This window comes from Dendrobates tinctorius, unplaced genomic scaffold (assembly GCF_039654945.1).
Source record: "Dendrobates tinctorius isolate UK_male_01 unplaced genomic scaffold, ASM3965494v1 ptg000016l, whole genome shotgun sequence".
NCBI lineage: Eukaryota > Metazoa > Chordata > Amphibia > Anura > Dendrobatidae > Dendrobates > Dendrobates tinctorius.
Window position 1 is genome coordinate 48,077,683 of NW_027361684.1, and position 72,089 is coordinate 48,149,771.

The following is a 72,089-nucleotide window of genomic DNA, read 5'->3' on the forward strand; positions in this document are numbered from 1 at the left end:
AAGTGTAGGATTGCACTTTTTTTTGCAATTTCACCACACTTGGTATTTTTTCCTGTTTTTGGGTACATGACGTGCTAAAACCAATGGTGTCGTTCAAAAGTACAACTCGTCCCACAAAAAAATAAGCCCTCACATAGCCAAAGCGCAAAACCGAAAAAAAAAAAAGCTCTGGTCATGAAGGGGTTAAAGGCATATAAATTTAGTGTTAAAATTGTGAAATTTTAAATTTTTTGTCAAATTTTCGATATTTTCATTAATACACTAACATAAATTACAATATGTCCAGAAAAAGTAATCTCCGAATCAGTGGTATCCCCACTGAAGCGTTCCAAAGTTATTACCACATAAAGTGACACTGGTCAGATTTCAAAGATTGGGCCTGGTCATTAAGGTCAAAATTAGCTCTGTCACTAAAAGGGGTTAAGTTGGAAGGATTCTTCTGGCTTTATGGTGTTGTGAGTGAATGCATTATGTTCATTCCTTTGCTATGATGCCAAAAATATATTTCCTATAAGGCCGGAGTCACACTGGCGAGGAATACGGGTGCGTGAGAGGCGCAAAAAGCACGCATTAGACATGGACCAATGATTCTCTATGGGGTACCTTGCACCAGGCGTATATTTCTCCTCAGTATCCTACGCTCCGTGCCACTCGCAGCATGCTGCGATTGTCAGCGTACTACGGCCGTAGTACGCCAATGCAAGTCTATGGGTGCGCAAAAAATACGGATTACACACGGACCACACATGTGACCTGGGAGAAATACGCACCCGGTGTCTTTTAGCAAAGCCGGCAATTCAGTGCACGATACAGTAAACTCACACTGACAGTTTTAATAAAGAAATGAAAGAATAGATATAGACACATAGAATACATATATATATGCATTCTATGTGTCTATATCTATTCTTTCATTTCTTTATTAAAACTGTCATAGGGCTCCATTATATGTCCATTTTGCAAGCCTGCGAGAAAATCTCACCATACGGATTACATACGGATGCTGACATGCGCAAATTACGCGACCACACCTTGATTACGGATGACATACGGAGCACTGTTTAGGGGTCTGTCATCCGTATTACGCATGTAAAATACTGACCGTATTTTGCGCAGGTTAGTGTGACTCCAGCCTAAATACTGGATTGACGCAAACCCCAATATTCATCCATAACCACTGTTTCTAAAAAGTCTGGGAGCCTGTGCTTTGATCAGAGGAAGCTTATACCTTGAAAAAGTACTCCCCAGTCCCTGGATAAACGAATCCCAGATTTAGGCCTCATACTCACTGGCGATAAAATCGGACGATTGCAATCTGATTTTTAATCGGATTGCACTCTGACTCATGTTAGTGAATGGGTGACATCTCACTTGCGATTTTTTTCTCAGCCAAAATCGGTCTGATTTGCAGCGATTTTCCTCAATAGAAGTCAATGGGTGCGATTAAAAAAACGGACCAAAAACGGACCATCCGTTTTTAACGGATACATCACCATTCTGTGGCATATAACACTGTAAATGGTCCTGTAAATGACTGTAGAAAAAGAGTGGCTGGGAAAAAAAACGGAGGAAAAACGGATGAAAAAAAAAAAAAACGCCTAGAAATCGCATGACACTGGCATAACACTCCACCCTTTTTTCCAGTCCAGAAATCGGACCGTTTTTTTATTCGCCAGTGAGTCTGGCTCTCAGCGTGGACCTCTAATGTCATTACCTGGCACTGCAGGAGTCATCTACTTCAAATGAGGTTGAAGTGTCAAACTTCTCTGGTTAGAATTATTTTCTCACTTCCTTAGTTATAATTGATCCATGTGTTCACTGTGAAAGAGATATGTCCTCTCTCTGGAGATGTCTTTCTGGATTTTAATTTTCCTCTATGACACTCACCAAAAACTCACTGTGGGAACAAAGCTTTATTTTGCCTTTGCTGTGTAATTATTAATGTAAATATAGGGAGGAATTGACTGGATGTTACCAGCCTTCTCGTTATCAGGTGCATCATCACAGTCTCCTCACACTCCTGCATTTAGGGTATGTTCACATGTTTTTTTCAATAGTTTTTTCTTTTTCTTGCAGATTTTCTCCAGAAAAACAAAAAAGATTTCCCATTCATTCCCCAGTAGTTTACAGCCGGGAGCAGTCGCATTAGCACAGCTCTCGGTTGTAAACTGATTAACCCCTGAGATGGATTTACGCCGTGAGACTTGACTGTACGCCGGACAGGTAATGTATATTCTTGGTTTTTTATTTTAATTTTTTTTGCAGGAGAATGAGGGCTTCGATATTGGAATAGCAGTTTAATAAAGATGGAAAAAATGTGTATAGTGTATTCTTTCATTAAAAGACTTTATTCTTATTGTGTGTGTCTTTATTTAACCCTTTAGCAACTCTAGGATTAGTAATAGATAGGTGTCTTATTGACACCTCTACATTACTAAGCCAGGCTTAATGTCACCTTACAATAGAAAGGTGACAATAACCCCTTATTAACCCCACTTACCACCTCTACAGGGCAGTGGGAAGAATCAGGCAAAGCTCCAGAATAGGCGCATCTAATAGATGCGCCTTTTCTGGGCAGCTGCGGGCTGCTGTTTTTAGGTTGTGGGGGGCCAAGATCAATGGCCCCTTACCAGTCTGAGAATATCAGCCCTCAGCTGTCAGCTTTAGTCAGGTTGGTTGTCAAAAATGAGGGGGGATCCCACGCCGTTTTTTTTAATATACAACACAGGAGCGGCAGATGAATACTCCCATCCGCCGCCCCTGCTCTCACTGCAATTAGGGGCTGTAGGTATCAGATGATGGGAGCAGTTGTCCCATCATCTGACACTAGTGACTGGAGGTAAACTTCACACCTCCAATCACAGCTGCAGGCTCCTGCTGTTTTTTGACAGCGTGGGAACCACGGCTCTCTAACCGGCGGGATTTCCCTGATGATCAGAAGTGGTGTTTGCGGCTCTGTCATGCATATGACAGCGTGTCAAACACTGTATTGTATTGACCCGAACCCCATTCATTCAAGTGAATGGGGTCAGGGTCTGCTCTGCTGGATGACAGGCTGTATGGAATCATCATTCAGCCTACCATCTAGATGTAGCAGAGCCGAGTGATGTCACATCCGGCTGTCCTTGACTTTTCTGCAACAAATACGCTGCAAGAAAAGTCAACCAGCATATTTGCAGTGTTTTTTTCCAACACCTATTCAAGTGAATAGGTGAAAAACGGTGCAAAAACGCTGAAAGTGACATGCTCTATGTCTAAAAAACGCTGCAAAGCACAAAATCCTGATCACAAAAAAAAACCATTCTATGTGTATGAGATTTCTGAAATCTCATACTTTGCTGCTAATGAAAAAAACAGCTGAAAATTAGCATAAAAACGCAGCAAAAAAGTCCTGTGTGAACTTACCCTAACACTGCTCCATGTTTTATAGACGTCAATAAGAAGGCAAAGAAAAGTTCATGCCTTGAAGATGCCTGAGCATCATTTGAGTGTTGTGTTTGCGTTTTAGAGGAGTTTTTGACTAAAAAAAATCAAGTTTTTATTAATTAATGTATTTAAAAATATGAGATCACCCAAAAACGCACAAAAAGCATTTACAGAAAACGCCTAAGAAAAACATTAACAGAATGCTTCAGGATAAAAAAAAATAGCAGCAGAAATGCCAGCGTTTAATAAAGCGGTTTCCCCTTCAAAAATGTGACATTGACCACCTGAACAAAACGTCGGGGGGTATGTCCTGAAGTCTGTCATGTAATACAGTGCGCCTGAGAGACTACTGAAAAAGGGGAGCCTGGGAAGCTGGTGAGGCCAATATGGCTGCTGACAAAAATGGTGGTCCCATTGTATGTGAAATACAATGTCTTTCTTTTTCGATCAGTCAGGAGTACAGACAGACTGACAGGACAGATTGAGAGGACAGACTTGAAGGACAAACTGACCAGGCAGACTGGGAGGACGGACTGACAGGACACACTGATAGAACAGACTGGAAGAACGGACTGACAGGACAGACTGATAGAACAGACTGGAAGAACGGACTGACAGGACACACTGATAGAACAGACTGGAAGAACGGACTGACAGGACACACTGATAGAACAGACTGGAAGAACGGACTGACAGGACACACTGATAGAACAGACTGGGAGGACGGACTGACAGGACACACTGATAGAACAGACTGGGAGGACGGACTGACAGGACACACTGATAGAACAGACTGGAAGAACGGACTGACAGGACAGACTGATAGAACAGACTGGAAGAACGGACTGACAGGACAGACTGGGAGGACGGACTGACAGGACACACTGATAGAACAGACTGGAAGAACGGACTGACAGGACACACTGATAGAACAGACTGGAAGAACGGACTGACAGGACATACTGATAGAACAGACTGGAAGAACGGACTGACAAGACAGACTGGGAGGACGGACTGACAGGACACACTGATAGAACAGACTGGAAGAACGGACTGACAGGACACACTGATAGAACAGACTGGAAGAACGGACTGACAGGACAGACTGATAGAACAGACTGGAAGGACGGGCTGACAGGACACACTGATAGAACAGACTGGAAGAACGGACTGACAGGACAGACTGATAGAACAGACTGGGAGGACGGACTGACAGGACACACTGATAGAACAGACTGGGAGGACGGACTGACAGGACACACTGATAGAACAGACTGGAAGAACGGACTGACAGGACAGACTGATAGAACAGACTGGAAGAACGGACTGACAGGACACACTGATAGAACAGACTGGAAGAACGGACTGACAGGACATACTGATAGAACAGACTGGAAGAACGGACTGACAAGACAGACTGGGAGGACGGACTGACAGGACACACTGATAGAACAGACTGGAAGAACGGACTGACAGGACACACTGATAGAACAGACTGGAAGAACGGACTGACAGGACAGACTGATAGAACAGACTGGAAGGACGGGCTGACAGGACACACTGATAGAACAGACTGGAAGAACGGACTGACAGGACAGACTGATAGAACAGACTGGAAGGACGGGCTGACAGGACAGACTGATAGAACAGACTGGAAGGACGGGCTGACAGGACACACTGATAGAACAGACTGGAAGAACGGACTGACAGGACAGATTGGGAGGAAGAATGGTGTACAGTAACTCTATATAATAAAAGAATGAGCCTGTAGCTGGGAATGAATGAAATGTGACACGAAACTTGGTGGGTGAAGGGTTAATCCAGGCCCCGCCCCTCGCCGTATATGGCCTCACTTTCCCGCCTCCTGGGCACGGTCACATCCAGCACTGGCAGACGTGTCCTTCCACAGCCGCAGCACAGGATGGAGGCCCCGCGGTCCAGGCCCGCTCTTCTGGCTCTTTGCATTACTCTCGCCGCCGCTACTTCTATTGCAGCAGAAGACAAGGAGCAGCTCCGGCCTGGGAAGGCCGCGCAGGACGGAGAGTGCCACTTCTATGCCGGCGGGCAGGTGTACCCCGGGGAGGCCACCCGTGTGCCAGTGTCCGACCACTCCCTGCATCTGAGCAAAGCAAAAAGTGGGTTCCCGGCGCTGCGGAGCGGGGGGTCCCGGCCCCCGTGCATGGCTCTGCTGGGCACTGTGTGCATGGTCCTGTGCGCTGTGCGGCTCCTATTGGTGCGGATGCTCGCGGTCACATCCATCACTGGCCGCCTGCGCCGTGTGACCCAGGGTGTGTGACGTGCCTGCTTCCTGCACGCAGCCGCATGTGTGCGGGCCGCAGTGTGAATACTGACTTGCTGCTGCTTTTGTTCTGTTCTCTTCTGTAGTGTTGCATCTATGAATGGGTTTCCGATCCCCTGTTCTGCAGCCTGGTGCTCAGACGTGTCCCGGCTTGTGGAGTCCTATGATCTTACTGTAGTGGGGGGAATCTGTCCAAGATTGTGTGCTATCCTGCCAGATCGGTTTCCAGCCTCGTTGCTCCTCCGTTTGGGGTTTATTCCTGGCTGCAGGGCTGGACTGGCCATCTGGTAATTCTGGCAAATGCCCAAAGGGCCTGTCTGGTCGTGGGCCGCCTTGTCTGCTATGTTAACAGAATTGGTGCTCTCAAGACACTCCTACTGTTAAGAGTTGACGGAGCAAAAAGTCGCTGACTCCGTCACTTACCCCAGCAGGCCACAGGTATCATTAGAAATATTGCTCTTATAGTAAATCTTCCTTTCCTCCATCCAGGGTAATATTAGTAATATATCCCATCTGGGGCTTGGGGACAGGGACACCATGGGCCTGTGTGATTGCACATGCCAGGGCTGAAATTCATCCACAGTCTGTACCTGCCTGGCTGTTGTGTTCATCTGCAGGAATCTGCTGTGCACCTAATATCCCAGGCTGCTAGTGATGGCGCGTTACTAGTATATACCATGATAATGCACGTAAAACGCTGCAGCATATGATAGCGCTATATAAGATAATCATAATCACTTCCTATTTAGTGACGGTGACCTCAGGGGCACAGGGTCAGCTTACTGTGCAACGTGGCTTAGTTCAAGTGAATGGGCCAGCAGCAGTTTCTGAGCAGTGACCTTCAGCACTGCTGTGCAGAACACGCATGTAATGGACTGTTCTGTCCATATGGGTAGGAGACTATTCTAGTACTAATGTGATATGCTACGTTTACCTAAATGTGGAATATCTGTAATGCTCAGGTGGTGCCATGATGGCCGTGAAGCTGTAACGGATGAGCATATAGTCTGCGGCACATACTGTACCTAGATGTGTTAGCACTAGTCCACATGGGTAACTGTCCAGATGGGCCAGTGGTCCGTATGGAAATACAATTTCCAGCGTGCACTATAATGTCCATTTTATGTGCAATGAATGACTGCTCCATTGATGGACAGGTGCTGGAGCAATCACGTCAGTTTTTCAATACAGCAGTGTGAACGCAGACTAACGGGTGTTTTGATAGGTGACAGGCCCCTTATACTTGCCTCTTACACATGCGTTTATAATCCTAAGCAACCTATATATATATAATTTTTTTTTTTTTTTAGTTTCTGACCATTCTTTTGCACTTTAGAAAATCCTCCCCCCCTTAACTTCTGATGGAAGGGATGATGCCATGTAAGCATACTCTGTATGTGATCCTCGCTGTTCGCTCAGGTTCTTATGTCATGTCTCCATTTAGATAAAAATAAAGCTTAAATGGAATGTCACCAGTGATGTGTCACTTACCAGTCCAGCTGCTGTCATTTTGATACAATATCTGCTGCAGATCTACCAGTTCTCCGAATGACACTGCCCGCACAATTGATTGACAGCTTTCTGTGTACATTGACAGAAAGCTGATTGATAATCTGTGGGGATGGGGTTACACTGAGCAGCCGGACTAGTAGGCACAAGACACTTAAGGTACTGTCACACTTAGCGATGCACCAGCGATATGACGCGGTCAGGATCGCTGGTGCATCGTGGTCGCTAGTGAGCTGCCACACAGGCAGATCTCACCAGCGACATCGTAGCGGTCGGGGGGTCGCTACTTACCTGTCACACTAGGCGATCCTGCGTCCTCCCGCCCGCGTCCACGCTTGTCTCTCCACAGGAAGCGCCGCAGGAAGCTGACGACGAGAAACAGTCCTGGACGTTCTCGTGCGATCAGCGATAACCAGCGGGGGAGCGGGTCGTAGGTAAGTATCAGACACAGCGATATCGCTAGCAATATCGCTATAACGTCACAAGTTATAGCGATATTGCTAGCGATATCGCTAAGTGTGACAGTACCTTTAGTCTAGTAGTGATCTACTGATAAAATACTTTTATTTAAACAGCAACACACAGCCTAGTAACACACACATCACTGTAATCAGGCTCTCGGCCCCTACTTCATGCAGCTGTGAGATTACATATGAAAAACATGCAATTTTTTTCTAATCTGATGTTCCTGGGATCAAAAATTAATCTTTGAATTCACATAAGTCAGCCTGGTGTTGGGGCTGACTTCCATACTAATTTGCTTGTGGCTTTAGGCTAATTTTCTTAGCCCTGGCGTACCTGATTATGGCAAGACCGGTATAACTGGAATTGTTGTGCTGGGACCTTTACAGCCATAGCCATAGTTCCAGTAGTAAAATCAACCTCACAGGTTCCCTTAGTTAAATGTATGGTTCTCACAGCAGACCTCCTGCTGATTCAGTGTCTGCAGTAACAAGCACTGATACTGTAATATGGGAATGGCCTTACAATGCAGAAGATTGAATTGCAGGTTAGGCTCAGAATGTGTCCACAGCCAGAAGTGTGGAGTTAATGTTACTCTGGATCAGTTAAAGATGTCATTAATGGTCTAATGTGCATTGATAAACACTTAGTGATGGGGAATACAATGTTGGATTAAGCAAACTTTCTTTTAATCCCATCAACATAGTCATCAATCTTTTTAAGGCCCTGGCATGTTCACACCATAGGTGCTCATTGTTTAGCATGAAACCCTTCCTGTTGACATAGGGCTGCAGCTAAGGACACGTAATGTGTAACTCATGGGTTTGGTTGAGACAAAACGTCCATGTAAAATCGCCCCTGGTGCTCCCGTGCCTTCTAAGATTGAACACGTATGATAATACTGGCTTTCTTCACTTGGCCATTTTACAACTTTGCATGGGCGTAAAAGGTTCCCAGAAGATTGTTTCCTAGCTCTTTGTACAATTTTTGTCACTATGTGGTTCTAACACTGTAGTAAGGGAAAGTCAAGACAAAAACTAGAGCCAATTACTGTATTAGGGAGTGTCTTCTCAAAAACCATCTAAATATAGACCAGATATCAAATATGAATTATTTTCTTGCTGTTGCAATATAGTGAAGTCCATGGTAAATCTGCATGCTAATGACTCTGAGGGCTGACATTGCTGGAAAGTCAGGGAGCAGTAGGGATACTTTTAAGCAGCTATGTTACTAGATTATGTACAGACATATCACCGATCTGGGGCTGCCCACTGTTTTATTGAGTTAAGAGAATCCCCAATATAAAGGAGCTTGCTTGTGTTTTTTTTATAAAAAGGTTATTCACAGCTTTATATTGATGGTCTATTCTTAGGATAGGTTATCAATATCAGATCGGTGTGACACCCGGCACCCCCAAAATCAACTGTTCTGCTGAACTACTCAGCTCCGTCAAATGTATAGTGGCTTGGTGCTACACACCGCTCCTATTTGGTATTGAGAACAACTGATTGGTGGAAGTTGCCAGGGGTCGTAGGCCAATGCCCCCACCGATCTGATACTTATGATCAGGGCTGTGCAGACTGTGAGCCAAACTACCAACATAGGGTATGTTCTCACGGTCAGTAAATACTGTGGGTTGGACGCTGTGTACTTCCACAGCGTCCAACTTGCAGAGACCAGATGTTACAGTATAGTGGATGGGATTTCAAGAAATCCCATGTCCACTAGGTGTCCACAAATACCCGCGGCTTCCCTGCGGAGACAGTCATGTGGCGCATCTTTTCAGACTCCCCATCATGTCAATTTCTCTTGCAGAGACGTGATCCTTGGCAAGATAAATGTCACCCGTACAATATATTGGACGCAGTGAATCTGCACGGTTCAGTGAACACATGTGAAATCACCTGCGTTTAAAAGCCGGCAGCGCTTTGGACACAGCGGACATGTGTTGCATCCAAAACGCTGCCCATTACTGACCATGGGGAAAGTACCTTTAGACTCTGACTCCTCAATCTCTCTGACTCCACAACACTGGTCACTACTGAGCATGTACATAAAGTGCAGCACAGATTGATCTCCACTAAAAGCTGAGATCCTTAGGTCAGGAACAGGACAGATATTTATAGGACACTTTCTAATTTCCTCAAATTCTGAAAACCTTTACAGCACATCCTGCACTGAACTACTGAACCCAATTTATTATATATTTTAGGAGTCTGTCCATCTTATTCAGACTCCACAACTTCAAATCCACAGTCTTGCTTATGATCTATACTGAGGACTGACTATCAATGTAAAGTTCAGTTAACCCTTTTATATGATGGAAATAGCCTTTCATAACTTTCTAACTGCAAATGGCGTCAGATTAAATTTGTTTTTCTTTGTAATGTTAGTATTTCAGGTTTGTTACTTTCTTATGTATGTAGGATCGTGTACAGTGGGCCTCTTTACAAACACTGGTGCAAAATGCCAGTGTGAAAGTCAAAACCAGGAGTGTGTGCAAAACATGGAAGAGGCACAAGTCTTTTCATCGTGGTTTTGTTGCTTTCCTGGTGTGTTCTTAGATGTAAGCGTGATGGCTAAGATTTTCCCGCTGCTGCCCGCCCGTCTGGATGTAGGGATGAATCAAAATTGTCTGTTTAGTTGCTGATTTAAAATTTTTGTTCAATTAGATTTCCATACTGTGGAAATGGCTGGCTGACAGTTGCTGCGGGGCAACATCTTGTGGCTGCTTGAGAATAATTGCCCTTTCTGTGTCGTGGAAGTAGCAGCGGAGTAACCATTGTCTCTGTAGCTTCCATTGCTTGAGGAATGGCTCCATCACTCTGCTGCACAGAGATCAGCCTAAAGAAGCATTAGGAAAGCTATTGTAAGCGCCGTAGATCTAACTAACCAGTGTTTTGGTTAAGACTTCTAGAACAATATTAAATACGAAGCTTTTTCTGTAACACTTTATTTGTGTTTTATTTCTAGTTTCCAAGCCGGCTCCATACTGGGAGGGAACTGCAGTCATAAATGGAGAATTCAAGGAGCTAAAACTTACAGATTACAAGGGGAAATACTTGGTTTTCTTCTTCTATCCTCTTGATTTGTGAGTATCTTTTTGTGCTATATTGATCTATACTAAAGGGGGGTCGCTTAGAATTGAAAAAACAAAGCAAATGTCATTATAAATAAGCTCCTAAATACCCTTTTTAATTAGCAAATTACATTTGTCTTGTCAAGGATGGGAATAACCACAGAACATTAAAATGGCCACTGTCTTGGTACATTGACAGAAACCTGTCTCAGGGCTCGCTCACACTGGTGAGTAGCCTACGTATAACTGGGATGAGTGCTGTCTGATGTTTCATCAGGTAGCACTCACCCCAATATTATACTATGGATCTTGCCGACTAGATTTTTTTCTTCTCATGCAGAGTCGGCCTGGAAAAAAAATTTGCTGCATGCTGTGATTGGCAGCATGCATCAGTTGGCACGCATTCATACAAGTCTGTGTGTGTGCAAAACACGGGACTGCACTACAATTAAGTTCTCCATCTTCTCTGCACCTGTGATCAGATTTTTGCATGCGAGAGGATCTGATCACAGTAAAATAACACTTGTCTCGCGCTCGCTGCAGAGTTTGAGCCTGGGGTAATTTGCATATAGCATCCAATTCTCTTCCATGAGAAAATCATTGGGTGCTATACACTACTCTGGGCAAGCCCTTAGAGTATTCGTAGGACTCCTGCTGTGTCCTGGAGATGTCTAACCTACCTCCAGATCACAGCACTCTCTCAACATTCGGAAAGACTGGGTGAAGAGCAATGTGAGTAGCCTCAGCACTCCTGGAACAAAATATCCACTGGAAGCATATCTGTGCACAGAAAGGAGAGCAACATTCCTAAGGGTTTTCGTATACCAAGACAACAGTCATCTTCATACACATACACATATATATATATATATATATATATATATATATATATATATATATATATATATAATATTTTAAATCTGGTTATTAACTAATTAAAGGTATTTCGGAATATATTCATAACGTGTTTCTTCCCTTTCCTTGGGTACTGAGCAGAGTGAATGAAGTAATATATAATTTACTTGTCTTGGTTGCAGTTTCCTTACTATAGTGTAAATACTTCAAAAGTACACTCTAGAATGGCTATTATGTGCATATCTCTTTAGGGCTTTATTTATAGTAATTCTCAGACATAGGAATGTCAGATGAGACAGACTGTGATCAGACCAATTGGACGCTTACCTACAAATATAGAATGTTGTCAGAAACACGTTTCACAATGTAATGTAGATCTGACTGCAAGGGATTAAGCTGTAGTCACACATAGCGACTTACCAGCGATCCCGACAACGATATCAACGTGTCAGGATCGCTTGTAAGTCGCTATGTGATCGCTGGTGAGCTGTCAAACAGACAGCTTCACCAGCGATTAGCACAGCGACGCCGCGCGCGGCATCGCTGTGTTCGTTAGCGCTGATGAAATATTCATGTCAAAAATAGAATTAAAATAAAAAATATTGTTATTCTCACCTTCCGACGTCCCGCGCAGCATTCCCGCCTCCCGCCTCTCTCCACTCTCCGGTCCCAGTAATCCTTTGCGAGAAATGCCGCCATGACATATGTTCTCGCGGTATCACGAAGTGTCGCGGTCATTCTTGCAAAGGATTACTGGGAGCGTGGAGAGAGGCGGGAAGACTGCGCGGGACGCCGGAAGGTGAGAATAACAATATTTTTTTTTTTTTTTTTTTTTTAATTATTTTACACCTGATCGCTGGTCTCCCGCCTGTCACACGCAGCGATGCGTGCTGGTCAGCGGGAGATCAGCGACGAAAAAAATGTCCAGATGTTTCTTGCAGCGATCAGCGATACCGGCAGGGGGGCCAGTCGCTGATCGCTGTCACACACAGCGATCTCACTGGTGAGATCGCTGTTGTGTCACAAAAGTTGCGAGATTGCTATGTGTGACGGGGCCCTTAGTCCATCTCCACTCAGTTTTTAGTGATCATTATTTATTTATATAGCACCATTGATTCCATGGTGCTGTACATGAGAAGGGGTTACATACAAATTACAGATATCACTTACAGTAAACAAACTAACAATGACAGACTGATACAGAGGGAAGAGAGGACCCTGCCTTTTCGGGCTTACATGCTACAGGATGGTGGGGAAGGAGACAGTAGGTTGGTGGTTTGCAGCAGTTCCGGTGTTGGTTGAGGTGATATCACTGGTAGTGGTGAGAGAGAAGGAGGTAGTGGGGTCATTGCAGGCTGTAGGCTTTCTTGGAGAGGTGGGTTTTCAGGTTCTGTCTGAAGGATCCAAATGTGGTTGATAGTCGGACTTGTTGGGGCAAAGAATTCCAGAGCATAGGGGCTATTCGGGAGAAGTCTTGGAGGCGGTTGGGTGAGGAGCGAATAAGTGTGGAGGAGAGAAGGAGGTCTTGGGAGGACCGGAGATTACGTGAGGGAAGGAATCGGGAGATTAATTCAGAGACTTATGGGGGAGACAGGTTAAGGGCATGTCACACTAAGCGATATCGCTAGCAATATCGCTATAACTTGTGACGTTATAGCGATATTGCTAACGATATCGCTGTGTCTGATACTTACCTCCGACCCGCTCCCCCGCTGGTTATCGCTGATCGCGCGAGAACGTCCAGGACTGTTTCTCGTCGTCAGCTTCCTGCGGCGCTCCCTGTGGAGAGACGAGCGACGCGTGGAGCCGGGCGGGAGGACGCAGGGTCGCCTAGTGTGACAGGTAAGTAGCGACCCCCGTCCCCAGCGATGTCGCTGGTGAGATCTGCCTGTGTGGCAGCTCACTAGCGACCACTTAGCGATGTACCAGCGATCCTGACCGCGTCATATCGCTGGTCGGGATCGCTGGTACATCGCTAAGTGTGACAGTACCTTTATAGATGGCCTTGTAGGTCAGTATTAGTAATTTTAACTGGATACGCTGAGGGAATGGGAGCCAGTGAAGAGATTTGCGGAGGAGTAGCGAGGAGAGAGATGAATTAGTCGGGCGGCAGAGTTAAGGATGGACTGGATGCGCGAACATGTTATCTGAGTATCGTGTGTGTGCTCAAATAATATGTTTGAGTCCCTGCGGCTGAATGATTTGCGGCTGTTAGAAAACCACAACACGTGAGGATTGCCTGTTAGATGATCCCCGCATGTGTTGCCGCTGTCTTAACAGCTGCAAAAGATGCAGCCGCATGGACTCAAACATATTATTAGAGCACCCCCAAGATACCCCATCCGACCTCCGCTCACTCATCCCTAGTAGTTCTGTCTAATAAGACATAATAAGCTGTTTCTTTACAACATGTCCACTGATCCAACCTGTCAATCACTACTTGTACTCATCAAAAACTAGATTTCCGTCAAGCCATGACCACTGGAGTCGCGGCTCTGAGGAATAAGTATCCTTAACTACCGCCGTCTAAACTGCATAACGGCGGTCGCTTAGGAGCTAAATTACGTATAAAGTTGTAATATTGTGTAACTAGCTCCTCAGTCAGTGTGACCCTTCTGCTTATCTTTGGCCAGCTCTGCCTTGTTCCTAATTTTGATGATGCATATAACAGTTTTGCCAACCGCTATCTTCCCCAACTCTCACATACACTGGACAGACTGTCTTCACGAAGCGTTCTCGTGCGCTGAGAGTCTCTACCAGACTCGGGCAGCACCTTATTTTGGTGCCTGAAAAAAAAAAAATGATCGGTCATGGAAATTCAACGAACCAAGTCTTCTTTCCCTACCATCTGTTGGAGGAAGTCAGAAGTCCCTCCATACACATTCGATAAGCTACAGTCTGAGGGTTTGGGTGACTTAACTCTGTATGGGGGGGCTTAAGGATACTTTTCACACTGAATTTAGCAATGTCCTTTTGCTGTATGGGTAGGGAAAAGTCCTGAACACAAATTTTGAAACCAATCACTAGACCCATTTGCCCAAAAGATGCCCAGAAAGTTGGCCTCTCTCTGGCTTATGTACTTCTAGTATACCTTTTTCTGGTCACAACTCTTCTCCTTTTTAGCCATTTACCAGGAGCACTTAGTTGCTTTGTCATTTGACGCTTTATTATAGTAAACAAACCAAATGCTCACACTTCCTCCTTCAAACTTTTGTGGCCAGCATGAAAGATCTTAGTGAGTCAGATCCTATGTTATAAGGTAAAGTAGTTATTCCTTTTCTGCTAATGTGCAGCACCTGGCTGAAGTTTGTTAAAACAATAGCACCAGATGCTGTACTCTGCTTTCCTGGGTCCATTGGTGAGTCTCCTTCACTAGTGCCAGTTTCTGGCACTGACTGTGGCGCTGACGTTACATCAACAGAAAGGCAGACAATCGGTACGCTCAGCTGCTCGGACTAGGGTATGCCATCTACATTGGGAAAGACTGGCTGCAGAGTTTACAGCAGCCAGACACTGGGAGCAGTGCACCCGAGACTCGCTGGTGAACCTGGGAAAGGGAAGTGCAACCCAGTTTATTTAAAAAGACAGAAAACAAACTAGTATTTGATTTTGATATTGTAGTCTTTTCAATAGATGGCTAGAGACTTATTTTTTTAATCAACAAGAAAATGAGTATATTGCATTACATTTCTGTTTAAGAATAGGATATGTTAAAGCTGTTACCAACATTTTAATTCTGTTTTGTTTTTAGCACGTTTGTTTGCCCGACTGAAATTATTGCTTTTGGAGACCGCATAGAAGAATTTAGATCAATTAATACTGAGGTAGTGGCCTGCTCCGTGGACTCCCAATTCACACACTTGGCATGGTTTGTATCACTATGAAATAATTGTATGTTGCCAGTGGGAACTATGTAAACTAAAATGCCAGAACCATAAATGTAAGATATAGTAAACTGCTGTACAGAGCATGCAATACACATGACAGAATGGATTTTTTTTTAAATATAAATTTATACTTATTTTTGACTACATATTTAGTTTTGTTAGGTGGGGTGGTTGAGCACTATCGACTGGCAGATACTATGTCAGTCTGCAGGTAAATAATGTTAAAATCATGCCTTGTATTATAGCTACAGGGAGAAAATGAACTTGTATTCTCCCTGCTACCCCTCTCTTCCAGTCATCTGGGTAGTGTAGGGAGCTATCGGTTACCGTTCTCTTCATGGTCAAGGTAGCTTTAATCACTCCCTGGCACCTTGATAACCAGCTACACTGTGGAGTAGGTTGTCAATGTGAGGGGTAATAAAGTAAAGATTACAGCTGTGCTCAGCATGTAGTTAGTGGTGCCTTATAGATGACTGCAAGCTAGCAGCTGCAGGGAGGATAGATGTTTGTTTTCTCCCTGAAGTTGTGCTTCCAGTAAGGCAGGCATGATTGTAATTAGTGATGAGTGAGTGTGCTCGTTACTAGAGTTTTCCGACCATGCTCGGGTGTTCTACAAGTATATTGTGCAGCTGCGGAGACACAAACCTAATCTACGAGCACGCCCAAGATACTTGGAGATCACCCGAGCATGCTTGGAAAACTCGTAACGAGCACACTCGCTCATCACGAATTGTAATGCTTTTTACCTTGTTGCCTTTAACTGTTATTTGAAATAAGGCATACAAATTGTTGCAAAATATCAATAAATGCTAAATGGACATAAAAAAAAAAGGTACAATTTACAACATCTTTAATAATCACAGGATTAATACGCCTCGGAAGCAAGGTGGGCTTGGGCCAATGAAAATTCCTCTCCTTTCTGATTTGACACATCAGATTTCAAAAGACTATGGCGTGTATCTGGAGGACCAAGGTCATACACTCAGGTTTGTGTACATTAGTTATCTTCAACAGCTTCCAAATAAAATTTCCAGTTTAGTGTAATGAGTGCGACCTCATGGCGCTGGACAAATTTGCACCAAAAAGTGCCATAAATTATAAGGCAAATCGGCTCCACCCATAGGTTAAAGTGTGTGTGTGTGTGTGTGTGTGTGTTTTTTCTTTTTGTGAACTTTGATAGTGTAGTATTCTTTGGGTCACTGCTCTGTCCACGGATTTTTACACTTTATTGCAGATTTGCCAACGAAAATATACCAGAATTGTCTCAAATTGATCCAGATTTCTAGCACGCATTACATGCACCACACTTATTAAAGAAGTCTCATCAAAATTTTAATTCCACCCTAACCATGTAATGGTGTGTGAGCAGATTAGAATAGTTATTGATCATGGCTTTCTATTATCTCCTACACCATTATGGTCCTTTTCTGTCCCAACTGACCTGATGGCACGCTTGTAAAGTGATTTGTATGAACTGGAACTTTTTTCTTATTTTAACCCCTTCACCCCCAAGGGTGGTTTGCACGTTCATGACCGGGCCAATTTTTACAATTCTGACCACTGTACCTTTATGAGGTCATAACTCTGGAACGCTTCCATGGATCCCGGTGATTCTGACATTGTTTTCTCGTGACATATTGTACTTCATGTTAGTGGTAAAATTTCATTCAAATAACTTGCGTTTATTTGTGAGAAAAACGGAAATTTGGCGAAAATTTCGCAATTTTCCAACTTTGAATTTTTTTGCCCTTAAATCACAGAGATACGGCACACAAAAAACTTGATAACTAACATTTCCCACATGTTTACTTTACATCAGCACAATTTTGGAACCAAAATTTTTTTTTTTGTTAGGAAGTTATAAGGGTTAAAAGTTGACCAGCGATTTCTCATTTTTACAACACCATTTTATTTTTAGGACCACATCACATTTGAAGCCACTTTGAGGGGTCTATATGATAGAAAATACCCAAAAGTGACACCATTCTAAAAACTGCACCCCTTAAGGTGCTCAAAACCACATTCAAGAAGTTTATTAACCCTTTAGGTGCGTCACAGGAATTTTTTTGAATATTTAAAAAAAAATGAACATCTAACTATTTTTCATAAAAAAAAATATTTCAGGTTCAATTTTTTTTATTTTACCAAGGGTAACAGGAGAAATTGAACTGCAAAAGTTATTGTGCAATTTGTCCTGAGTACGCAGATACCTGATATGTGGGGGGGAACGACTGTTTCGGCGCATGGCAGAGCTCAGAATGGAAGGAGCGCCGTTTGACTTTTTCAATGCAAAATTGGCTGGAATTCAGATTGGACGCCATGTCACGTTTGGAGAGTCCCTGATGTACCTAAACAGTGGAAACCCCCTACAAGTGACCCCATTTTGGAAACTAGACCCCCCAAGGAACTTATCTAGATATGTGGTGAGAACTTTGAACCCACAAGGGCTTTACAGAAGTTTATAACGTACAGCGGTACAATTAAAAAATCATATTTTTTCCACAAAAATGATCTTTTCACCCCAATTTGTATTTTCCCAAGGGTAACAGGACCCTAAAAGTTATTGTGCAATTTGTCCTGAGTACGCTGATACCCCACATGTGGGGGTAAACCACTATTTGGGCGCATGGCAGAGCTCTGAAGGGAAGCAGCGCCATTTGACGTTTTTGGCTGGAATTGAGATCGGACACCATGTCGCGTTTGGAAAACCCCTGATGTACCAAAACTGTGGAAACCCCCCACAAATGACCCCCTAAGGAACTTATCTAGATGTGTGGTGAGAACTTTGAACCCCCATGGGCTTCACAGAAGTTTATAACATAAAGCCATACAATTAAAAAATCATATTTTTTCCACAAAAATGATCTTTTCACCCTCAATTCTTAATTTTCCAAGGGTAACAGGACCCTAAAAGTTATTGTGAAATTTGTCCTGAGTACGCTGATACCCCACATGTGGGGGTAAACCACTATTTGGGCGCATGGCAGAGCTCGGAAGGGAAGCAGCGCCATTTGACGTTTTTGGCTGGAATTGAGATCGGACACCATGTCGCGTTTGGAAAACTCCTGATGTACCAAAACAGTGGAACCCCCCCACAAATGACACCATTTTGGAAACTAGACCCCCTAAGGAACTTATCTAGATGTGTGGTGAGCACTTTGACCCCCCCAGTGCTTCACAGAATTTTACAACGCCCGGGCGTGAAAATAAAAAATTCGTATTTTTTTCCACAAACATGATCTTTTAGTCACCATTTTTTTATTTTCCCAAGGGTACCAGGAGAAATTGGACCCCAAAAGTTGTTGTCCAATTTGTCCTGAGTATGCTGATACCCCATATGTGGGAGAAAACTACTGTATGGGCACACGTCGGGGCTCGGAAGGGAAGTAGTGACGTTTTGGAATGCAGACTTTGATGGAATGGTCTGCGGGTGTCATGTTGCCTTTGGAGAACCCCTAATGTACCTAAACAGTGGAAACCCCCACAAGTGACCCCATTTTGGAAACGAGACCCCCTAAGGAACTTATCTAGATGTGTGGTGAGCGCTTTGAACCCCCAAGGGCTTCACAGAAGTTTATAATGCCCGGGCATGAAAATAAAAAAATCGTATTTTTTTCCACAAACATGATCAATTAGTCCCCAATTTTTTCATTTTCCCAAGGGTAACAGGAGAAATTGGACCCCCAAAAGTTGTTGTCCAATTTGTCCTGAGTACGCTGACACCCCATATGTGGGAGAAAACTACTGTATGGACACACGTCGGGGCTCGGAAGGGAAGCAGTGACGTTTTGGAATGCAGACTTTGATGGAATGGTCTGCGGGTGTCATGTGCGTTTGGAGAGCCCCTGATGTACCTAAACTATTGAAACTCCCCACAAGTGACCCCATTTTGGACACTAGACCCCCCACGGAACTTATCTAGATGTGTGGTGAGCACTTTGAACCCCCAAGTGCTTCACAGAAGTTTATAACACTCGGACGTGAAAATAAAAAAATCATTTTTTTCCACAAAAATGATATTTTTGCCCCCAATTTTTTATTTTCCTAAGGGTAACAGGAGAAATTGGACCCCAAAAATTGTTTTGCAATTTGTCCTGAGTAGGCTGATACCCTACATGTGGGGGTAAAACACTGTTTGGGCGCATAGCAGAGCTTGGAAGGGAAGGAGCACCATTTGACTTTTTCAACTCAGAATTGGCTGGAATTGAGATCAGACGCCATGTTGCATTTGGAGAGCCCCTGATGTGCCCAAACAGTGGAAAGCCCCAATTCTAACTCCAACCCGAACCCCAACACGCCCCTAGCCCTAGCCCTAGCCCTAACCCTAGCCCTAACCCTAACCCTAGCCCTAACCCTACCCCAACACACCCCTAGCCCTAACCCTAACCCTAATGGAAAAATGGAAATAAATAAAATTTTTTTATTTTATTATTTTTCCCTAACTAAGGGGGTGATAACGGGGGGTTTGATTTACTATTTATGGCGGTTTTTATGTTTGGCGGCTGTCGCACGCTAAAAGACGCTTTTTATTGTAAAAATAGTTTTTGCATCACCACATATTGAGAGCTATAATTTTTCCGTATTTAGACCCACTGAGTCATGTGAGGTCTTATTTTTTGCGGGACGAGTTGACGTTTTTATTGGTACCATTTTCGGGCACGTGGAATTTTTTGATCGCTTTTTATTCCGATTTTTGGGACGCAGAATGATCAAAAACCAGCGTTTCATGAATTTCTTTTGGGGGGGTGCGTTTACACCGTTCCGCGTGCGGTAAAATTGATAAAGCGGTTTTATTCTTCGGGTCAGTACGGTTACAGCGATACCTCATTTAGGTCTTTTTTTATGTTTTTGTCGGTTTTATGCAATGAAAACTATTTTATATAAAAAATAATTATTTTTGCATCGCTTTATTCTGCGAGCTATAACTTTTTTTTTATTTTTTCGCTGATGACGCGGTGTGGCGGCTCGTTTTTTGCGGGACAAGATGACGTTTTCAGCGGTACCATGGATATTTATATGCGTGTTTTTGATCGCGCGTTATTACACTTTTTGTTTGGCGGTATGATAATAAATCATTATTTTTTGCTTCGTTTTTTCTTTTTATTTTTTAAGGGGTTCGCTAAAGGGGTTAACTAATGGGACGGTTTTATAGGGCGGGTCGTTAGGGACGCGGCGATACCTAATATGTGTACTTTTATTGTGTTTTTTTTTTTTTTTTATTATTTCCAAAAAATGGATTTATTGGGGGAATTTTTTTTTTTTTTCTAATATATTTGGCGATTTTTTTTTTTTTTTTTTTTTTTTTTTTTTTTTACACTTTTTTTTTTTTTTTTTTACTTTATTAAATAGTCCCAGGTGGGACATCACTGTCCTGTGACAGATCGCTGATCTGTCACATCACAGATCACTGTGACAGATCAGCGATCTGACACAGGCACTGCAGAAGGCTTCCTCATGCCTGCGCTTTGCAGGCACTGAGGAAGCCAGCTTCCTCAGGCCCCCGTCGCCATCTTGGATTCGGGGGCCTGGAGGAAAGGAGCCACCCGCAGCAGCGCTGCACATTGCGCTGCCGTGGGGGGCTCAGGGAAGCACGGAGGGAGCCCCCTCCCTGCCGATGCTTCCATTTAACCCACGGTACACCGCGATCGTGTTTGATCGCGGTGTGCAAGGGGTTAACGTGTCGGGGGCGGTCGGTGACCGCCCCTGACACATTGTGCCGGGTGTCAGCTGTGATCAGCTGACACCTGGCCGCGATCAGCGGCGCTCACCACGTGGGCGCCGCTGATCGCGGTAGACGTACTATCCCGTCCACGGTCATACGGGCCCGGGTACCGTGGACGGGATAGTACGTCGGATGTCAGGAAGGGGTTAATCTTTTGAGATTCATACTGGGTCTTATAGCCTTGCATTGAAAACTGTATCACCCTAGTAAAGCTGCAGAGCAGTTCCTTGCACAGGAACTAGTCTAGTGAGGTGCAAAAAATTCAACACTTATTTTGCGCACAGCCTATAGCTGTCTTTTATGTAATAAGCCAAAGTTCTCACTAGCTTTGCTTAGTAACTCTTCAACGGTATTGTAATTTTACTACTCATTTATATAGGATGATTTATAAAAGGATGGTGCAAAATGATAATATCTGTTTCTCTATCGCTTCATTGGGGGACACAGAAACCATGGGTGTATGCTGCTGCCACTAGGAGGCTGACACTATGCAGAAAAAAGTTAGCTCCTCCTCCTCAGTGTACACCCCACCGACAGGAAGTAGGATGCTCAGTTTTAGCTTAGTGTCAGTAGGAGGTGGACACGGGTCTTTCACTAGACCCTTATCTACCTAATGTGCGTCGTTTCTTTTCAGGTTTACGGAGGGATACAGTGTGAATGGTCAATACTGTACTCCCACACAGACTATGAATACGGCGTGTACTGCCACCCCGTATCCTCATATGTCTGGACGGCAGGACCCCAAAATCCCTAACACAGACGCGTGTTTAGGGGATCCGCAAGAGAGAGAATACCTGGTCCTGCCTACATCTCCCACCCGCTCGCCCACCAGAGCCTGTCGGTCAAGGAGACACGGACGTCCTGCAACATGGATTCTGGACGTCCGATTTCGTGATTGAGGAGGTACTTTCCCTCTTTCCACCCAGGTGCTGAAGAGGAGAAGAAAACAGGAAAGGTAGAAGAAAGAGAGGAGGGGGAAAAAAAATCAAAAAAACCCTTTATTCAAAGAGAGTGTGGTTTGGGCGGCTAGCACAGTTCATACCTTCCGGCTGGTTCCTGGGGCCTCTGCACTGCCTTGCAGATCCTTTGCGGAAGAGAGGGGTTTTGGCACACAGAGGATTCCTATTCTTTGTGCCCCCTTGCAGCCTGTCTAAGGGGCATTATGGCGCTTTGTTTGCGCCACTTTTAGCACCCTGGCGCCACTGTGGGGACCCGTTTGGCGCTATTTTATGACCTCCGTGGGCCCCCCTCCCGCACCGCCGGCCGCTGGCTGTAATCTAGGTCCCGGCTTCATCTTGGGCCTAGTTACAGCGCTGACGCCGTCCCCCTTCCTCTCGGCTCCGGGCGGGCTTTTTTCCCGCCTGTGTCTCTTTATCTCCTCTTCCTGTGTGGCGTCAGGCTGCACCCACTACCCTCAGCCTCCTCTGTGGGCTGGAGCCGCCGCCATATTGCTCCTCCGGGCTCCGCGTTTAGCTGAGACCGGGCTTCCCGGTGTTCTGGCCGTCCTCACAGCGCGCGCGTTCTGCCCTGCTTCTTCTAACAGATGCCATTTTCCGGCTGGGGTACAGACGAGCCACATCCATCTATGGGACCTGCCTGTCTCTCTCTAGAGCCATGATGTCTCCTATAGGACATCTGCTGTAAGTAGCTGCACTGCAGACTGACTCCCTCCTCGGCTCTCCTGTCCCCTAACCTTCTGGCAGCGCTTAGTGGGATTGTTCTCATGTGTAATTCCTCTTCCTCCACTGTGGTCCTCTCGCATCGTCCAGGAGCCCCCAGTTGACCCAGTCGTACAGTCTTTGGAGCCGTACAGTCACTGACGTAATAGTACTCTAGAGTCGTGTATTTTACTGGCGTAATTGTAATCTTCTGCCGCGCAGTCTCTAGTGCATCAGTATGTCTGGCGGAGATCTGATTTTTCACACGATTGTTGTGTTTTCGGCCATTACAGATAGGTGCCTTGATTTTCAGCAGAGCAAGTCTCAACCTTTGCTTCACATAATGAAGTTGGGGTCCTGGCATAGCAACTGCTCCCATATCTACTGCTCACAGTCTCTCGCCCTTCATTTTTCTGCAGCCCCCTCCAGACGCTGGATTAATACTGTTATAAGCAGAATGAGGAGCTGCTTCTATCTCTTCACGTCTCCAGGGTTGGGCCGGATTTCTAGCTAGATAGAAGTCCGTGTTACCTGGCAATTGTCTGCTGTGGCTCAGCGGATAAAGAACCTGACCACAACTCGCTGGTCCAGAAGTTGGAACCATGGCGCACAACAGAGAGTAGTGTTTAGTCTCTTTCTGATCCGAGGCCTACTGTTCTACCGTCAGAAGAATTGACTGGACAGAATCTACTTTACTACAGACTTCGTGGCACGGCTTACAACACGTGAAGCCATTATTCTATCTGACGTCGCCAGGTATCCAGACCTAGACCGCAACACAGAAGTCGTTATTCTGCCTAATGCCGTCAGGTACCCAGACCTAGATCGCAACACAGAAGCCGTTATTCTGTCTAATGTTGTCAGGTATTCAGACCTAGACCGCAGCACAGAAGCCATTATTCTGCCTAATGCCGTCAGGTACCCAGACCTAGACCGCAGCACAGAAGCAGTTATTTGGCCTAATGCCGTCAGGTACCCAGACCTAGACCGCAACACACAAGCCGTTATTCTGCCTAATGTCATCAGGTATCCAGGCCTAGACCGCTCCGCAACTCAGAAATGGCGGTCTCCTATACTCTTCTCCGGGTTTTCTCCACGCTGATTTGTTCACAGGATACTTATAGCCGATTGCAGGTGGGCTATATCCGCTATCCAGGCTGCAAATGCATCACCTACCAGGTACAGTAGTTCAAATGGCCGTATTACTGTGGAGATGTGTCTGGGGTTGACTGCTTCAGTGGTACTGGTGTTCTGTACCGTATTCAGGTGAGCCAGACGCTCTAGCCTTTGCCTAAGCTCCCGCCTAATCGCCACACGAGGTAAGGTCCCGGCATTTATTGCTCATGGCGGGCTACAGCTGCGGTTACAAGCCGCTTTCAGGTGAGTCAAAGACACCTCTCAGCTACATATTTCATTGTCAATAACATCTGTGGCTTGTTAACAGTTAAACGTAAGCACTACCATGTCCAAACAGAACGGATCTCTGTCCCACAGAGCGGATCTTGGTAGCAACATAACTGGATACTCCACCTTCAGGTGGGTCAGACTCTCTAGTGTCAGGTACGGATGGCCGTGGTTTTAATGCGGCATGCTCTGTACCCTAAAGGGGGTTTTACACATAGTGATATCGCTAGCAATATCGCTAAAACGTCACTGATTTTGTGACGTTATAGCGATATTGCTAGCGATATTGCTATGTGTGATACTTGCCTCCGACCGGCTCCCCCGCTGTCTATCGCTGATCGCGCGGCTCCATTTCTCGTCGGCCGCACCCTGCTGGGGCTTCCTGCTGTGAGACGAGCGACGCGTGGAGGCGGGCGGGAGGACGTCAGGATCGCTGTGTGGGAAAGGTGAGTATCGTGCGCTGCGTCGCTGCTGCATCGCTGTGAGGTTTTTCTGTATGAAAGCTCAGTAGCGATCATTTAGCGATGCACCAGCGATCCTGACCGGGTCGGATCGCTGGTCGGATCGCTGGTGCATCGCTAAATGTAAAAGGGCCTTTAGTGTGAGTTTTTTTTTGCCATCTTCTGATCAGTTACTGTACTGTCCAGAAGCTATCTTTACTGTCTGTGTGTTCTGCCTATCTTTAATGTTTGGCAAACAGTAGTTTATAACTTCTAGCCTGCTCTAACGGCCTTCGAGCTACCACAATACCTAAGCTCCTTATCTGTCGTAACTTATCTATTCTTTCTTACAGACACCGAGTAAAGCCTCCAGCAGCTCAGACTTGTGACTTCTGACCGTGACCGGGAAAAGTATCCCACCTCAGACAGTAGTGGGATCTAACTCTGCGCAAGCATCGACCGGAGTAGAAGGCTGCTCCAGTCTTTGATCCAAGGATGAGTGTGGTGATAACGCGTTTCTTCCTTCGGCTAGTATTGTATCTTTTCACTGTTATCCTGTTGTCTTAGACTTAGGCTAGCGGGTCTACACACCGTAATCTCCTCCCTGCTCCAGAGGGTCCAGGATGGATTCGGTTGTTTACATCTTCATACAGATTGACCTGCCCTTTGTCAGCCTAGTTGTCTTTTGGTGTCTATTTGATTTACCTAGACCCAACTTTCCTTACAGTTGACATAATCCATGTTTTTCATGGACTTTCCTGGCTCGACTAATCACTTTTCTAAGTCCAGCTACACTATTTATTTCCATATCCACCTTCATCCCGGTATGCTGGGTTTATCTTCCTTTTGATCTCAAAGTCATCCAGTAGTCTGCGTTCTACCTCGTTAGTCGAGCAAATCAGTTGTCTTTCATAGCCATCCTGAGCCTACATTGCGGCGATGAGTTCCAGATTATCCCCTGGTTCCATTCAGTACGTTTTCAGTGTTCGGCTCTTTCGCAGGTTCTCAGTGGCCTGTTCTCAGGTCTTGTCATTTTCTCGCAGAACGGCCTTCAGCCGTTTCCAAACAAGAGGGCGCCTTAGTATATCACTTTCCTCCCGAGCCCTTCGTAAATTAGACTACTTCTGCGACTACGAACCCTCCGGTTCCAAGTCTCCCACTTCTACGGCCTTCCGCTCCCAGAAGTGCATACCTCAGAGATTCCAACGGAAAATTCACACAGTAGTTGGCAAGGTCAACCTTGAAACCATCCGCCGCTATATCGTGTCCTGCCTTAGTCTCCACCCGTGCTACAAAGTTCTATAGACACGTGGTCTAGCTTGCTCATCAGAGCATTCTTGCTGGGGACCGGTCGAAAAATTTGGCCGTCCTCACTGTCCAAAATTTTCTCTTGCAGGAAACATGAGTTTTCGCCTCATCGTTCCCATCTAGGGGTTCATTTGGTTTTCTGTTTCACGAGCGAAATTCTTTCCAAAAAGTCCCTCACCAGCGTCCCGTTCCTTCCGTGTGGCTCCAGTACGCTAAATTATTGGAGGTCACAGGAAGGACAAGCGCTCTCCTTCCTCAGGCTGAACCTCGTCGTTCAGCGCTTTTTCCTCAGCATGACTTTTCGGGATCAAGGATTGAGTCCATCCTTGTTCTCAGGAAAACATTCTTCTTAGTTCAGCATTTGCCTCCTGTGAATCGCATGATTTTTCCATGGAGTTCTTATCCAGGTCCTGATTTCTTCAGGACTTTGCCGATATCTGCTTTTGCAACGGACGGGTTCATTTTCCTTTTCAGTTGGTAGCCTTCCCTTTCAGGTTCTCCACCACTCCTAGGGCCTCAGACTCTATAGCTGCTGTGGTACACTTCCTGTGGAACAAGGGTCCACTCTACATCACTCTAAATTCCCTTTCTTTCGTCCACCTCGAACTTTTCCTTTGTGGCGCTCTCTCACCAGGCTACCTGGCCACAGCAACGGTACTTATCAAGCTCCGGCTTGAAGTATTGAGGTCCTCTGGCCTCCAGGTCAGCGTCTTCTCGCGGAATCTGGTCGACATTAGTAAGGTTTCCGGCTCAGGAACGACTGCGTTCCTTTCAGTACGACGCACACTGGCCGGGCAGTGTGTCCTCCTGGCGGTACTCTTTGGGCCTTCTTCTGGCACCTCTGCAAGTGCCGGTCGGGGTGAAAAGACCTTGCAGGTGACGAGGGTGACTTCCTCGTCCCGATTGGGGTTGTTGGCTGTTCCCTCCCCTTGAGGACTGCTGTGGGACGTCCCATGGTTTCTGTGTCCCCCAATGAAGCGATAGAGAAAACAGGATTTTTAGTTGCTTACCGTAAAATCTGTTTCTCTGAGCCTTCATTGGGGGACACAGCACCCTCCCAAGTTGAACAGCACGGTTTACTGTATAATATTGTTACAGTATGGATATGTGTTTTCTGTGGTTTTGATCTCGTTTATAGATTGCTTCTCCTACTGCTTTCTCACTAACTGAGCATCCTACTTCCTGTCGGTGGGGTGTACACTGCGGAGGAGGAGCTAACTTTTTTTCTGCATAGTGTCAGCCTCCTAGTGGCAGCAGCATACACCCATGGTTTCTGTGTCCCCCAATGAAGGCTCAGAGAAACAGATTTTACGGTAAGCAACTAAAAATCCTGTTATTCATAACTGAGAGAACACAGCTCAAATTTACTAACATAGAAAACTGAGATAGCATGTCTTTATCTGTGCACTACAAATGTTATGTCCTGCCTTAGTCTCCACCTAATGCATACATTTTAAACACATCCCTAGAAATGACTTTTTTTTCCATTTATATAACAGAGGCCTTTTTATCATTGATGATAAGGGAGTTCTTCGTCAGATTACGATGAATGACCTTCCTGTTGGACGATCTGTTGATGAAACACTTCGTTTAGTTCAAGCATTCCAATATACAGACAAGCATGGAGAAGGTAAGCAAAGGTTCTATCCATGTCTGATGTACCTGATGGACTGGCAGTTGGTGTTTGGATATTAAATTGTTGATTCCTGGTTGTGCTGAGTTCAGTTCACTGCTTGTACCTCTGGGGGGGAAAATAATACCCATTACATGTGAAGTTGTGAACATCACTAGTAATGAGTCAAGTTTAACCCCTTAACAACCAGGGGTATTTTTGGTTTTACATTTTCATTTTTCCCTCCCCTTCTTTCCAGAGCCAAAACTTTTGTATTTTTCCGTTTATATGGCCATGTGAGGGCTTATTTTTTGCGGGACGAGTTGTACTTTTAAATGACATCATTGGTTTTACCATATCGTGTACTCGAAAACGGGAAAAAAATTCCAAGTGCGGTGAAATTGCAAAAAAAGGGCAATCCCACACTTGTTTTTTGCTTGGCTTTTTTATTAGGTTCACTAGATGCTAAATCTGACCTGCCATTATGATTCTCCAGGTCATTACGAGTTCATAGACACCAAACTTGTCTATGTCCTCTTTTATCTAAGTGGTGAAAAAAAATTCCAAAGTTTGCTAAAAAAAAAAAAATTTGCGCAATTTTCCGAGACCGTTTGGGCTCCATTTTTCATGATCTGGGGTCGGGTGAGGGCTTATTTTTTCCGTGCCGGACTGACGTTTTTAATGATACCACTTTTGTGCAGATACGTTCTTTTGATCGCCCGTTATTGCATTTTAATGCAATGTCTTGGTGACCAAAAAAACGTAATTCTGGCGTTTTGAATTTTTTTTCTCGCTACGCCGTTTAGCGATCGGGTTAATGCTTTTTTTTTTATTGATAGATCGGGCGATTCTGAACGCGGCGATACCTAATATGTGTGATTTTTTTTTTTACTGTTTTATTTTGATTGGGGCGAAAGGGGGGTGATTTGAACTTTTAGGTTTTTTTTAATTTTTTTTTTATTTTTAAACATTTTTTATTTTTTTACTTTTGGCATGCTTCAATAGCCTCCATAGGAGGCTAGAAGCTTGCGCAACCCGATTGGCTCTGCTACATATGGGCGATGAGCAGATCGCCCATATGTAGCATATTTACTGCTGTGCTTTCAGTGCCGACCACCGGGTGGTGCTGAAAGCCATATGCCTGGAACAACCATAGAGGTCTCATAGAGACCTCTGGTTGTCCAGGCAACATGACGCCGACCCCTGATCACGTGACGGGGGTCGGCGATGAGGTCATTTCCGGCCCGGCGGCCGGAAATGCTATTTAAATGCCCGCTGTCAGCTTTGACAGTGGCATTTAACTAGTTAATAGGAGCGGGCGGACGGCGATTCCGCTCGCGCCTATTGCGGGCACATGTCAGCTGTTCATAACAGCTGACATGTCCCGGCTTTGATGCGGGCTCAGCGCCGGAGCCCTCATCAAAGCAGGGGAAATGTCTGATGACGGACTGTGTCTGTCATTGGACATTAAGTGGTTAAATGTTCTTCTTTCGTTTACAAGGTAAAGGCTGTTGAATTAAAATCCGGGTCCAGCAGCTGTGTATCCAGGTCTACCACCTTATTCAGATAAAAGAAACCATGCCCTATTAACAGTTACTACAGGTCACAGCTCGACCCCCTTCATGACTTGGATATATAGATATAGCTGTATGCGGACCTGGTTTTTTTGTGTGATGAGTTGTACGTTTGACACCATTCATTCTATTCTGCCTCATACCTTATTTACTGTAGATATGGTGCTGTATATGGGCTTATTTTTACACCCTGAGCTGACATTTTTAATAATGCCATTTTGGGGTAGATGCAAAAAGAATTGTCATTTTAATTTTTTTTTTTTTTTTTTTTACATTGCGCATTTTACTAATCGGATTAATTTTATTTTTTTGATCGGACTTTTACAAATGCAGAGAACATTTGTGTGTGGGTTTTTTTAATTTTTTTTTATTTTTAAGTTCTTTTATATTGAATGACCCAAAAGGGATGATTTGAACATTTTTATTTTCATGATCACAGTACTGGTGTGCTGATGGAGTGTGGAATGATCCACTCGAGGCTACTAGAGGCACATGATAGCTGATTAAATCAACTGTCATGTGCGGGGTAAGATGCTTTCTCAGTGTGCGAAACTGCATCAAAGGCACAAGTACATCAAAGGTCATGATGGGGTTAAAAGCTGAACGCCTCAAAACTGGATAACATTTTTTTTAATTCTAATAAAAATTGTAGTCTCTAAGCAATACCGTACTTCATATTTATTTTATTTTTTTTTATGGGATGACACATTCCTCTTAAGAACATCTGGGATATAAAGTCCTATAGTCTATAAGAAAACTCTTCCATTTTCATTCTGGCTAGAAACTAAACGACCTACTCTTGATTTGGAGACTGTAACAAAAGCATATAAAAAATCCTGATGTACAACAAGAACAACATGTGAAAGAAGTGCAAAAGTGTACTGGTGTGGATAATGGAGGCTTATTAAAATAAACATCCACTGCCAGTTTGTACTCAACTGGAAAACATTTTTTTCCTACATTTATGACCAGGCAAATTATCATGAATCTTTAAACTAGAATGTAATGTCGGTTTTCGATTCAAGATATATTCCCTTAAGTCACCCCCTGGGATGTTTTTGCCTACTAATATGGGCATACACATGATAGAATGGTTAAAATAGTCTTACCCGTATGCCCATATCTGCGTTCTTGATGTGCAGAAATCGTCTTTTATTCTAATGCGTTCTTCCAGGCTCCGAGTTGTGCGGTGCCTGGAAGAAGTAGCTACTGCATACTGAAGAGGCAGTGACTTGCAGGAGAGCAATAAAGCCAATGCCCACAGCAGGGTGGAAAATGTACTCCTAATCGCACAATAAGGGTGTGTGCAGAGTAGACGCTGCGGAATCCGCTGCGATTTTGCAAAAACCGCAGATAATCCGCAGGTCAAAAGACCTGCGGATTATCTGCAGTTTGGTCCTGCGGATTCACCATCTCCACAATGGTGGAGATAGGAACCCGCTGCGGATTCCGCAGAAAGAATTGACATGTCAATTCTTTCTGCGGTTCCAAAACTGCAGCAAATCCGCACGGATTTTTCCGCAACGTCAGCACAGCGTTTTTTTTTTCCCATTCATTTGAATGGTACTGTACACCGCAGCTAAAGCTGCTGCGGGTCCGCAGCAGCCAAAACCGCTGCGTTCCGCAGCGGAATCCGCAGCGTGTGCACATACCCTTAAAGGATGCGGGATCCCGAGGCCAGCAATACTCATCAGTGACGCTGATGGGAGGAGGGTGGTATGCAAACGAAGATTGGAAGCAGAATTATCTTTCAGGCACCGCACACCCTGGAGCCTGGAAGAACTTATCATAAACTAATAAAAGGCAATTTCTGCAAATCAAGACTGCAGATATGGGCGTTCAGTTATGACTATTTCAACCATTCTATTACCTGTATGCCCATATTAGTAGGTAAAATCTTGCCAGGGGGGTGACAGTTTTCCTTTAAAGATTCAGCAGTTGCTAAGAGATTTATTTATTTTAATTGTTAATATTGGTTCTTAGTGTAAGAATATATTTTTGAATAGATTGTATTTCTCCAGCCATGCCACCAAGGCAACCTCATCAGAAGGACCAAAGAAGTCACCTGTTGTGCAGGAGTAATGTCTTGTTTGGACTTGACCTACAAATGTGCTCTGCATGGAAACGATCTGGCCGATCTTTTCATGTGACCGCAGACCTCAAGAGTCAGATGCACTGCTCATTCGACTAAGCTCAGACCGTGTGTTTATGAATGTTAGGCCGGGGTCACACTAGCGATTAAAACGGACGAATGCAATGCGATAAAAAATCGCATTGCATTCGTCCCAATGTTATTCTATGGGGCAGCTCCCATCAAGCGATAATTTTTTTTTTTTCGTATACGATCCTCGGACTGAGACAATCGCAGCATGCTGCGATTGTCACCGATTTTCGGATCGGATTCGACAATGCAAGTCTATGGGGGCGATAAAAAATTGGATTGCAAACGGACCCGATGTGTGAGTTGCGGTAAAATCGCACCAAAAGGCGGCAATTTTTTTTTTCAAATACAGTACAATCACAGTGACCGGTTAAATAAAGAAACGAATTAATAGATCTAGACACACATATATATTTTAGACATGTCATAGAGATATATATATATATATATATATATAGATATATATATATATATATATATATATATTTCTAATTCATACAGTTCTTCATTGCAGAATAGCCGCTGAAACATTTGCCGGCTTTTATATAATCATTCTCCTGGCCGACATGAAATGACACATGGTTTACATATAGTTAACCATTTCATTTCATGTTTTTTTTTTTTTGTCTATCACTATTAATTATATGAGGGTTTGTGTGTAAAATTTTGGAGTTTTAGGGGTTCATTTAAGGGGTTAATTCGTTGTATTAAATTGCTGGGACTCCCACTGACGTCACTGAGGCTGCAGGGAGTCCCCGCAATTTAATACAACGAATTAACCCCTTAAATGAACCCCTAAAACTCCAAAATTTTACCCACAAACCCTCATATAATTAATAGTGATAGACATAAAAAAAAAACATGAAATGAAATGGTTAACTATATGTAAACCATGTGTCATTTCATGTCGGCCAGGAGAATGATTATATAAAAGCCGGCAAATGTTTCAGTGGCTATACTGCAATGAATAACTATAACTCACCACCAGGTGGAGGTAGAGATGTGCGGGAGGCGGGGTTATGTTTGTGAGGTGAAAGCATTGTTTTTATTTTAGTTTCAGTTTAAGCTATGGTGCTGTGGACGATAGAACATCGCGTTTTTGCGTACGACAGTTTTGTCAAGAATAATGAGTGTATCACAGCCGTTCAGCGTGAGTTTCGGCGTCATTTCAATATTCACAGAAATCAAGCTGTTCCCGCTCGTAACACTATCCTACGTTGGGTTGAAGCACTCCGTACACGAGGTACACTAATGAACAAACGACCACCGGGGGCTCCACGAACGGCATGTACCGCTGCACAGCCCTAAGGTAACGGTGTGGTGCGCTATGGGCAAATATGGCGTGATCGGTCCGTACTTTTTCGAAGGCGATAATGGCAATACTGTTACCGTGAACTCACAACGTTATATCGCCATGATAAATAACTTCTTTGTTCCTGAGTTACGACGGCAACATATCCTCATCTCTAGTGTGTGGTTTCAACAAGATGGGGCAACGGCCCACACAGCCGGAGCAACAATGAACGTTCTTCGCCCTCTCTTCCCTGGTCGCATCATTTCCAGGTTTGGCGATATTAATTGGCCTCCTAGGTCCCCAGACCTGTCCATGTGCGATTATTACTTATGGGGTCACCTCAAATCACGTGTATACAAGCTTAAGCCTCGATCATTACAAGAACTGAAGGAAGCTATTCGAGTGGAAGTTGCCCAAATTGACAGAGTTGTGTTGGAACGTGTTGATGCCAACTTCCAAGAACGCCTTTGGAAATGCATCACTGATAATGGCCACCACATGGCAGATGTTGTTTTCCACACTTGAATTTGTCAAATGCTATTAGTATACGTAACCAAATCTGTGAATACATTTATATTTAATAAATATTTAACGATTTTATGATTAGTTTAAAAACGTCCGTCCTTTATGACTCACCCGGTATATATATATATATATAATAATAAATGTGTCTCTATGACATGTATAATATATATGTGTGTATTTAATGTGTCTAGATCTATTAATTCGTTTGTGTGCGGAAACCTGTCACTTGGCTCCATTATATGTCCATTTAGCTATCCTGCAAAAAAATCTCGCCAGACGGATGTCAAAAGGATCCTTACATGCGATTAAAATCGCATCAATGAAGAAAAATCGCATCAAAAACGGATCACTGGTTAAGATACCTTTGTGCGATTTCGGACCGTTAAAATCGGACCGTATTTTAATCGTTGTGTGTGACTCCAGCCTTAAGCATTTATTCTGGTCAGATATGTATTTAATCATTGTACGCTAATGTTTAATTTACTGAGGTATATATATATTTTTTTTTTTTTAGTATGTCCTGCGGGGTGGAAGCCTGGTAGTGAGACTGTAAGTACCGTACACAACTCTTCAGTGGAACTTTTAAATAATACATTGAATCTTACTAAACTTTAGCCATGCTGCATATCCAGAACAGTAATAGTAGCAGCCTTCTACCTTTCTGCCTCAAACCTATGAAATGCTTTGCCAGCCACGCTTGTATTCGACAGTTACTTTGGTCTGTGTGCATAGCACTTATAAAATTCCGTCTCAGTGCCACGTTTATTTGGTTAACTTAGATCAGACCTGATGATGCTATGAAAGCTTGGTGGCCAAGACAGGAACTGTAAGTAAACTTCTACACTTTTAGTTAATTTTAGGCTCTACCTGCATTTCTATTTTACTTGACTGTCAGTGTGGTGCACATGGCATATGTTGCGTTCATGGGGGATTAATACTTGCCAAGAGTATCTTTTGGCATAAACTGGTCTGTAAATGGTCTTTATAGGATTGTAGCTGGCAGCTTTTCCCAACTTACAGAAAAATCAGAAGTACCTTAACCACATTCTGTTTTTCCCACTTTTTATGTACTATGATTATTTTTGGGTCAGTTTAGAAATGCTAATGTATTCTGTATCTCAAGAATGTTAAATTAAAAATATAGCCTTAAATAAATCTACCATCACATGCCCAGTGGCTCAGCTTACGTGCACTACCTTTTTAAAGGGATTGCCAACCCTGAGGAAATTTTCATCAATTGCTACATCTTGCAAAATCTTAACAGCAATATACACAGTTAAAATTTGACTTTGCTCGTCATTCTGATTTTTGCATACTTGTGGTCATTTGTCAACTAGCTTTATACATTCTGTTACAAAAAAAAAACGAGACTGTAGCCAGCATGACTGAAAGGGGTCATTCCCACTTGCGATGCAATGGGACAATTGTAATCCAATTTAAAAAAAAAAAAATTGGGGCGAGTTCAATCCGATGTATCTCCATGTTGCAGCTTACATCTGCAATTATTTTTTCATGCCAATTCGACATGCGAGAACAATCGCAGCATGCTGTGATTGTGCACACACCCATGTAAGTTTATGGGTGCGTGTGAAACATCGCACTGCACTCGAGTGATATCCAAGTGCAGTGCGATTCCTGCTGACACCAGAAGAAGAGTAGATGGAGAAATTACTTTCTCCGTCTCTTCCGCAACTGTTCTCCGTTCCTATCATGCGAAAGGATCAGAGCACTGACTCTCGGCCCGCGCTCGCTGCAGAGCAGACGCTGAGTGCCGTTAGCATATCGCATACGATGCTCTTGCATGAGAGAATCATCAGATGCCATACGCTAATGGGACCCTGGACAAAGTGTGAGAATTGCATACCTGCTGGCATGTTAAGACTACTTGGATTGACAAGTAGCTGAATGTTCAAAAACTTTCCTGTGGCTGGACAACCCCTTTTTTTTTAAAATGTTTAAATTTCGTCACTTATTTTAGGCAGCCTTCCATAAGCTTCTCACAATAAGGAAAGAGTTGGTGTGATTCTTCCTGTAGACCAGTTCAGCCAGGGAGAAATATGCTAAAATTTCTGCAACTAAGGCTAGTTTCACACTAGCGTTTATTCCACACGGTGCGCTAAGCCCCGCCCCCTGCCGACTCCCTGCCCGCCCCATCCGGTCATCGCCGCCTACTATCGCACATGGATGCTTGCGATCTGCACACCCTATCTTTAGCACTTTTGAAGGTGCGGTGAAATGCAACATGCTGTGTTCGGTGCACACGGGCGCACCTTCAAAAGTGCGCAGCGCACGCCAAAATCCTACTAGCGCACGGCCAGCGCACGATCTGCGCACACTATGCTAAAGATAGGGTGCGCAGATCGCAAGCGTCCATGTGCGATAGTAGGCGGCGATGACCAGATGGGGCGGGCAGGGGGCGGGGCTTAGCGGCGCCGTGCGCTGCGTGGAATAAACGCTAGTGTGAAACTAGCCTAACAGATTTGTGGGACTCCTTGCTTGCACAACCTTTATAATTATTCCCGTGAATTTTCTAGGCGACTTTTGAAGTCCGGAATCTGTGACAGTTCTATACCTTGACTTTGTGTGGTGTGTGTATGTGTTTTTTTTTTTTTTTTTTTTTTTAGTGCACTGAAGGAAACATTTTTAATGATGATATCTTTTTTTCTTTTATAGATAATTCCTGACCCAGAGGGAAAATTGAAATATTTTGACAAGCAACACTGATGTTTATAGTTTTAGACTATACATAGATCAGTAAGTGTTTAAAGCTGGTTGATTACATTCATTAAAATTCTGTGAATTTTCTTACTCTTGTGTGTTATTTAAATATAGATATTACGGACTTCTAACATTCCTATACAAACATCTGTCTTTCTACTCTTTCCCTGCTAACGGTAGTCCAGCAGTAACAAAGGGTAATGTCCTTCAGTAGTTCTTCAGTCCCAGGTTGAACATATGTAGAGTGGTCACCCCCACACCCCACAATCCTCTATACTGCTTTCAAGAAGTGCTGCTCAACACTCTATTCACTGTGTGAAGAAAGAATGAAAGCTTCTGTAAAACATGCAAATATAACTTGTCGAGTCCTTTACCAATGGCTGTACCAAATATTCTCAAGTGATATCATAAACTCTAAATACTTTGTAACACCTTCATCCAAAGGAAAGGTCAGGCAGCCGTGTAACTGAAATAAGGATTGCAACGCAATGCTCGCACTGGCCGGCGGCTCTTCCGAGTGAGACAGCATGTATTTCTATGCAGCTGGCAAGTTCTGGCGAGGCCGAACATTCTGTTGTGATCCTTGTGAGTTACATGGCTGTCAGAATAATTAATCGATCTAACTTGGTGTCTACATGGTCGTCGTCCCCCCCCCCCCCCCCAAAAAAAAAAAAAAAAAGATCTCTAAATGTGCACCGTCACAGAGTAGTGCTGTCATACTATTGGTGGAAGTGAGGCTCCTGAACTAGTTGATTGGATGGAGCTGTCAACACTACAGATATACAGATAAGTTACCGCTGAAGATCGTGACTTGCACATAAGGAAACGGTCAGCTCTGTTTCTAAAGGAGATTTCTCTGTAGGCGCACGCTAAGTTATTTACTAGCCCACGCACAGTGCGGGAGGCTGTTGGAGTGCAGAGAGAGAGGGGTAACTAATCACTAACTGTAAGGTATTTCTGCAAATTCTGTCAACTCAGAAAATAGTGACATGAAGCTTGGAGTAAGTAAATCTGGAGAATATGAAAATGGAAAATCTTTACTGTACTTAATTTATAAACACCTGTCTTCAACAGGAGTGATACTCCAATACTTCTGACCCACAGAAATGTCTAAATGCAAAAAAGAGAGGATATGCACATCTGCAAAAAATGTTCAGCCTTTATTTTCCCTTCACCCATGACAGCACACCTGAGAGAGGGATCCGCCCCGGCAGGACAGGAACCTACTGAAATATAAGGGGCGGCACCTCTCCCCCGCTTCATTTGGGTTCCTGTCCTAGGAAGGGAATCCCAGACAGCGGCGGTGCCTGTCATGGATGAAGAGACCCAGGGCCGTCCCGACACGGGAAGAGCAGGTCACCTTACCTGCAGCGCCAGCCGTCGGTCTCCTGGAAACGCAGTCCCCGGGGTCTCCTTGGGTCTCTGGGTGCGGCTGGCGGCCTCTATGATCCGGGACACTCCACCGTGCCTCCTCTTGCGCGTGCCCCCGAGCGTCTTTCACGACATATAGCGTGGAGAGCCGGGGGCGTTTTCTGGCCACTTACGTCAGCGGTGCAGGGCATCCTGGGAGAGCTCTTGCTGACGTCAGAAGTGCGACGGCAAGATGGCGCCTGGTGCGAGGGGAAGAAGAACGCTCACCGGGCTGGACCTACTTAAAGGAGGAGGACATCAGTGCGGCCAGGTAAACCATGGGGTCAGAGCAGGAGTGATTGCCGTCTCTGCCTCCATCACAAACCTCCGCTTGCAAGCATGGCAGTCGTTCAAGTGGCAAAAGCGGCAGTCACCCGAGCCACAGGTCGGGAGACTCCTCGATGTCCAGAGAGCACAGGTCACATGCTCCACCACAGCCTCCGAGTCCGGTACCCGACTATAGGTGGTGAGTGATATTCGTGAATGTTAGTATGTTGTTAATAGGGTCCTTCGTGTGTGTTAACTTCCTTAGGAAAAGGCCAAAAAAGCAGGGAGCAAGAGGAACAATAGGGATTGTGCCATATGTAGAAGCCCCCTAGCGATAGATTGGCAGAAGGACCTTTGCGCCAGCTGTATCCAGCGAACCATGGCGGAGGAGGCGCCGAGCTTTGCAACCAACCTCAGATCGGTCATCAGGTCAGAGGTGGAAGGCTCACTTAAAGTGTTGTTAAAGAAAAGAGTAGGAAAGATTCCCCTAGCTCTTTCTCAGATTCTTCCTCAGCCGTATCGCAAGCCGAACAGCCACCTTCCTCCTCAGATAGCGACACGGGTGGCAAGCCGTGTTTTCCGGTAGAGGATACGGATGCTCTCCTCAAGGCCATCAGAGTAACAATGGGCCTACAGGAGGAAAAAACGGCTAAGTTCCTGGAAGATGTCATGTTCAGGGGTCTACAGGAAGGGAAGAATCATACTTTTCCAGTCAATGAGAAGGTCCAAGCGCTCCTTGAAAGAGAATGGAAGAAGCCTGAGAGATCAGGAGCACTTCCCTCCTCTAAAAGGAGGTACCCCTTTGAACATAAAGACACAGATATGGGACAAGGACCCAAAGATTGATGCAGCGGTGTCCAGGTCATCCAAAAAAATCGGCCCTGCCCCTGGAAGACTCAGGAGTACTTAGAGACCCGCTAGATAAAAAAGAGGATTCCTACTTAAAACATGTGGGAAGCAGCGGCAGGAGGACTAGGCACCTGCACAGCACGTTCCTTAATTATTTGGCTACAGCAGCTGGAAGAGAAACTTGCTTCAAAGGTCTCGGAAAAAATTTTGGCGGACATGTATCTTCTGCACGGAGCAGCAGCTTTTTTTAGCCGACACTTCCTCCGATTCCATGAGACTGACGGCTAGAGCAGCAGGGTTATCAAACACCGCAAGGCGCGCATTATGGCTTAAAGGTTGTCCAGGAGATCTACAGTCTAAAGCCAAGTTGTGCTCTCTCCCGTGTGATGGTCAATTTTTATTTGGGAAAAATCTAGATGACATCTTGGAAAAAGCAAGTGACAGAAAGAAGGGCTTCCCCAGGTTTCCAGTGGATCAAAGAAGGCCGTCCTTTCGGAGAGGAAAATTCAACAGGGGCCGTCCTCCGGGGGATAGGAGAAAATGGGAGGACAAAAGGAAGAAGGAGTGCAGATTCATGTTCGGAGGAGCCGCCTCATCCTCTAAAAAATCCCCAAATGACGCCGGCATCTCGGTAGGGGGGAGACTGGTGCTTTTTTCCCAGGCCTGGGAAGGTATCTCTTCCAATGCCTGGATCTTAAACATCATAAGAAAAGGCCTCAAAATCCAGTTTTTTCAGTGGTCGAGAGCATCATTTGTTGTGACCCCCGTCAGAAAGGGGATAGAACAATTGGCCATGGAGTCAGAAATCTTAAGTCTGCTAGACAAGCACGTTCTGTCCGAAGTCACAAGTGGACAGGAGAGAACGGTTTTCTACTCACCCCTCTTCCTGATAAAAAATCCGTACCAGTCATTCAGAACAATAATAAACCTCAGAGGCCTCAATCAGTGGATAAAAAAATCAGACTTTCAAAATGGAATCAGTAACCACGGCCATATAACTACTACACCACAATTGTTTTATGGCTGTAGTCGATCTAAAGGATGCATACTATCACATCCCGATCCACCCAGGTTATCAAAGATACTTAAGAGTAGCTCTCTACATTCAGTGCAATCTCAGACATTTTCAGTTCAGAGCCCTTCCATTCGGCATATCCATAGCCCCGAGAGTGTTTACCAAAGTCGTAGCGGAGATGACAGCCTTCCTCCGAATCCACAACACGATCATAATATCCTATTTGGATGACTTCCTAATAGTGGGCAACTCAGAAGACCATTGCACAGAGCAGGTAGAAAGGGTAACGGACACCCTACAAAGACTGGGGTGGATGGTAAACATCAAAAAATCAAAGCTACAATCCCTAAAGAGACAGATTTTTCTAGGGTTCATCCTGGACTCAGAACAACAAACTTGTCTGTTACCAGAAGCCAAGATGGAAAAGGTGATAAATATGACTTTGGTGGCCCTAGATCAACATCACATGACTCTGAGAAGCGCGATGTCCTTGCTAGGCACCCTGACAGTGTATCCCAGTGGTCAGGTGGGCACAATTTCACACCCGACAGCTTCAGGCAGAAATTCTGTCAGCACAGAGATCGCTGAGAGGGCATTTAGAAAGAAGGCTGAAGCTTTCCTTTGAGGTCAAAAACACTCTGATGGTGCTTAGACAGGACAAACCTGGTGTCAGGGATGTTATGGCACAGACCAGTGACCGACATAATTCTGACAGACGCGAGTTCCTCAGGCTGGGGGGCGTACCTAAGGGGTCACGCGGCCCAGGGACCCTGGGGGACTCGAGCAAAACGCATCCTCCCAACTTGAGAGAACTACAGGCAGTAAACACACCCTTAAAAAACTTTATCCCCTGTCTAAAAGGCCGCAATGTTCGGATCATGTCGGACAACAAAGTGACAGTGGCGTATATCAATCACCAGGGGGGAACAAAGTCACACTTCTTAATGTACGCGGCCAGCGAGAGTTTTCGCAGAGCGACATCTACTCTCCCTGACGGCACTACATATATAAGAGGGGTAGAAAACGTAGAAGCCGACTTCCTGAGCCGCAATATACTAAAGCAAGGAGAATGGACCTTAAATCAGTTAGTGTTTCAGAAGATAGCACAACTTTGGGGAGAACCGGTAGTAGACCTCTTTGCCAACAAAAGCAACAGACAGGTAGAGAGGTTTTGTTCATTAAACCCAAAAGAAAAACCATGGGCGGTGGACTCATTGCAAATTCCGTGGGATTTCAAACTAGGTTATGCATTTCCTACAGTAGCTCTGATCCCAACAGCTGTGAGGAAAATAAGGGAAGATCAAGCCAGAGTGATCTTAATAGCCCCATTCTGGCCAAAAAGGCCCTGGTTTTCGCTGCTGCAGATGATGTCCCTCTCGGATCCATGGGTACTACCAGAGATCCCAGACCTGCTAGCTCAGGGTCCAATATTCCACGTGCAAGTCAAGGGATTCCATCTGACGGCGTGGAATTTGAAAGGTCGCTTTTAATGGATAGAGGATTCTCTCCGGGGTTGGTGGCTACGCTGTTGAAAAATAGAAAGCCAGTAACAACTAACATATATGGTAGAACATGGAATAAGTTTCTACAGTTCCTGGGGAAGCCGTTAGACCAAAAGCCCCCAATTTAAGGCCATTTTGGAATTCTTACAAGCAGGATTACAGCTGGGACTAGCGGTAAATACCCTTAAAGTTCAGGTGTCTGCACTGGGCGCACTATATAACTGCAACATAGCGGCAAACAGATGGGTAGCTAGATTCATTAAATCCTGCCATAGGTCCAGACCTATCCCATTGCCAAGAATAGCCCCGTGGGATTTAAACCTGATATTAGAAGCCCTTATGAAAGAGCCATTCGAACCAATTCAACAACTTCCTCTAAAATATCTTACCCTAAAGACTATTATTTTAGTGGCCCTTACGTCGGCCCGTAGAGTAAGTGACTTGCAGGCCCTCTCAGTGAATCCACCTTATACCCAGGTGTACCAGGACAGGGTCATCTTAAAAACAGACCCCGCTTATCTACCGAAAGTAGTATCTGATTTCCACCACAGCCAGGAGATTGTCCTCCCCTCCTTCTGTGAGAATCCAAAAAACCCAGGGGAGGAGAAATTCCACAAATTGGATGTTAATAGGGCCCTGCTAGAATATATATCAGTGACTAGCCAGTGGAGGAGGTCCCAGTCCCTATTTGTAGCCTTCCAGGGTGCCAGGAAAGGTTACGCAGTATCAAAAGGGACCATCGCCAGATGGATTAGGGAGGCCATTAGTATAGCTTACTCAGCTAGTGGCATTCTGATTCCTGACGACATCAAGACTCATTCCACTAGAGCCGTGGCGACTTCCTGGGCCGAAAGGGCAGAGGTATCAATAGACCAAATTTGTAAGGCCGCTACCTGGGCCTCACCATCAACCAAGAAATCTATCCTCTTCTGCTGACTTAACCTTTGGTAGAAGGGTGCTGCAAGCGGTGGTCCCTCCCTAAGGTGTTTCGAAGTCTCCAAAAATCTCTCAGGTGTGCTGTGATGGGTGAAGGGAAAACCACCATGGTTACTTACCGGTAGATTTTCCGGAACCCATGACAGCACCCGTATATTCCCCCCCCTTTTCACCGTATGGGTGTGCACGTTTAGTAGTGTTTATTTGTGTGATGTGGTGTTGGATAAACATGTAACTAACCGGGAAGTCCTCTCATGCTCTGTAACCAACTGAAGCGGGGGAGAGGTGCTGCCCCTTATATTTCAGTAGGTTCCTGTCCTGGCGGGGCAGATCCCTCTCTCAGGTGTGCTGTCATGGGTTCCGGAAAAAACTGCTACCGGTAAGTAACCATGGTGGTTTTATGTACATCGGATTAAAACTTCCAAATACAGCTGGTGATAAAAAATTCCCCAGTCCTAAAGCTCTATGACTAAGGGCACAGTGGGTGCCAGAAACACATCAGAGCATGTTTTATCACAATCTGTATGGGGAATTTTTAATCCAATGTATATCTATGAAGAGTGAAGATTTTATGTGTTTGTGACTATTCTTTCTCCTTCACCTCTTTGGGGGACACAGACCAAGGGTGTTATGTTGCTGCCATTAGGAGGCTGACACTAAGTGAATACAAAAAAGATTAGCTCCTCCTCTGCAGTATACACCCTTCTGTTGGCTCCAAGAGAACCAGTTCTTGCTTAGTGACCGTGGGAGGCACACGGGTCTGGTCTTCAAAAAAAAAAAAAACTTTTTATTTTAATTTTCAATTTTTAAATTTTTACACTTTTGATTCTTTTTACTCAGATGAAGGGGCGGCGGATCTGATATCCCCGAACCAACAACAGGTGAGCACGTGGCGTGTTGCCTCCATGTATCCTCTCCTGTGACGAGGGACACCATTCCTGAGCTGATTTTTTAATTTTTTTTTTTTTTTTAATTTTTTTAAGGGGCGACGAGTCCCTTGAAAGGCACCAATTTCCTCCTCACACCATCAACAGACGAGCACATGGAGTGTCGCCTCCATGTACCCTCTTCTGCAGCCAGGCGTAATGCCGGTCAACCAGCTCTGTCCCATCCTAAGGGATTGAACCCCTTGGATATGCAGAGGCACTTCCTTGGTGTCCGTTGAACCCCCCTCCATCACCGTTAAAGTGGATTATACAAGGAGGTGGACGGTCCCTCTCTACCTCCCTATTAAAGGGATGGTGGATTGAGGGTTCCTTCTTTATCCCTGCACCGTCCAAAGGACAGCGACAGCACTCTGACCTGCTGAATAGAGCTGTGTTCTCTGCCATCCAGCAGCTGCCACCCGCACTGTCATGCTAAGGCGGCTCCGGCAGCTAATCTGCAGGCAGAGCACTCGAGCTCTGCATTTTGCTCCACGGGCCTTCCGGTTCCCAGCGGTAATTACCCGGGACAGATATGGTGGGGGGCTAATGAGCAAGAGTCGCGTTCCTTCCGGGATCCATCCGGCCGGCGCTGAAAATTTAGCCCCGGCTTCGGCCTCTGCTAGGCCATAAACTGGAGTCTCCGCTGCTCTGCGTGAACACCCAGCGGCTCCGCCTCCTCTATTGGTGCTTTTCGCAGTGTGAGATCTCCTCCCACAGGAAGTGTCGGCCATCACAGTGCACAGAGTTTCCATTGAGAGTCTCCGGCTGCCCCATCTCGCCTCCAGGTATTCTCCCCATTCCAGAGCTGCATCCTCTCAGCAGAAGCGCAGAGGATCGCGATGCATAGAACCTGGGTAAGACCATTTCTGCCGTTCTACAGACCGTCAGAGAATCTGAATCGCTCCATTCTTTTCTGAGACCTTGGGTTCAGCACTCTATCCATCATTTGCTGCGGTGTGGGTAGCTAAAGCAATGGTCTCCTGCACACCTCTTTGGATGTGGCTAGCTGCGCTGTGCTATCAGCAGCAAATGTCATCAAAGGGCATTATGGCTTAGAGAGTGGAAAATGGACTCTGCGTCCAAAAACTCTGATATCTTACCAGCATGGCCGTTTATTTGGAGAAAAACTGAATCAGCATATCTTGGATGCTATGGAAAGAAGTTTTTGGTCCTTTCGCACTGAACCGGGCTGGTCCACTATCATTCTGGTTCAGGGCGTTCTCCATGTAGGGTTAAAGGATTCCAGGTCTCCTGTAGGACCAGCCAGCAGTGGAAGTGTTGATCCAATCAATCTGGATCTAAGGGAACTAGGCCCCAGAGATTTTCCGTTCACTGTCTTCTGGCGTTATCTGGTCGACACCAGCACGGTAGGCGGCCACCTACTTCTGTTACCTAAGGACTGGGGTTTAGAGACCAGGTGTTTTCCGGATACAAGGGGTCCTTTCCTTCCCGTCCTCAAAAAATCAGAGGCAAGAGCAAGGGTTTTTTTTTTCCCCCCGAGACATACATACATTCTCTGCTTCAAAATGGAATCATTGTTCCGGTCCCACAAAGCTAAAGGTTCGAGGGGTTCTACTCTAACACATTTGTGGTCCTAAAAAAAAAACAAAAAAAACTGAACTGTTAGGCCATGTGCACACGATGCAGATATCCAGCGGATCTGCAGCGGATTTTACCGCGCAGAAACGTTGCATAGCCGCATTGTGATATACAGTAGCATGTTAGTCAATTAAAAAAAAAACCACTGGGCAGACGCTGCAGATTTTTCCGCGCGGTTTTGTTGTTGTTCAAAATATGCAGCATGTCACTTCTTTTGTGCGGTTTTCCACCTGCTCCATTCTCCAAATCCGCAGGGGAAAACCGCACAAAAACCACAAGAAAAATGGAAGAAATCCGCAGGAAAAATGCAGGTCATTTGACCTGCGGATTTCTTCAATTCTGTTCGGAAACATCGGCAGGGCTAAAAACTACGTCTGCACTTAGCCTCAGAACCATACTGGATTTCAGATGCTTGCCTCCATATTGGGTTTTTTTTTTTTTTTTTTTTTTTATACCCCCTTACTAGAAATTCCTGCACTTCGCCATTAGCGAACTGCATTTTCAGTTCATGGTTTTATCCTTCCTACTTGGATGACCTAATCAAGGGTCCGTACGTCCAGGACTGCGTGGTGTGTGTTTTGTATCACTTGCAATATTCTTTCTTGCCTGGACTTCCTGAAAAGCGTAAAGCAAGTCTTCCTTCGTGCCAGCCCAGCGGATGTCCTTTCTAGAAATGACCCTTGACACTTTCCAACAGGGTGATGCTCCTTCGAGACAACGTCCTAGCCCTTAATCAAAGAGGCTGCACACTTTGACACTCATCCTGTCATTCCATCCAGTTTGCCATGACAGTACTGGGAAGAAAGATAGAAGCAACGGAATCCGTTCCCTTCGCTCAGCTGCATCTCTGTCCCCGGCAGCAGGCTCTTCTGGCGGCTTGGGACAGGAACCCATTCTCTCGACCGCGGGTGCCCTTGCCCCTGCTGGTCCGGCATTCTCTCAGGTGGATGGATACCATGTTTTGGCATAGGTGGTTTCCTTCACTGGAGACTGCCCTTCCCGTTGTTGTTCCTTCCCGGGGAAAGACCTGGCTAGTCATTGCTTTCGTTGAGAAACATGTGATGGTGTCTCCGCGGCTTGTGTTTTGCATATTTTTACATATTTCCCATAAGGGATGGAGGCATTGCTCTAGAATCACTGCGTTGAGAAACATGTGATGGTGTCTTCGCAGTGTTGGATGTTGATCTCCATGAGTTCATTCATCCTCATTTTTCTCTTAATTGGGGACATTGAGGTCTTCTCTCATCATCCAAGGGAAATCCTTTCTCCCAGTTCAATGTCTAGTGGTGACTACCGACGCCAGTCTCCTTGGCTAGGGAGCAGTCCTTTGCCTCCATACTGTTCAGGGGCTTGCCAACTCAGGTGTCGAATCTCCCGATGATCCGGCTAGCTCTGCAGCATATCCATTATCTCCTGGCGGGTCACCCCATCCGATTTCTATCGGACAAAGCCATGGCTGTGGCATGTATCAATCATCATAGGGGTACCCACAACAGGGCGGCCATGCGCGAGGTAGCACATAATCTCTGATGGGCAGAGAGGAATCACCTGGTATTTTCAGCAGGGCATATCCCAGGCGTGAAAAATTGGGCGGCAGTTTTTCCTAGCCGTCAGTCTTGCCTTGGGACAGTGGGAACTTCATCTGGAGGTCTTTTGACAGATCTGTATTTGTTTAAGGATGCCGGACGTGGTTCTCATGGCTTCAAGATTGAACGCCAAGATACTCCACTTCAGAGCTCGGTCTCGGGATCCCAAGACCATCGAGGTGGATGGACTGGTCTCTCCGTGGCATCAGTTTCGTCTTCCCTACGTGTTTTTCCGCTGCTTTCTTTACTTTCGAGGGTCATCAGGAAGAACGAGGCGGAGGGGACGCCAGTAATCCTAGTCGCCCCGGATTGGTCTTGCTGGGCATGGTATGCAGATCGTCGCCAATGTCCTGTGGCGACTGCCGGATCATCCAGTTCTGCTCTGCCAATGTCGGATTTGTCATGAGAACTCAGGGGCCCTGTGTTTAACGGCTTGACCATTGAAGCCTGGGTGTTATCTCAATCTGGGATCTCTCATCAGAGGTTTCCCACCATGAGTAGCGCTTGGTAGCTTGCATCAGCTAGCATCTATCACCGCACCTGATAACCATTTTTGCATAGTACAGGGACCGTGTACGTTCTCGTGTCTTCTCTGTTCCGGCCATTTTGGGAATTTTTTTTCCAGACTGGCCTGGAATCAGGTTTGGCGCTCAGCTCTCTCAAAGGCCAGACCTCGACCTTATCTGTTTTACTCCAGTGCAGGATTACTTCCAATCTGCGAGTGAGAACTTACTTTCAAGGGGTCTCCCATGTAGTCCCCCCCTCTAGAATGCCGGCAGAGGCCTGGGGTCCTTATTTTAAGCCTGGGTGCTCTTCAGCAGACGCCTTTGGAACCGTTGCAGGACGTCTCGTTGCCAGTTCTGTGGCCTTTCTTGTCGCAGTGACGTTGCAGTGTCATCTATTAGGCAAGTCACGGAGCTGGCCACTCTATCCTGTCGAGTTCCTTTCCTGATTTTCCAACAGGACAAGGTGGTCGTCGAACAGTCTCCATTCTTTTTTGTTCAAGGTGGTCTCGTCTTTCCACCGTAACGAGGACATTGTCCCTCTGTTTGTCCAGCACCAGTACATCGGGTAGAATGAGCTTTTCACACCCTGGATGTACTGAGGTCTCTCAGAAGGTATATTCAGAAATCCTACCGCATTAGAGGCGCGCCTATCCAAGCGTTCCTCTGATGCGGCGATGGACGCTTCTTGGGCCATTCAGCATTGGGCATCGGCAGAACAGGTCTGCAAGGCTGCGACCTGGTACAGCTTACGCTCTGACTTCTGCACATGCAGCCCTTCACAGACTTGTTATTGTTTTCTTTAATTTGATGTTTTGTACTGCTACGATGTTAATGATCTACTGCTTTTGCATTGAACTGTTTCTCTTGGAGCCAGCATGAGGGTGTATACTGCAGAGGAGGAGCTAACCTTTTTTGTATTCACTTAATGTCAGCCTCCTACTGGCAGCAGCATAACACCTATGGTCTGTGTCCCCCAATGAGTGGCTCGGAGAAAAGGATTTTACGGTGAGTACACAAAAATCCCTATTTCTCCTTCTTGGGGGACACAGACCATGGGATGTCCCAAAGCAGTCCCTGGGTGGGGAACCACATAGCAGATCAAACCCCATGTACCAACTGACTAAAGTTGTGCTACCGCCGCTTACAGAATACGTCTGTGAAGGGCCCTATTTTTCAGGTTTGGAGAATAGTTAGCGCAACAGGCAAGTGCGCCACCTCATTCTATTGTTCCCTCTATGCAGCTTTCTTTCCTTGTGCCTCATGCCTCCCACATCAAGGCTACTAGCTTCCAGTCACTACCCTTCTTTTCTCCTCACTGTGCTCCCATTACACATATGTACAGTCACGAAATAAAGGACCTGAGAACATATGTAGGGTAACCCTTTTCATACCCCCTGCATTCTGACTGTGCTGTCTGTGTTTTTTACGAGGCAGTAAGGGTTATTTCTCTCACATTTGTGCCCTCTTTTCTCAGTCCTTTTTAAATGTATTAATATAGCATCTATTATACGCAGTATAAAAACAACCATTTATTCGGTCGTCCATGACAGCACCACCTGAGAGAGGGGATCCGCCCTTTAGGAACAGGAAACCTACAGATACAAAAGGGTGGCACCTCTCCCACGCATCAGTTGGTTTCCTGTTCCTAGAGGACAGGACTCTCTACAGATACGTCCGTCATGGAGTCGTTGTTGAATACCCAGGCCGGCTGACCGACCCAGGTAGCGAGGGGGTCTCCTACCTCGGTCAGTGCGGGGTCCCTGGAAGCGCCACGGTGGGGCCGGGTAGGTCACCACGGCAGTGGACGGAGCAGGGGTCCGGTGGATGCCGTCTCCGAAACGCCAGCACCTGGTATGTATGCCCCGGTCCTGCTGCGCTTCCCCAGGCCCGGTCCTCCCGGTCAGTGCTGGCCCCTGGCGGCGCTCATGGCGGCGTGCGTGGGGGGGCTGGGGCATTCCGAGCAGGGGCGCTGCGCGGCTCCTTCGCGCGCGCTCCCGCAGGGCTCTGGTGAGCGGCGGAAGTGACGCGGAGGAAGGGGAGGAGCGATAGCGCCGATACCGGAAGACGGGTGCCGGCCGGCCTCCGGCGCGCGCCGCGGGTGCACGCCTGTCCAGGGGTCGCGCAGCGACCCGGGTAAGCCGAGGGGGGCCGGAGCATGGGGAGGGAGCGCGAAAGGCCGGGTGGGTGGTGCTATGGCAGGATACCTGCTGACCCGGACACCAGGAGGCCATATAAGGCAGATGGGGACGCCGCTGGGGTGCTTCTGAAGGCCCCAGCAATGGATACAACTGAAGCCCCCTTAGACCAGCAGGATGGAGCGCCCGCAAAAACAGGCCACGACAAAACCGCATGCGAGTGGCCAGCAGAAGAAACAGAGACGAACTAGCGACCAGAGCCGCGAAAGTTCCTCCAGAAAGGAACCCCCTGCCTCCCTCAGTGATCCGGTACCTGCTTCATCTGCATGGGTAAGAGATCTCCGTGAATGTACCCTGATGCAGTGTTCCCTTATGTTTTTTTGCAGGGGAAGAAGGCTACGGGAAAACAGAAGCACAGGGAATGTGCCCTCTGTAGTTCCCCCCTACCCGATGGCCACCCTAAAAAATTATGCCAACCATGCATTTGGCAAACGGTAGGGGTTAATAAAGACAGGGAGTCCAGGGGTAGATTGTCAGGCCCTTATACTCTCCCCCGTTTATGCAGGTAGCGGAAGAGACACCTGACTTCACTTCAAACCTGAGAGAGTTGATCAGGGCAGAAATGAAAGTCTTACCTCAAAGACAACCTTCTAGGAGAAGAGAGGCTAGTGGTTCAGGCTCGGAGACCTCAGTCGCCCCTGGGAAAGGTGACAACTCCTCGGACTCCTCGGCCTCCTCGTCGTCTTCCTCGGATGAAGACTCTAGCCGGTTCTGCTTCCCCTTAGACCAGATGGACAGATTAGTGAAAGCAATACGGTCCACCATGGGGGTAGCGGACAAAAAACGGGAACTCTCAGCACCGGACATAATGTTCGGGGGTCTAGACCCCAAAAAACGCAGAGCTTTTCCATTAAACGATAAGGTTCAGAGCCTAATTGACAGATAATGGAAGAGACCGGAAAAAAGGGGCTCCATGCCACCAGCCTTTAAGCGGAGATACCCCTTTGATAACCCGGTAGTAAACAGATGGGATAAAGCCCCGAAACTAGACGCAGCAGTAGCCAAAGCATCTAAAAAATCCGCCATACCATTTGATGATATGGCCTCCTTGAAAGATCCGCTAGATAAAAAAGCGGATTCCTTTCTTAAAGGGACATGGGAGATGTCAGCAGGCACATTAAGACCAGCGGTAGCTGCCACCTGTACAGCCAGATCCATGATGATCTGGCTAGATCAGCTAGATTCCGAGCTAAAAGACGGAGCTTCAAGAACATCTATTCGGAAAAGTTTGCCGATCATTCAGAATGCCGCGGCATTTTTAGCCGATGCTTCTGCAGACTCTGCAAGAATGGCGGCTAAAGCCGCGGGTCTATCTAATGCAGCGCGAAGAGCGCTCTGGTTAAAATGCTGGCCAGGAGATATTCAAGCCCGGTCCCGTCTCTGTTCCATTCCTTGCGAGGGGGAGTACCTATTCGGCCCCGTCTTGGACGAATTGTTAGAGAAAGCTGGAGATGACAAAAAGAAATTTCCCAGTCTCCCGAACCCCTCTTACAGACGTCCCTTTACCAGAAAAGGTTTTTTCCGGAGAAGGCCGTCCAGAGATCAGGGCAGATGAGATGAGAAAAAATGGAAAGGTACAGGATTCATGTTTGGAGGGTGGCGCCAGGAAGGTCCAGCTCGGGATACGAAAAAGCCGCCCCAATGACTAGTTGCCCCGGTAGGAGGGAGACTAGCTGCCTTCTAACGATCCTGGTCTCTGATCTCTAATAGCAGCTGGATATTGGGGATAATAGCCGTGGGACTACGACTAGAGTTTTCTAGGGTTCCCCTTGATCAATTTAAAATCACCCCACTCAGGTCGTCTGCTTCAGAACAAGCTGCCCTGGAGGCCGAGGTTCATGATCTGTGCGCCAAGAAAGTCCTGATAGAGGTTCCAGAGGGAGAATGGGGGAAGGGATTCTACTCCCCTCTGTTCCTGGTCCGCAAACCAGACAGCTCCTTTAGGACGATAATAAACCTTAAGGCCCTCAACAAGTTTTTGGTCATACGTCCTTTTAAAATGGAAACAATTAAATCTGCAATAAAATTGCTGTTCCAAAACTGCTTTATGGTGGTGTTAGATTTAAAAGACGCATACTACCATATACCCATCCATGCAGGCCATCAGCGGTTTCTCAGAGTGGCGGTTCAGTTGGATGGGTCAATTCGACATTTCCAATATGCGGCCCTCCCCTTTGGAGTGGCTGTCGCTCCCCGAGTATTTACTAAGGTAATAGCGGAGGTCATGGCCCATCTACGTGAATCGAACATTCTGGTGATCCCCTACCTGGACGATTTTCTTATTGTAGGTAAAACGGCGAATCATTGTTTACAACAGCTACAAAAGGCAATGTCTGCCCTAGAACGGTTAGGATGGTTGCTGAACGTCAAAAAGTCTCGGTTGCAACCAATGAAAGTCCAACAATTCTTGGGCCTGAACGCCTCCAATAACCCCACCATGTCCCTCAGGAAAGCCATGTCCCTTCTAGGCTCTCTTTCGGCCTGTATCCCGGCAGTCCAGTGGGCCCAGTTTCATGCAAGGAAACTACAGAGCGAGGTCTTATTACATCAAAAAGTCCTTGGGGGTTACTTGGAGGGTCAGCTAACCTTGTCCCGTAACACAAGGGAGTCCCTAAAGTGGTGGTTAGACAAGGATAACTTGTCTAAAGGGGTGCCCTGGGAGTATAACGTAACCCGCATAGTCACCACGGATGCTAGTCCTTACGGTTGAGCTCATATGGGTGAAATATTAGTCCAGGACCAATGGCAACATGATCAGTTAGGAATGTCATCTAACCTAAAAGAATTGACAGCTGTAGAACAGGCGGCTAAAAAGCTCCTTGTGTATCTACAGGGCCATCACGTGCGAGTGTTCTCCGACAATCAGGTCACCGTGGCATATATCAATCACCAAGGCGGGACCCGTTCCAGACCCCTGATGATTGTAGCAGAGCGGTTGTTCCATCTAGCAGAACAATACTTTCTATCTTTAACAGCGTTGCATATAAAAGGAAGAGACAACATCACGGCAGACTTTTTAAGCCGCAATCAGCTAAAGCAAGGGGAATGGTCCCTAAACACCTCCATATTCAATCTGATTGTTCAAAGGTGGGGATATCCAGAGGTAGACCTCTTCGCCACCAGAGACAACAGGCAATTGAAACAATTCTGCTCCCTAAATCCCAGAGAGAATCCTCTGGCGGTAGATGCCTTCCTGATAAAGTGGGACTTCAGACTAGCCTACGCCTTCCCTCCCCTATCTCTTCTACCCCTGGTGGTGAGGAAAATCAGGAAAGACAGAGCGAGGGTTATAGTCATCGCTCCATTTTGGCCCAGGAGAGCATGGTTCTCATGCCTCAGGACCATGTCAGTGTCCGATCCTTGGGTTCTGCCGGACATCCCGGATCTCCTGTCCCAGGGCCCAGTCTTCCATCCTCAGGTGGCTGGCCTACATCTGACGGCATGGAGTTTGAACGGTCATTATTAGAAGAGAAGGGCTTCTCCGCAGACTTAATTAACACCTTACTTAAGAGTAGAAAAATCATTACCACAAAAATTTGTCAGAATTTGGAAAAAATTCCTTCAAAACTCAGGAGTAGTCGCTGGGGATTCAGCGCCTATAATGCAGATATTAGAGTTCCTACAAAAAGGTCTGGACATGGGGCTCTCTACCAGTACCCTTAAAGTACAAGTGTCAGCCTTGGGGGCCCTGTTTAGCTGTAACATCGCTGGTAATTATTGGGTAAGCAGGTTCATTAAGGCGGCAGGTAGATCCAGGCCAATAATGAAGGATAGATTCATGCCGTGGGACTTGAACCTAGTCCTCACTGCTATGACGGAGACCCCATTCGAACCTATCTCGTCGGCTTCCCTAAAAAACCTGTCCCTCAAGGTAGCCTTCCTGGTAGCTCTAACATCAGCCCGCAGAATAAGCGATATCCAGGCTTTATCTAGGTGTCCTCCTTATTTACAGTTCAAAGAGGATAGGGTAATACTTAGACCTGATCCAGCGTACTTGCCGAAGGTAGTTTCTAGTTTCCATAGGACACAGGAAATAGTTCTTCCATCCTTCCTCCCTAATCCAACTAACGAGAAGGAAAAGAAACTACACACCCTGGATGTCAGGAGAGGCCTCATAGAATATCTGACAGTCACCGATCCCTGGAAGAAAGATAACGCCCTATTTATCTCTCATCAAGGCCCCAGAAAAGGTTATAGGGCATCAAAAAATACACTAGCCAGATGGATTAGAGAGGCGATTTCAATAGCATACACCTCAAAGGGCAGGTCGCCACCCGGGAAGCTGAGGGCGCATTCCACCAGGGCCATGGCGACCTCATGGGCCGAAAGATCAGAAGTCTCCATTGACCAGATATGTAAGGCGGCTACTTGGTCCTCTCCGAGCACTTTTTATAGTCATTATAGGCTAGACCTGGGTGCTTCCACAGACCTCTCTTTTGGTATAAGGGTGCTGCAGGCTGTAGTCCCTCCCTAAAGCTGATGTTACTCTCTGTAAATCTCTCAGGTGGTGCTGTCATGGACGACCGAATAAAGTCTTAGTTACTCACCGGTTAACGGTATTTTTCGGAGTCCATGACAGCACCCGTATATTCCCTCCCTTTAGTTTAATTGGGGTGTGCACGTCTATTTCTTGTATATGCTCATTGGTGATAAAAGTTTATAATTGTAAAGAATACTGTACATAAATCATGCATTAACCTTGGAAGTCCTCTTGTGCTCTGTAATCCAACTGATGCGTGGGAGAGGTGCCACCCTTTTGTATCTGTAGGTTTCCTGTTCCTAAAGGGCGGATCCCCTCTCTCAGGTGGTGCTGTCATGGACTCCGAAAAATACCGTTAACCGGTGAGTAACTAAGACTTTCCAGGATCTCATTTCCTAACAGCACACCAGGAGAGAGCCATCCTGTAGAGCAGGGGTGGGGAACCTCAGGCACCCCGGGCCATTTATGGCCCTCAATGACCTTTTAGTTTGCCCCGGGCAGATTCTTAGGGACCACAGTGCTTTGGCAGGAAGCTGTATTTTGATTTGCACCAGCTCACTAATTTATTCTTGCTCTGTGAGCACACACATACAGTGTTCGCTGCTGAACAGTGAAGGGCATGCAATGAAAGATTACGTTCTGACCCCCTGTGCCAGAGTCAGGAGTTACTTTGTGGGTGGAGTTTGTATGGCCCCAAAAGGATGGTATAAGTATCCAAATTGCCCTTGGCAGAAAAAGGATTCCCCACACCTGCTCTAGAGGCAGAAAAGACATGAGCAGTTAACCGCTTCCCGACCGCCCACAGTAGATAAACGTTGGCGCTTGCTGGGCTTTGTGCAGTGCCGACGTTTATCTACTGTCGGCGGTTTTGTGCCCCCCGGGACCCCCACATACCTTATAACGTGGGGATCCCGGTGCACAATGCGTGCTGGGACCCAACGTCATCGAGACCTGATTGGTTCAGGTCCTGATGACGTCAGCGTCACAGCAGCCAATGAGAGCGCTCGCTGGGAAAGCTGCTTGTTTCTCGGCAATCTCACTCATTGTAACGCGACTTCTCCTCTGATCTCACACTGACAGATGATCAGAGGTGAAGCAGCGTTACTGTGTGACTAGATCGCTGCCTGGCACAGCTGATCGCTGCCTGGCACAGCTGTCAGATCGCAGGGCAGCGATCTTGTCACAAAAAGAAAAAAAAAAGTAAAGAAAAAAAAAGCGGGCACGCAGGTTAGGGCTGGGATTAGGGTTATGGGTGTGTTGGTGTTAGGTTTGTGGTTAGGGTTATGGTTAGGGTTATGGTTAGGGTTGGGATTAGGGTTAGGGGTGTGTTGGGGTTAGGGTTGGAATTAGAATTGGGGGTTTCCACTGTTTAGGTACATCAGGGGCTCTGTAAATGCAACATGATGCACGCAGACCATTCCACCAAAGTCTGCATTTCAGAACGTCACTACTTCCCTTCCGAGCTCCACCGTGTGCCCAAACAGTAGTTTTCTCCGACATATGGGGTACCAGCGTACTCAGGACAAATTGGACAACAACTCTTAGGGTCCAATTTCTCCTGTTACCCTTGTGAAAATAAAAATTGGGGGCTATAAGATCATTTTTGTGGAAAAAATTTTTTTTTTATTTTCACGGCTCTACATTATAAACTTTAGTGAAACACTTGGGGGTTCAAAGTGCTCACCATACATTTAGATAAGTTCCTTGGGGGTCTAGTTTCCAAAATGGGGTCACTTGTGGGGGTTTCCACTGTTTAGGTACATCGGGGCTCTGCAAACGCGACATGACACCCGCAGACCATTCCATCAAAGTCTGCATTCCAGAACGTCACTACTTCCCTTCCGAGCCCCACCGTGTGCCCAAACAGTAGTTTTCTTCCACATGTGGGGTATCAGCATACTCAGGACAAATTGGACAACAACTTTTCGGGTCCAATTTCTCCTGTTACCCTTGTGAAAATAAAAAAATTGGGGGCTAAAAGATCATTTTGTGGAAAAAAAATGATTTTTTATTTTCATGGCTCTACGTTATAAACTTCTGTGAAGCACTTGTGTTGTGAACACTTTGAACCCCCATCTAGATAAGTTCTTTAAGGGGTCTAGTTTCCAAAATGGGGTCATTTGTGGAGGGTTTCCACTGTTTAGGTACATCAGGGGCTCTCCAAATGCGACATGACATTCGATCTCAATTCCAACCAATTCTGCATTGAAAAAGTCAAACGGCACTCCTTCCGTTCTGAGCTCTGCCGTGTGCTCAAACAGTGGTTTAGCCCCACATACGGGGTATCGGCGTATTCGGGAGAAATTGCACAAAAAATTTTCTGGTTCATTTTCTCTTTTTACACTTGTGAAAATAAAAAAATATGGTTCTGAAGTAAAATGTTTGTGAAAAAAAGTTAAATGTTTATGTTTTCCATCCACATTCCATTCATTCATGTGAAGCACCTGAAGGGTTAATAAACTTCATGAATGTGGTTTTGAGTACATTGAGAGGTGCAGTTTTTAGAATGGTGTCAATTTTGGGTATTTTGTGTCATATTGACCCCCCAAACTCACTTCAAATGTGAGGTGGTCCCTAAAAAAAATAATAGTGTTGTAAATTTTGTTGTAAAAATGAGAAATCCGCTGGTCAACTTTTAACCCTTATAACTTCCTAAAAAAAAAAAAATGTATGTTTCCAAAATTGTGCAGATGTAAAGTAGACATGTGGGAAATGTTATTTATTATCTTTTTTGTGCGATATCACTCTCAGATTTAAGGGCATAAAATTAAAAGTTTGAAAATTTGCAACATTTTCTAAATTTTCGCCAAATTTTGATTTTTTTTTTTTTAACAAATAAGCGCAGTTCATATCTAAGAAATTTTACCACCATCATGAAGTACAATATGTCACGAGAAAACAATGTCCGAATCGGCAGGATCCATTGAAGTGTTCTAGAGTAATGACCTCATAAAGTGACACTGGTCAGAATTGAAAAAATTGGCCCGTTCACGAAGGCAAAAACAGGCTCGGGTGCGAAGGGGTTAAATAGCCCCCGCCCAGCAGAATGCATGCGAGAATGTGCGAAGCTTAATGTGCAGCGAGCTCAGGTGGGTCAAGGGTTTCATTCTTTCCTTCCTCCTGGCAAGAGCCTCACAGCTGACACCACAGTTTAGTGGGGCGTAGCGCCTGACTCTAACTGCTTCCCTCTATGGAAGGCTCTCTGCTCCCTGCAGCTGCATCCCAGGCACGCTTTCAGTGGCTTGTGCGTTCTAGGGTGGAACGCACTTCTGGTTTCTACAGGAAGCGCATGGATCTGCAGGCTGGGAGTATGTTCTAGCAAGGACCAGGAGGAGAGAAAGGAGTACCTAATAAAATGTGCACATGCAAGTATAAAAGCCATATGAATACATTTTGTTAATACTGACACAACAAACGTGAATATAAAAACAACAATTAAAATAACATGACGATGAAGTCCCAGTTGCCAAAAAGACTTTTACAAGTGTGATATGCGATATGATATCAAAACGTACTATATGGCAGCATAGTGAAAGTGCAACCAGAAAACCCAGCTGATCACATATAAGGCATACAGTGAGGAAATGATACCTAAAGTACCAATGGCAAATGGCTGTTCCTAGAATAAGAAAGACAGCCTAAAACAAATGCGTGAAGTATGCCAAGAAAGTTCTTGGTGGAAGTAGCCAACAAGATAAGCATCTATGGAGAGGTACATATCACCTGAAAGGATGCGCCTAAAGATCATGGGAGTACCAGTTGAGAGTTGCACAAGCACTGGGTCTGGGCTCCGACCCCACAAGTATTGCTGCGTGAACCGCAGCTTCATCAGGGGATTGCAGCTAATGTCGTTGTCAGCTATAAATAGCGATGGTAAGTGGGGAATTTACTACTGGTGTGGTCCGCAGAAGTGTGGTGATGGTGACGCGCATGTCTACTAATGTCAGATGTCTCTGCCAGAGAGCCGTGGGAATGGGAAGCATGACAGGAAACTATGCATGTGTCACTCCCGGGAGATAGGGAGAAAAAAGTGGAAAATGGAAACGGGTATAGGGAGCACATTCAGAAACGTATATCTGGGTGGGTGGGTGGCAGGCTCACCCACCCAGACATGCAAGAGAACAGAGCAAAACCAAGGATGTATAAAGGAGTAAAGGTGATGATTGGATACCAAAATGTAATAAGAAAATAAAAGGACAAAATAGAAAATAAGTAAATAAAAGTGTATGAGTGGAAAAAAAAATAGTGTACTATAATATAGCAATGAAAGACTGAAATGTGAAGTTTGAAGATTCCAGAATGTGGCATGGAGTAAACAATACGTAAGTAAAAGGAGTATGGATGTATTATTGTTGTGGATCCATGAGTATGTACAGTATGTCACATAATGGTAGTAAAATAGTTGAAACAAGATAATAAGGGTGGGCGGAAAAGAAAAATAAAGAGAAAATTATAAAATAAGGATGAAAATAAAAGAGGTAAAAATAAAGATTAAATATGGATATGGGAAAGCAGAAACTATAATCAAAAAGGGTAAAAGGTAAATCTATATAGATGTGTACAAATAGTTATATATTAGCATATGAATGATGGTAAAACAGTAATTTCTCCTTCGCCACATTGGGGGACACAGTGGAAGTATGCTGCTGCCATTAGGAGGCTGACACTAAGTGAATACAAAAAGGGTTAGCTCCTCCTCTGCAGTATACATCAGCACTGGCTCCGGATCGAACCAGTTCAGGCTTAGTGTCTGTAGGAGGAACACAGGATCTGCTATTCAGACCATACTTTATTATTTTTATTTCATTTTTTATTTTTCAATTTTTTTAAACTTTTTTAACCCTTTTTCACGAGGATGACTGGGGCAACGGACCCTTTCAAGAGGCTGATCTCCCCCAACCAACAACAGGCGAGCACGGGGAGTGTCGCCTCCCCGTATCCTCTCCTGCGACGTGGGATGATATGCCTGAACTAGACTAGGGGCGACGGTTCCCTTCAAGGCGCCGATATCCCCGCACCAGCAACAGACAGGAACATGGGGTGTCACCTCCATGTACCCTCTCCTGAGCCAGGATACAGCCGGACCTAGCACTGTGAAATCCTAGATGAGTGAACCCTTAGGATACACAGAGGCCCCCATGGTGTCCGTGCTGCTCCCACTGCACCACCACTGATGGAACAGCGGTGCTGCAGGGAGCTGGACGGTCCCTCTCCACCTCCCCCTCAAAGGGGATGGTGGATTGAGGGTTTCTGCGCTGTCCCTGTCGCCCTGACCTGCATGCAGAGTGGCAGCTCTGCTCTTCACTCCCTCCAGGCTTCCGGCGGTAAGTTTTTGATCGGGTCGGTGGGGGCTCCTGTGCGCATCGCGGGCTGGGTCGTTTTTTACGACCGGGCACAACTAATTTACTCCCCGGCTTCAGCCCTTGCTAGGCTGCAAGCCGGTAACCACGCACACAACAGCGCGTCACGCCAGCGGTACTGCCCATCTGCCTGGCGCTTCTTGCACAATGCAAGATGTGCCTTCCTGATCTCGCCGCCAAATATTCAGACGGAGACAGGCACACAGGGACCCTGTTGGCATCTAGGACCATCGCTGCAATGCTTCTTAGGGGCACAGAACCTGGGTAAGTCCTCTGCTACACTGCCCTCAGGCCCCCTCCTTTTTCCACTCAAAGTGCTCTGCTGATCTACAGATGCACACGCATAGCCTTCCCTGCAGTATATTGAGAGATAACGGGTACAGCTTGTCCCTACCTAAATCCTCCAAAAAGTCCAGCAAAACTGTTTTTTTGCTTCATGCACCTCCTGTCAGGCTGTCACCAAGGGGACATAATACTCCGCTCTGTGATGCTTGCAACCCTAAATGCGCTCAGAAGCCACCCACCGCATCCGATCTCGTGGTGACTAGTCCCCCAGAGTGAGTTTCATCATTATCGTAATCTGTGGCTTTCCGAACCAAGGTGATTGAGTCCCTTCAGGATCCCTCCAGGAGCAGGACCACTAATCTGCCTGTCTCAGAAAATTCCCCTACATCAGGGCAGCCATCAGCCTGCAGGGGCCGTTCTCAATTAAAACAGACGGGCATCTAGGAAATGGGTTCATAGCTCATCCCACAGGCCCTCTGGCGCCTTGGCGTCTGCTAGCTTCGTTACTCGCTCTCCCTCTTCAGGGACTTATAGCGAACATGACTTCGATCCCGAGTCTTATGGGCCTCTTGACCTAGAGTCACCAGATTATCAGGCTACAGTGGATAGAAACATTGAAGCCATCAACCAGTCGTTGCAGGTTGACAAAGAGTGTACTACTTCCCACGCGGTGTCCTTCAAAAGATATTGTTCTACCCTCGTTGTGTCCAGCACCGGTGTACCGTGTGGAGAAAGCTCTTCACTCTTTGGATCTTGTGATGGCTCTCAGAAGGTACGTGTCAATGACGGCGTCTTCGTCAGACAAACGTGCTGTTCATGCTCCTGGAGGAGCACAGGAAGGGATTGGCCGCTTCTAAGTCGACAATAGCCAGATATATTCAGTCGGCTATTCAAGAAACTTACCGCATCAAGGGCAAGCCTATTCCAGCAGGGAGCAAAGCACACTCCACTCTGTCGGTAGGTGCTTCGTAGGCCATTCGGCATCAAGCGTCTGCGGAGCAGGATTGCAAAGCGGTGACCTGGTCTAGCCTGCACACTTTTTCAAAACATTAGAATGTCCATACTCAGGCAACAGCAGATGTGGGCCTGGGTAGACAAATTTTGCAGGCAGCGGTAGCGCACCTTTAGACAGCGGGTGCTGGGAGTTTATAAATAGTTATATTTCCCACCAAGGGACTGCTTTTGGACGTCCCACGGTCCTGTGTCCCCCAATGTGGTAAAGGAGAAATAGGGATTTTTGTGCACTCACCGTAAAATCCTTTTCTCCAAGCCACTCATTGGGGGACACAGCACCCACTCTTTTTGGCCTGTTGCCCATGTTGGTTTCTTGTTGACATGTTGTACCTACTGTTAATGTTGTTAGTCTCCTCCTACTGCTTGTTCACTGAACTGGTTCATTACAGAGCCAGTGGGTGGTTTATACTGCAGAGGAGGAGGTAACCCTTTTTGTATTCACTTAGTGTCAGCCTCCTAGTGGCAGCAGCATATACCCACAGTCCTGTGTCCCCCAATGAGTGGGAGAAAAGGATTTTACAGTGAGTACACAAAAATCCCTATTTCTGGAACCAGTATATGCAGAATACATTTTAATAGTCAGCAATAAAGATTATAATAAAAAAAAAACGTGAATTTACTGCCAAGAGCATAAGGCATAATACATCAATGTAATGGGCAAAGTACCTAGTTGTTATGATTGGGTCACCGAGGAGGAAAACAAGACCAAGCTAAGCCACAGAAAACCAGAGAGGTTGGTAACTAAGCAGATTGCAGACCTCTGATCCTATCCACACAACTAGCAGTAGCCGTGGAGCGTACCTACGATGATTCTAGACGCCTTGACACAGCCAGAGGACTAAATAAGCCTAAAGCAAGAAAAGGGGGAAAGCTAAACTGCCCCAGAGCAGACCCCAAAGGAATAGATAGCCCCCAAACATATATTATCGTATTATCGGTGAGACAAGATGAAAACACAAACACAGGTAGGAAAATAGGCTGAGCAAACGATGGGGACCACACTAACTAGAAAGGACAGGAAAGAAAAGAATCTGTCTGCAATCACGCCAAAAAACCCTGCAAAAATGTCCAACACTTCTGATAGCAAAAAAAAACCTGAAGTCAATAGACTTCACCCACTATATCAGCACTCTGGCATATTCTGAAAACAGAGCAAAAAGAGGCCAATCTAATAAGGGACAAAAAGCAAACTGGCACAAACAGTAACATAAGGATGGAAATTCAGCACAGCGCCAGCCGGGGCTGGCTGACCACACAAAACTGAATAGACAAAAACAAATCAAATGTGAACAATAGCAAAGAACACTTATCTTGAGAATGCAGAGACTGAACTGGAAACTAAGACCTCAGGAGGCAGGAAAATCACAAGCAGGGATAGAGGGAGTCGTCTGTCTTAAATCCAGTCAGAGACTCCAGATGTCCAATCGTCATCCTCATTATCAGGTAGCATATCTCTGCTAATTAGATCAGCTTCATTACCTCCTGCAACCACCAGAGGGCGCCCAGAAAGAGAACTCACGACTCCTCTGTTAGGCGTCGGATTCCTGGCACTGCACAGCGGGAATCCAGAGCCAGACATCCTGTGGTCTCCCATTCCTCTCCGACCGCTCGGACTCGTGCTCTGCAATCTCGGCTGGCCAGCCATCTCCCTCTGACTCGTTCTGTGAGCCTGGATGCTGCTGCCACCTCTGGTGCAGCAATGGTGACGCAACCTGCTTTGCAGGGAACTGCTCTCGAGGCTAAGTCCTCATGCCGTGCTACTAGGCATGCCCACAACTTGTCCTCTCAGTGGAGAGCAGGGGTCACATGTGCAGGTCCTATTTCGGATCTGATTGGTCCTTCCTATAGTACTGGGAGGTCCCGGAAGCGCATGGCTATAAAAAGCCCGCATGGCGTCTCGGCCATGCGCTAGTGTAGCATATTATGCTGTGTGTGTATGGTGATGGATGCATGGACTGGTGACTGACTCATTTGAAACCCCTTCCCTCGGTTATTACGAATGGTGACAGATTGTTGGGTAGTCAGCTCCAGGTTGTGGCCAGCTACACGCCACTGTGCCTCCTGCACGACACACTAGCGTCCGACGGTGCTCGGTCGTTCCGTCGCCGTCGCTCAGCAGCGATAGTTATTGCCGCGCTGCGGTTGCAGCGTTCTTGGCATCTGCGGTTGCAGCGTCATTCGCTGGGTATCCTGTGAAGTAAACAGGGCCAGCGTCCTCATACAACTCTGTTGTTTTAGCGACTCTGTGTGTGAACAGAGCCGTACTTAGCGTTCGGGTGACGTTAACCCGAGCGCAGTACCTCACCTTTCGGTGCATCCGCCATTACTCAGCAGCGGTCTTGTCACCTACCGCACGGTGGACCCCGGGCGGCGAACGCACCTCCTATTATTTATATCTGGTGCGTTCCGCCGACCCTAACATTACACTAGCGCCAGGGTCTGGATAGTAATGGCGGATGAACAGCGACTGCTGCAGCACATCCGGCAGCTGCAGGGCAGGTTGGCGGCTCTCGAGCGTTCAGCCTCAGCTGCGGATGTTACTGCAGTCGCTGTTCAGGCAGCCACAGAGGCTGTTTCCCGTGTGACCACTGCCATCCCTGCCCCGACTTTGTCCCACCTCCCGCTGCCCGAAAAGTTCTCGGGTGATAGTGCAGCTTGTAGGGGTTTCGTAAGCCAGTGCTCTATACAGCTGGAGCTGCTGGCCGCCCGATTCCCCTCCAAGCGGGCTAAAGTGGGATTTATTATTTCCCTTCTGTCGGGCAGGGCTTTGGAGTGGGCCACACCGCTGTGGGAGCGTGGTGATCATGTGGTGCAGGGTGCTTTGCGGTTCTTAGACACTCTGAAACAGGTCTTCCTGGGACCACGAGTCACCCATGACACCGCGCTCCGGCTGCTGGCACTGTCACAGGGCTCGTCCATGGTCAGTCACTTCGCCATCCAGTTCCAGACGCTGGCCTCAGAATTAGAGTGGCCAGATAAGGTCCTCATTCCGGCGTTCTGGAGAGGTTTGGCTGGCCATGTGAGGGACGCTCTGGCCACCAGGGAGATTCCCGCTACACTGGAGGAGCTTATCTCTGTCTCCACCCGAATCGATCTTCGCTTCATCGAGCGAAGGTTGTAACGGGACCAGTGTAGGCAGAGGTTTAGGTTGGCACCTTGTTTTTCTAGACCTCTGGAATCCCCCGATCAGGCGTCCGAGCGTCAGGGGGCTTCCCGTGAGGGATCTAGACTCCGGTCCGCTCGAGCTCCTGTGAGCTGTCATATTTGTAGGCAGGCCAGTCACCTCGCCAACCGGTGCCCACAGCAGCAGGGAGAACGCTCGCGCCTAGTGGACGTAGGAGGCGGCGCACTAAAGCCAGCGACGTTTTCCTCCAAGCTGTCCTTTAAGGGGACTCTTGGGTTTAATTCTTCCACTCTGGCGGTGGAGGTTTGCGTGGATTCCGGGGCGGAGGGCAATTTTATGTCGTCAGCCTTCGCCCAATGGCACGCTATACCTCTGGTTATGATGTCTACACCAGTCACCGTCAGAGTGGTAAACGGCACCACTCTACCCTCGCAGATAACTCACCAGACCGTCCCCTTGGTACTCTCTGTGGCTCCGTCTCATCAGGAGACGATATCCCTCCTCGTCATGCCCGAGGGTATTGACCAGGTACTTCTAGGGGTTCCCTGGCTGCGGTATCACTCCCCCCATATAGAGTGGTCCTCAGGGAGGATTATTGGGTGGAGTAAGTCATGTGAGGGTAGATGTCTGAGGGAGTGCGTTCAGGTTGCCTCCACCGAGGTTCCCGCTGATCTCTCCTCGCTCCCCAAACACTATCGGCAGTATGCAGACGTGTTCTCCAAAAAAGCGGCAGAGACCCTTCCACCGCATCGCCCCTATGACTGTCCTATTGACCTCTTGCCTGGTGCTGAGCCTCCCCGGGGTCGAGTCTATCCCCTATCTCTCCCGGAGACTGAGGTCATGTCTCAGTACATCAGGGAGAATCTGGCAAGAGGATTCATTAGGAAGTCAGTGTCACCAGCGGGGGCGGGATTCTTCGTCCAGAAGAAGAGTGGGGAACTACGTCCTTGCATTGACTACAGGGGTCTTAACGCCATCACCGTTAAGAATAAATATCCACTGCCCCTGATATCAGAACTGTTTGATAGGCTACGAGGAGCGAGGGTATTTTCCAAACTTGATCTGCGGGGGGCTTACAACCTGATTCGCATCCGTGATGGGGATGAATGGAAGACGGCATTTAACACCAGGGATGGGCACTATGAATACCTGGTGATGCCCTTCGGGCTCTGTAATGCCCCGGCCGTCTTCCAGGACTTTGTGAACGATATCTTCCGGGATATGCTTACCACCTCGGTTGTAGTCTATCTGGATGATATCCTCATCTACTCTCCAGATATTGACTCCCACCGGAGAGAAGTTTGCAAAGTTTTCGATCGCCTGCGGGCGAACTCCCTCTATGCCAAGTTGGAGAAGTGTGTGTTTGAGCAGGAGTCCTTGCCTTTCCTGGGCTATATCATCTCGGCCCAGGGATTGGCCATGGATCCTGCCAAGCTACAGGCGGTGATGGATTGGCAGGAACCTCATTCTCTCAAAGCGGTGCAGCGCTTTATGGGGTTAATAAATTATTATCGCCAATTCATCCCCCACTTCTCGACTTTGGTAGCACCCTTGGTAGCCCTCACCAAGAAGGGTGCAAATCCCAAGTTGTGGTCGGAACCGGTCTCCAAGGCCTTCTCCACCATTAAGTCCCATTTCACTAGTGCTCCCATTCTACATCGCCCCGATGTAGACAGGCCCTTCATTCTGGAAGTGGATGCCTCTTCCGTCGGTGCTGGAGCAGTCCTGTTCCAGAAGGACATGCAAGGTCGGAAGCATCCATGCTTCTTTTTCTCCAAGACCTTCACACCGGCGGAGAGGAATTATGCCATCGGGGACAGGGAGTTGCTAGCGATGAAGTTGGCCTTCTCAGAGTGGAGACACCTCCTGGAGGGGGCTCGTCACCCTTTCCAGGTGTTCACCGACCACAAAAACTTGGTGTATTTACAAACAGCCCAGCGGCTAAACTCTCGCCAGGCTAGATGGTCCTTGTTCTTTTCCCGGTTCCATTTCACCCTCCACTTTCTCTCCGGGGAGAAGAACGTCCGGGCCGATGCTCTCTCCCGCTCCGTGGTGTCATCGGAGGAAGAGGAGGAGGAGCCTCGGCTGATCGTCCCATCCGAAAGCCTGAGGACTGTGGCTCCGGTTGCCCTTGAGTCTGTGCCTCCGGGCAAGACATTTGTCCCTGCCCATCTGCGACCGGAGGTCCTCTCTTGGGCTCACTCGTCCAGAGTGGGTGGACATTTTGGGACAAAACGGACCTCCGACCTTTTGGCGAGGACGTACTGGTGGCCACATATGGCCCGTGATGTCAAGGACTATATTGAGGCATGCATCTCTTGCGCCCGGAATAGGTCCTCTCGGCAGCGGCCCGCTGGGCTTCTTTTCCCTCTGCCGATAGCAGACAGGCCATGGGAGATGGTCGGTATGGACTTTGTAGTGGGGCTACCCAAGTCCAGCGGCAGCACGGTCATTTGGGTTGTCACCGACCATTTCTCTAAGATGGTGCACCTGGTACCTCTCTCCCGGTTACCATCAGCGCGGGGCCTGGCAGTCTTGTTCATCAAGCACGTTTTCCGCCTGCACGGCATGCCGGACAAGATTGTCAGTGACCGAGGTCCTCAGTTTGCGTCCCGGTTTTGGAGAGAGCTCTGTTCTCTACTCAGCATTGAGCTGAATCTCTCCTCGGCCTATCATCCCGAGACGAATGGGTTGGTAGAGAGAGCCAACCAGACCTTGATAACATATCTTCGACATTTTGTCTCAGCCAGGCAGGACGACTGGGCATCCTTGCTGCCGTGGGCAGAGTTCGCGTTGAACAATGCTGTGGCCGACTCTACCGGTCAAACCCCATTCCTCCTAAATTACGGTCAGCATCCGCGCATTCCTGTGCCCATGCCCGTGTCTTCCACCGACTCCAGGGTGGCAGACTGGGTGGTGGAGGCACGTGACATTTGGGATCGCACCCAGGATGCTATCCGAGCTTCCAAGGAGAGAATGAGGATCTCCGCTGATGCACACCGGCGTCCTGCTCCAAGCTTCTCCCCTGGCGACATGGTATGGCTCTCTACCCGAAACATTAAACTGCGGGTTGAGTCGCCCAAGTTCGCGCCACGATACATTGGCCCATTCAAGGTCCTTGAGCGACTTAGCTCGGTGGTCTACCATCTGGCTCTTCCCCCACATTTGGCCATCTCGGACGTGTTCCATGTGTCCCTCCTCAAACCAGTTCACATGGCCCGGTTTTCCGAGCCATCTGCCGGGTCATCAGACTTATCGTCTGACGAGATTGAGGTTAATGCCATCATGGGGCACAAGTTTGTCCGTGGCAAAAAATTTTATTTGGTGGACTGGAAGGGTCATGGTCCCGAGGCTCGGACCTGGGAGCCGGTGGAAAACATTCACGCACCGCTCCTGATCGCGGCTTTTGAGCGCAGTGAGGCTCAGAGGGGAGGGGGCCCTAGGGGGGGGTAATGTTAGGCGTCGGATTCCTGGCACTGCACAGCGGGAATCCAGAGCCAGACATCCTGCGGTCTCCCATTCCTCTCGTGCTCAGCAATCTCGGCTGGCCAGGCATCTCCCTCTGACTCGTTCTGTGAGCCTGGATGTTGCTGCCACCTCTGGTGCAGCAATGGTGACGCAACCTGCTTTGCAGGGAACTGCTCCCGAGGCTAAGTCCTCATGCCGTGCTAGTAGGCATGCCCACAACTTGTCCTCTCAGTGGAGAGCAGGGGTCACATGTGCAGGTCCTATGTCGGATCTGATTGGTCCTTCCTATAGTACTGGAAGGTCCCGGAAGCGCATGGCTATAAAAAGCCCGCATGGCGGCTCGGCCATGCGCTAGTGTAGCATATTATGCTGTGTGTGTATGGTGATGGATGCATGGACTGGTGACTGACTCATTTGAAACCCCTTCCCTCGGTTATTACGAATGGTGACAGATTGTTGGGTAGTCAGCTCCAGGTTGTGGCCAGCTACACGCCACTGTGCCTCCTGCACGACACACTAGCGTCCGACGGTGCTCGGTCGTTCCGGCGCCGTCGCTCAGCAGCGATAGTTATTGCCGCGCTGCGGTTGCAGCGTTCTTGGCGTCTGCGGTTGCAGCGTCATTCGCTGGGTATCCTGTGAAGTAAACAGGGCCAGCGTCCTCATACAACTCTGTTGTTTTAGCGACTCTGTGTGTGAACAGAGCCGTACTTAGTGTTCGGGTGACGTTAACCCGAGCGCAGTACCTCACCTTTCGGTGCATCCGCCATTACTCAGCAGCGGTCTTGTCACCTACCGCACGGTGGACCCCGTGCGGCGAACGCACCTCCTATTATTTAAATCTGGTGCGTTCGCCAGCAACCAGAGGTAGACCAGAAAGTGGAATCACAATCACACCTAGTACTCTATGAAGGGCTCTTTGCTCCCTGCAGCTGCTTCCCATGCATGCTTCCAGTGGCATGCGGCACGTGTGTTCCAGGGCGGAACGCACTTCTGGTTTCTACAGGAAGTGCATGGAGATCTGCAGGCTTGGTGTATGTTTTAGTGTGGAACGCACAGGATTAACGATGGTGGTTACCGGCAGGCTCGGACTGGCCCACATGGTAACAGGGGAATCCACCAGTGGGCCCCTGTGCAGATCTGGGCCCCCAACCCCCACTATATGGATAATACTTGGCATAATTCACTTGATTTACTCTGTTCAGAAAAAAGCAGCATCTCATCATTCATTAACCAAACTAACTAGCTTATTATTATTATATAGAGATATAAGTAAATTTGTGAATGAGGGTAGTGTAATATTGGTATACAGGTGAAAAATGGGCCCCTCAAAGTCAATGTTACTGGTGACCCTTGGCACCGCAGTCCGACACTGGTTACCGGGGACATTCAGGATTAACGAGAGCCAGGTAATATCCTATATATTTTCACAAGTCATGGGCTGTTGGTGTGTTCAGTTTTGCCATGGAAGGGTTTAATCCTGCCCAGTCAAACTCCATACGAGCAATCCCTGGACCTTGTAAGTTTCTAGAGTGTTGTCAATCACCCCCTTTTCCTAGTACTCAGTAATTTTATAACCTTTCATGATCTTATTTATCCCCTTTACTTGCGAAGATGGTTTGCACGTTAATGACCAGGCCAATTTTTACAATTCTGAGTGACCACTCATTTAATGAGGTAATATCTCTGGAACACTTTAATGGATCCCACTGATTCTGAGATTGCTTTTTGTGACATTGTACTTCATGGTAGTGGTAAAATTTCTTCGGAATGACTTGCGCTTATTTGTGAAAATAAGAGATATGTCACACAAAATAATGTCTACTTTACATCAGCACAATTTTTAAATCAAATTTTTTTTGTTAGGAAGTTATAAGGGTTAAACGTTGACCAGTGATTTTTACTTTTTCCAGTAAAATTTACAAAACCATATTTTAGTACCCACATCATATTTGAAGTCACTTTGAGGGTCCTATTTGATGCCCAAAAGTGACACCATTCTAAAACCTGCACCCCTCAAGGTGCTGAATACCACTTTCTAGAAGTTTATTAACCCTTCATGTGCTTTACAGGAATCTTTGAATTGTGGGGGAAAAAAATGAACATTTAATTTTTTTTCACAAAAAATAGCAGTTTAAACTAGATGTGTATTTCCTGAAGGAAGTACAGATAGTGGTTTGAAATGGTGCCCGGGCTGCCCCTTTAAGAGAGACTTGCCTGCTGCCCCTGCAAGACTTTCAACTCAGGATCCGTTTTAACTGTGGGTGCCTCTCAGGGGCCACTTTGGCCTCAGGGTCTGATTTTGTGGGTGGGGCCCCTCAGGGTCTGATTTTGTGGTTGGGGCCCCTCAGGGTCCGATTTTGTGGGTGGGGCCCCTCAGGGTCCGATTTTGTGGGTGGGGCCCTTCAGAGTCCGATTTTGTGGCCGGGGCCCCTCAGGGTCCGATTTGGTGGGTGGAGCCCCTCAGGGTCCAAATTGGTGGGCGGAGCCCCTCTGGGTCCAATTTGGTGGGCGGGTCCCCTCAGGGTCCGATTTGGTGGGCGTGGCCCCTCAGGGTCCGATTTTCTGGCAGGGGCCCCTCAGGGTCCGATTTTGTGGGTGGGGCCCTTCAGAGTCCGATTTTGTGGCCGGGGCCCCTCAGGGTCTGATTTTGTGGCCGGGGCCCCTCAGGGTCCGATTTTGTGGGTGGGGCCCCTCAGGGTCCGACTTGGTGGGCGGGCCACTCTCGGTCTGATTTGGTGGGCGGGGCCCCTCTGGGTCCGACTTGGTGGGCGGGGCCCCTCAGGGTCCGACTTGGTGGGCGTGGCCACTCTGGGTCCGATTTGGTGGGCGGGGCCACTCTGGGTCCGATTTGGTAAGCGGTGCTCCTCAGGGTCCGATTTGGTGGGCGGGGCCCTTCAGGGTCCGATTTGGTGGGCTGTGCCACTCTGGGTCCGTTTTGGTGGGCGGGGCCACGCTGGGTCAGATTTGGAGGCCAGGGTGGCTCAGCCTCCGATTTTGAGGCCGGGGTGGCTCAGCCTCTGATTTGGAGCCTGGGGTCACTCAGCTTTCGATTTGGCGCGCCGGCCCTTTAAGACTCATTTTGGTGCGCGGCCCTTTAAGAGCCAGTTTGGCTCACTTGGCTTCTAAATCCACTTTGGCGCACATTCTCTCTCAGGGGCATGCGTCATGTGATGAAGCTAGATTTGCATTTGTGCTGTGGGTTTCGCTTTAAGAGCTGAAATTATCTGCCACAAACTCTGTCCTGGAGAGGTCATGTGACGTTCGTAGGCGTTGGCATAGTAACTGGGTCTGCCTGCGCATATCAATGAGCTTAACTGCCATTTCAGTCGCCTCAGGGCATGTTTTGTCTATAGCAAAATTTCCCCATTCAAATGCATTGAGACAATGCATTCCAATGACGGGAAAAAAAATTTTCAAACGCAAATTGCGCAAAAACTACAAATCTGATCGACACGAAAAATACTTAGCACACCTCTCGTGGACGCTGGCTTCGAAACGACACCTCAACGGAGTCTGTGCGTGTAGCGGTTCGGGCCCCATTAATTGCGGAAATCAACTGAATAATAATAAGAAGAATAAGTTAGCAGCGTTCGGATTACAATATAGTGGTTTTTTCAAACCACTATAAATAGCAATTTATTTTAGATCCAATTTTTTTTTATTTTGACAAGGGTAACAGGAAAAAATAGGCCCCAATATTTGTTGTGTAATTTCTCGTGAGGATGCAGATACCCCAGACGAGGGAGAAAACCACTGTTTGGCGCATGGCAGAGCTCAGAAGGTAAGGAGTGTTATTTGACTTTTGAATGTAAAATTTCCTGGATTCATTAGTGGACGTCATCTAAGATTTGGAGAGCCTCTTATGTGCCTAAACAGTGGAAACCTCCCCATTTTGGAAACTAGAGCCCTCAAGGAATGTATTTAGATGTGTGGTGAGCACCTTGAACCCGCAGGTGCTTCACAGAAGGTTAGAATGTTGAGTCATGAAAATAAAAAAATCACACATTTCCTATAAAAAGGTCATTTCGGTCCCAAATGTTGCATTTTCATAAGGGGAACAGGAGAAATTGCACTTTACAATTTGTTGTGCAATTTCTCCTGAGTACGCCGACACCCCATATGTGGGAGAATACTTCTTTAGAGGCACGGTGCAAAGCTCACAAGGGAAGAGGCGCCACATTGGAGTTCAGATATTGCTGTAATGGTTTGAGGGTGCCATGTCACATTGGTGGAGTCCCTGAGATGCCAGAACAGAAACCCCCTATATGTGAAATCATTTTACAAACTACACCCCCCTTTGAATTCATCTTCGTATTAACATCACATGTGCCTCATAAAATTTTATATCATTGAGCTGTGAAGAAAGAAAATAAATTATATTTTTTGCCACCAAAATATTGTTTTAGACCCAAGTTTTTAATTTTTCTAAGGGCTAATAGGAATTTTTTTTAATGATGCGACCATATAGCCTGTCTCACTGTGAACTGCTCTTACTTGTCTGAAGGCACCGCGAGCGTGAGAATGTTCTCTCAATGCCATCAGAAAGGTCCTGGGAGTTCACGGCCAATTAACTTGCTTCATCTAACTGATGTCAGCGCGAGCGCCATGGGGACATTTCTAATGGCGCTTGCGCTGATGTCAGCAAGGTGAAGTGAGTTCATTTGCTGTGAACTCCCAGGATCTTTGTGATGGCACCACGAGCATGAGAACTTTCACACGCTTATGGTGCCCTCAGATAGGTAATAGTAGTTTATAGGGAGACGCTGCTCAGTGTCTCTGCTGGATGTCAGGCTGTATGGTTGCATCATGCAATCATGCAGCCTGCCATCTAGATGTAGCAGAGCTAGACCCATCATGAGACAAATATATTATCATCTTTGCAGAAAGGTGAGGAATACTGTTATTTTTTTATTTTAATTCTCTTGCAGGGGACAATGGCATCACTGGAATGGGCGATGCAGTAAGTATGGTTTAATTAAGATTTATTAAAGGAGTCTGTATTTCTTTCAATTAAAGAACTTTATTCTGGGTGTCTGTGTGTTTATGCAATATGACTATGGGCTTAGTCAGGGCCGCATCATCCATGAGCCAAGGTGAGAAGTCAGCTCAGGCGGCACAGAGTCTCTGAAGAGAGGGGGCGGCAGAGCAGCTTTGGCCCCTGCAATCAGATAAGCTGATGCAGTGCTGGCTGCAATGCTGTTTGAGGTGATTGGTGACGAGCAGGGGCGGGCTGGGCTGGGTGGCAGGGAGGCATATTCCCCCCGGGCCGCTCCCCCAGGCGCACACGTGGGCCGGCAGCTTTCTCTGAGCTGTGCATAGCTGTCTTACCTTGACAGCTGCGCAGCTCCGACTCTCTCCCTCCGCCCTCCCTGGACTTCTGGTCATGTGACATGGCTGTAGCTAGAATGTAGGGGCTCCTTGCAGGTCCTGTCTACAGCCCATACAGTCTAGCTGATTCACTGCTGAAAGTGATACAATGTATGGGCTCCTTCCAGGTACAGCGTCTGCCATGACAAGAGGAGCTGCAGCTGTGCTTGCTGGGTATCACTGGGGAGGCAAGTATGAAAAACGTTTTCTTTTTCTTTATCAAATGAATTAAATGGGTGAGGGGGCTGCAAATGATGGAGGTGGGCT

The 72,089-nt window shown here is 46.8% G+C and overlaps 1 protein-coding gene across 2 annotated transcripts; it reads left to right on the forward strand.

Moving 5' to 3' along the window:
• Window positions 1–5,288: 5,288 nt before the first annotated feature.
• Window positions 5,289–36,023, forward strand: PRDX4 (peroxiredoxin 4). 2 transcript variants are annotated; one of them, XM_073565831.1, is made up of 8 exons: window positions 5,289–5,561; window positions 10,670–10,787; window positions 15,382–15,498; window positions 16,381–16,503; window positions 27,549–27,679; window positions 33,730–33,764; window positions 33,995–34,041; window positions 35,889–36,023. In XM_073565831.1, the coding sequence occupies exons 1-8, from the start codon at window positions 5,348–5,350 to the stop codon at window positions 35,890–35,892; spliced, it is 789 nt and encodes a 262-aa protein (XP_073421932.1). In that variant the 5' UTR covers window positions 5,289–5,347; the 3' UTR covers window positions 35,893–36,023. The 2 variants fall into 2 exon arrangements, with proteins under 2 accessions (XP_073421932.1, XP_073421931.1); XM_073565830.1 differs by lacking the exon at window positions 33,995–34,041.
• The last annotated feature ends 36,066 nt before the right edge of the window (window positions 36,024–72,089 follow it).

Bases quoted from the DNA above. Each gene is read 5' to 3' on its own strand.
- PRDX4 (XM_073565831.1), top strand. From the start codon at position 5,348: ATGGAGGCCCCGCGGTCCAGGCCCGCTCTTCTGGCTCTTTGCATTACT. The intron at 10,788-15,381 runs GTGAGTATCTTT...TTTTGTTTTTAG, and splicing joins TTCTTCTATCCTCTTGATTT to CACGTTTGTTTGCCCGACTG. The intron at 27,680-33,729 runs GTAAGCAAAGGT...TTTTTTTTTTAG, and splicing joins TACAGACAAGCATGGAGAAG to TATGTCCTGCGGGGTGGAAG.